Source organism: Ostrinia furnacalis, unplaced genomic scaffold, assembly GCF_004193835.3.
Source record: "Ostrinia furnacalis isolate ACB-3 unplaced genomic scaffold, ASM419383v2 OfSCF6976, whole genome shotgun sequence".
NCBI classification, from domain to species: domain Eukaryota; kingdom Metazoa; phylum Arthropoda; class Insecta; order Lepidoptera; family Crambidae; genus Ostrinia; species Ostrinia furnacalis.
This window is the reverse complement of record NW_021137215.1, coordinates 43,023-115,111: the sequence shown is the minus strand read 5'-3', so window position 1 is coordinate 115,111 and position 72,089 is coordinate 43,023. Positions and strand designations below refer to the sequence as shown.

The 72,089-nt window shown below is 36.3% G+C and overlaps 1 protein-coding gene across 1 annotated transcript; it reads right to left on the bottom strand.

The window, feature by feature from the left end:
* Nucleotides 1-31,492: 31,492 nt before the first annotated feature.
* LOC114363070 (KAT8 regulatory NSL complex subunit 2-like) lies at nucleotides 31,493-51,471 on the bottom strand (the record flags this gene model as incomplete). The annotated part of the gene is made up of 9 exons (XM_028318676.1): nucleotides 31,493-32,649; nucleotides 34,759-34,887; nucleotides 35,737-35,874; nucleotides 38,533-38,678; nucleotides 39,963-40,126; nucleotides 41,145-41,214; nucleotides 41,357-41,497; nucleotides 42,780-43,074; nucleotides 51,300-51,471. Coding segments are annotated over 9 exons (1,411 nt in total), but the record flags the coding sequence as incomplete, so codon positions are not given.
* Between the last annotated feature and the right edge of the window lie 20,618 nt (nucleotides 51,472-72,089).

Here is a 72,089-nt window from a genome sequence, read left to right as displayed (position 1 = left end):
TTTTAAATGTTTGTTGAAGTCCAAGGATGGTTTTTACAGCGAGAAAAGTTTGAATAAATTCCGGGTAAACCCTAAAAAACTCGAAACTTCACCCCTAAGGGTAAAACGGGGTCCACGCGTACGAAGTCGCGGGCGGCCGCTAGTTTGTTATATTTATATGTATACCTACATTAATATCTCCCTTCAAGTTCAACCCCCGTTTTATAATAGAAGCTATCATCCAAATTATAAGATATGATATCATTTAATTTTGAAGATTACTTAAAACACCATTGATTGATTGTTTTCAAACATTGTCATGGTACACAAAACAAAATGTAATGTATCTTACGTATCTACCGGCTGATAAGTTTATCAGCTGCTATCTAAGAGTTACTTCACATTCTCAGTATCAATGTGTAACTCGTGAACCCGATGACATCTGATGATCAGATAGTGGCACACATGGTTCTCTTAGTTTAGTTTTTATTAGATCATCGTTGAAATTTACAGCATGTCAAGAGTTGGACAGATTCGTTGATAATTCTTTTGTTCGTCAAATACGTCAACCAACAGCTGGACATAGCATTTATTTTAACATTTTGTCCCTTTTTGTGACATTCTTTGGGGTAAGCCTATGTCCAGTCTTCTAAAGAATAATGATAACGACATTAAAAAACGATTAGTTGAATGAGCCAATCAACGCACCAAGAAAGGTCATGCAACTTTTATATTGTAAACATATTTTCTCGTCTGCGCCAAGAGGAAAACTGTGAGGTACCTATTCACTAATAGTTTGTATATGACAATTTAACTTTGTAAAAGGTGTGCCTTTGGTAAAAAGTTGTATTTTGAGTTATAAATAAAAAGAACATTAACTTATCACATTTTATTATAAACTAGCTGACCCGGCGAACTTTGTTCCGCCTTAATGGCAATAAATAACGGGATAAAAAGTATCCTATGTCCTTCTCCTGGCTCTAAACTACCTCCCTGACAATTTTCAGCTAAATCAGTTCAGCCGTTCTTGAGTTATAACTGGAGTAACTAACACGACTTTCTTTTATATAATAGACTAGCTGACCCGGCGAACTTTGTTCCGCCTTAATGGCAATAAATAACGGGATAAAAAGTATCCTATGTCCTTCTCCTGGCTCTAAACTACCTCCCTGACAATTTTCAGCTAAATCGGTTCAGCCGTTCTTGAGTTATAAGCGAAGTAACTAACACGACTTTCTTTTATATATATAGATAGATATGACACAATGAGTTGACACGACAAAATATCAGTTAGTTAGTTACTAATTTCTTCTCTTTGGCTTTTCTGACACGTAACCCATTGTTTAGGCTTAAAACTTGTAAATACCTTCTAATTTTAACTTAGCCTGTAATTAGTAATTAGTTCACCCGGATCTGTGTCAATACATTTTTACTGATAACAGCTGATAAGGTAATGTCAGTGCAACAGAGTTAACTAAACTGCTTTGTCTGATGGGTCACGATAAGGCACGCACCGTTGGAGATTTCGATACTTTGTTTAAATGTGACAAGTATTGCGCATGCTGGAAAATTTTCCATGTAAAATTATGTATTACGTACATGTAGAGTATTGTGTTTTTTGTAAATAATGTTCGTTAATACAGGCTGTCTCAAAATTTTCACGTCCTACTGCTACCGGAGCTCCGCGGAGGTATTTAGCTGGAACTAAGATGTATCACGCCCTTTATGATACACTACATCATCATTTCAGCCACAGGACGTCCACTGCTGAATATAGGCCTCCCCCAGTGACTTCCACATCGCACGGTTGGTAGCGGCCTGCATCTAGGGCCTTCCTGCTACCTTTATCAGGTCGTCGGTCCACCTTGTGGGTGGACGTCCCACGCTGCGTTTTCCGGTACGTGGCCTCCATTCCAGAACCTTGCTGCCCCATCGGCCGTCAGTTCTGCGTACTATGTGCCCTGCCCACTGCCACTTCAGCTTGCTAATCCGTCGGGCTATGTCAGCGACTTTAGTTCGTTTACGGATCTCCTCATTTCTGATTCGATCTCGTAAAGAAACACCGAGCATAGCCCTCTCCATAGCACGCTGTGCAACTTTGAGCTTCTGTATAAGGCCTATAGTGAGGGGCCACGTTTCCGAGCCATAAGTCATAGATACACTACATAGAAACTGATATTTACAAGAATCATAACTGTACCATTTAGGCAGTTTACTTATTATTATGACATGTAACTACAAATTTTTTGTTTGTATCTTTAAATGGGACTAATTTGTAACGAATATTTGTATGCCACTCATGGGCCAAACATAGATCTCTACCCATTATATTATCATCATCATCATCAACAGCCCTTTACAGTCCACTGCTGGACTATGAGCCTCCTCCACTATAGTGGAGGGTTTTGCCATAATCTCCACGCTTGGCAGGCGGGTTGGAGATCGCAGTTTAAAAGATTGATGTTTTTCAGAGAGCGCTGCTGCCCATTCTCTGTTTGATGTGTAGTCCCTAAGTCGCCTCTTACGACACCCGCGGGAAGAGTAGGGGTGGTGAAAAATGTATTCTACTCTGCCGTCACCACACGGCTTGCTCGTAGAAGAAAATAAAGAAAATACTATATTAATAATTAGCAGTAATACTTCTAGAGTTATTGTTGCATTATCACTTCAGGGCAGTGAATGAAAAGCCTATCTTATCAGTTATAGTGTCCATGACCTGCTTTGCATTTAAATTGCAACAATACAATACGACGTGTGCTAAAAAATGTTCAAAAGCAAAGAAAATAATTTTAACCCTTTCTGTTCTGACCCTGATTATTCATATTCACTTTAAGTAACATAATTTAAGGAAACTAAGAACATACAGAATTAAAATTTGGTACATTTCAAGTTGTAAGAGAAGACTAATAAAGGAGAAATAACTATGCGAACATCAGGTCTTCCCAACCCGTCTAGCCAGCACGGGGAGTGTAGAACAAATCCTTCGTTTCATCATCATCATCATCATTTCAGCCATGGGACGTCCACTGCTGAACATAGGCCGCCCCTAATGCTAATATCATATTCGGTTCCGTTTTTTGCCATTTGGCTACGGAACCCTAAAAAGGACGTATTATTTGTAATTTCATAAGATAAAATTACTTTTATGACTTGTCTTATAGTTATTATCTCTCAGAATAATAAATATAATATCTTTAGAACAGTGGTATTAAGATCCGGGATCCGACTGAATCACGTGTATTTTTCCACAATCCACAGATTAAACACTGATACGTTTAATTAAATACATATTACTGTTTGCGTCAGCCAGAACGATTTGGCTCTCATCTGTCGATAAGTACTGATAACAGATCGTTCTTAATGGACCGTCTGCCTCTGATAAGATAAGGGAATCTTCAAAACATATTTGAGAACAATGTGTTTGACTGAGACGTGTATATCTGTACATTTTATCAAATAACGCGTGGTAAGAACGTGGATATGTTATGTATAAGTATTTAATGTAAGACAGGGTAAATGTACACATGTCTTAATCGAGGGATCGCTAGGTTGCTTTGCTTAAGTAAAAGCCAGCTTCGCAAACAATCTTCTTCTTGCCATGTCGATAGAAAACCTACACAGTGTCAGCTCAAAACTCCGCTACAAGAGTATTCGTATATTGTTCCAAAGATAGTCAACTTCATACAAAACGATTTCTCTTATAAGAAGCACTGTGAATACTTCACTTGCGCGAGTTAACTCAGCACAGCGCCATCTATTGGTAGGTTCAGGAACTTTACTTAAAAATACTTGTACACTAAAATAGCCCCGTTTTCGGGGACATTTTTATCTATCAGTGGACGGTTGTAGACTAATAATGATGATATCTGTGGAGCAGTATGTACCACCCTAGATTTGCATCCATCAGGTGTAATTGCGGTCAAATGCTTGCTTTTTCCTGCCTAAAAATATTTTTGTATCATACAATCAAGATCACGTTATAAGCAAAGTTGATAGAGAGACACAACTAGAGCCCTAGTCTTAGAGCAACGAACAAGCTTAATTGAAAAAAAAAAGCCATTGATTAGTGAACGCTTCTTGTAATTACCGAACTACCCACTATAAAGGCTACAATAAAACAATCTTGCCCAACTTTCTGATTGTATCTAACCAACGATTAAACAATGGCGGAGTAATCGAAAAAATAATTTGCCTAATTTGTCGACGGGCGACGCGGGCTATCCGTCAGCCAGATTAGAGATGCCTCGATTGTTAACTGTGGCCTCCGTAATTAGGACTATTTGTTTTGGTCGGGTTATCGCGCGCATCGAACTTTTGGCGGGAACAATGAAAAGGAAACTTTGTAATAATTTGATTTGGCAGCGATTCTCAAGTTTTGGTTACTACTTGGTACCCTGTGTTACATAATAAATGACTGTAAGAAAAAACAGTTCTACTTTTCAGTGACTCATTTGTTTCTCATTTTCGTTGATTTCAAGATTTTTAATTACAACGACGTGCACAATGACATAAATCCATAAAAACTGTTTGTGTTAAATGTCATGTTTACATCATATGATTTGAATCTATTGTTTTAGGTCTACATTTCAGACATGAAAAAAAAGATTTACGGAAAACTGTTATCTTTAACTATTGGCAACAACAAAAGTAATGACCATATAAAACACCTTCCTTTTTTAATCCGTCAATGCGCGCTTAACTTTTCCTGGCAAGGCCCCTTAATATAATTTTTATTTATTTAATGAATCTTGGTCCAAAAGTTTGGGAACCAGTGTCTTACCTCAGTGATTTGTGGGTTTAATCAATTCAGTGTGCCTCGGTGTAACCCGTCTGCCTCCTTGGGAGCCGTGAAAAAATAACTTTCGGTAATTAATAACAATGACGCTATCAAGATTCTTAATTAACACTCGGGAACTGAATAAACAAGAATTAGAGAGGGAAACAGAATTTGTATAAATTAATTTATTTATTGGTATGTGATTTTTATTAAACTTTAAAGATGACTTGGATAAAGGCTTTCCCTAAATCGGAAGTGAAAATATTTTGCAAGATTTCACCACTAGATATCAGACACAAAAGCAGATTCTTAACGCAATAAGGAGGTAAAAATCAAAAGATGATACCTAATTTAATTTTACACTTTTTCTGTTTTTCCAAGAATAAAAAGTCAATAAGTACCTACTCAATATTCAACCTGGTAGGATAAGGGGTTAGTCCCAAATTATTATTAAATTATTAAAACTAGTAGTGTACCTGTTGTGTACCATCCACCATACGCATCACTTCACTACGAGTACCTACCTATGTTCAGTTCTTCTCAGGCAGTGCCTTCTATTAAATTATTTTATGTGTTTATTTTCAGGTGAAGTTTATTCCATTATTTCAAAAGTAATTTCAAGATTTATTTATTTTAATAATTTGAAGTGAGTGAATGAATCAAATTGAATTTGTCACAATGTGAAATGGCAGTTAAAATTCATTTGTATTCTACATCACAAGCTATAGGTGCGAGGTCCACCCAGATTGCAGGTATTGTCTCCTCTGGGAACGTAACCCGACACCAACCCACCTGAGCACGGTGGCTCACGGCGTGGCAGTTCCTTGTCCGATTTTATTAAAGAATTTTCTGTATTCATTTTCACGTAATTTTGAATGCGGATAAAGAATTACAACACATCAGTCTATAGGTACATTTTTATTGCAAAATAACGACTTTTTATAACGACGTTGGTGTTTAGTTGGTATATTCCACTTTGATAACCCAGGTGATCAATGTGGACTCCAGGCGACACTTAGGTGTCCTTTGATCACCTATGGATAAGATCACCTAGGTGATCAAAGTTGACTTCTTATCTAGGGGTGATCAAAGGACACCAAAGTTAGCGCAGACCACCAACTTTTAGTCGGTTGATAGTTGGGCCCGATTTTAATTTGTATGAAAATCAAATAGGTGTAATGGCGCACTTCCATACATGTCCATACTGATTAACAGCCCGACTCAACTATCGGCCGACGAAAAATCGGTGGTCTAGGCTGCCACTAGGCTTAGAGTCCAATATAGACTGTTTATTTTGATGTTCTGTACTACCTACATTAATTTGAAGGAACAGAATGATTATTATAATTATTGATGAAAATTATCACAAACTGAAATGGCAGTTCAAATTCCCTTGCTATAGGTGCGAGGTCCACCCAGATAGCAGGCATTGCCTCCTCCGGGAACGTAACCCAACACCAGCCCACCTGAGCACAGTAGCGCACGGGTGGTCGTGCTGCGCCAGCGGTATTGAGACATCGTGCTGTGTGTTATTGGTTTACATTGGGTTTTTACAGCTTGAGTTATGCAAATAGATTTGAGGATTAAAAATTTGAGGTCAATGTAAAGGTGATATTTTGTTATTCGTATCTAAAGACTAGTGCGTTGATTCTCTGATTAAGTTATAAAAATAGGGAACTGATTTACGTTTTATCTCTGGACATTTAAAGAGCGCCACGTCCTGACCTGAGCCTATACTACGAGTACTATATAGGGTGTCCCAAAATTTGCATGTCACACTGGCACCAGAGGTAAATGAGCTTAAGACCCACATTACAAGTATATTAAGTCCATTTTTAAAAATAACGAAAATGAGTCATATTTCAAAACTCATTAAACTTTTCTATGGTAATGAATAAATAAAATTGGTCATTTCTTAAAACTTATGAAACTTTTCTATGGACATATTAAGCTTGTTCGATGCGTCTTAGACTCAGCTACCTCCAGTGTCAGTGTGACGTGCTAATTTTGAGATACCCTGTGTGTATAGAGCGTATATTAATATAGTTACTTCATTACTTATGGGTGTGAATAAATTTATTATTTTTAAAGCACTCAGTCCGATACAAACAATATTTTTCAAGTACTTACTTATATGTTTATATTGTTTTGATATTAAACCGACGACTTTAGCGAAGTTAATCGGGTATACATATAAACTACCAGGCCAGGCGTTAATCGATATATCGTGATAAATCGGAAGATTAAGGTAAAACGGATTTTAATTCTAGTTTGATGACTGTTGACATTAAACTAATCTTAAGACACTGCAGTTAAAGTGCTAATCACGTGCCTTAATCTTTTATCTTTAATTAAAATATAATAGATGACGGTAGAAACAATGAAATATATTTGTAATTATACCGTTTTTTGGTTTCCGAAACTTAATGCGATATTAATTTCTCTTAGGATTAAACGATTTATTGAGACGTATAAAAATTTTACGATTTCACAATATACAGGGTGTTAGGTAAATGGGTATATGAGCCGACACTAGCCCATGTTAACATGGGCATACATATAAATGGTATATTTTTTATGAAATCCGATTTGTATGAAAATTAAAATAATTAAAATGAAGATATCAATGTTTTGACTTCACCATATCATTTATATGACCATGTTAACATGGGCTAGTGTCGGCTCATATACCCATTTAACTAACACCCTGTATTGTTAAATTTTTCATCGATGATTTGTATGTTTTGCCGTCTGACATTCCGTCAACTTACTAACTAGGCCTAAACGACGATTCCAGTTGAGTTATTAACCTTTTTCTATCACACATTCCACGTAGACGCGGGCATCAGTAGTTTGTGTTAACATCGTTCCGCCCGATACTCGAGAGCCCTTGTCCGACGATGTTCGCTGCCTAATCATCTATCCCATCTACACCACGCCATTGTTCTTTCTCGTCTCAATCCCCATCAACCAAAAATAAACTCTAACAACCCCCCCAAAAGGCTGCTTCTCCAAAAAGCGCAAAACCCTCGACCTACGGCCTCGCGATACATTTCATCTCGTCCCAGCATAAACTACAGCACAGGCGTCAATTGTTAACAACCTTTCGATTCTCGTGAATCGATACAATCGATTTTGCCTTTTATTTTCTCGCACTAGAGTCGATTGTTTTATTCGATACGCTGCCTCCGGCCGTTTAGATCAACTCTCAAACTCGATATGACAGCGAACGAATTTATTCCCTATAGGTAAGTTTGTTAGAAACCATTTTGAGGTTATGATTTTGACACTTGCAGTTGTGTTGGTAAATCAGATTGGAGCAAGGCAGGCCTCTGGAGAAAATAGAGCCAAGTTGTTACGAATCCTAGATTTAAATTTGTCTGCCGCTAAAGGTTTTATTATGGAAATTAATTGAGAATAAAGGACTGTTTTAAAATCTAAAAGTATGACCGTAACCACAATGAGCCAACATGGATACCTAAGGCATAAATTATGTTACTTATTACGGAAAAAATAATTTATCTACGGAATAGGACGATTTTACTACTTTTTATGCTATGGAAATTCATTTATAATTATTGTAAAAGCTTGCTGTCATCTATTTAAAATATCGCATATGTCGAAACTTGGCAAAATCACTGTCGTACTCCCACCTTAATATGACGGATATCGTCTATTATATTCATTTTAGACCTTATTATCGTTTCAATAAATGTCAGAGTGTTTGTAAAGCGTTTTTTACGAGCAAAAGGACGGTGTCCGCTTGTTTTGACAGTGGGTGTACGGCTACGATATGCGATTGTGGAGCGTTTTAGATCGGCTGATAACGGCTGACACACGGGGGTCAAGATCGGGCGATAATTTGCCCAAAATGTAAGACAATGTAGCGTTTGTGAAAAATAATTGATAAGACACTGGATTTTCCAATATGCATCAAAGGGAATCGTAGAAACTTTGGTAGATGATGACACACAGCAATCAAGTAACGTACATTTTAATGAGCTGCCAACACGTGATTGTATTTAGTAAAGCAACAGGGCCAGGGACCCATGGCATGATTTGTTAGTCCATTGATTATAAGAATGTCAAAAAATGTCACTGATGTGTGATGAACTTCTAACTCTGGTCTCAACAGCTTATTGGCATCGTTACTTCATAGATATGTGTTGAAAATTTTTGCTATACTGAGTCTACTTCAATTTCAAATACGAATAAACGAATGTAAAGTATGTTATCATCATCATCATTATCCGGTCATTTAGTCTCCAGGAAGACGAGTCTCTCTAATTTACCAGAAGAAAATGGTTTATACTTCCCACGCTGGCTAACCGGGTTGGAGGGCCCAATGTTCAAAGGAGTGGGGGTGACCATATTTTACTCAGCCAAAATTACACGGCTATATGATACCTTTTTGTTTTTGGAAAAAGTTTGCGAAAATACAAAAAAATATATCCATTCATTTAGGCTCTAAGAGCATCTTCGATCCAAAATCTTGCTCGTCACTCTTCTCGGCCGTGTGTCTCATAGGTTCCACACCGCTTTGTTACTTGTTCCTATGTGTCTGTGTTTTTTGTGGGCCCCGTTAATGGCCCGATGCGAGATTAGATAACTACACAATGTTTTAGTTTAATTATATGTTTGCATACGAACTATTAATGATTATATTATTTACTGCTGATAGACTTTTACGATGGCTACTGCGTGTATTATGGATTTGTGCAAACATGTTTAGAATTACGTTGGAAAGGAATCTGAAATGACTTTGTGTGGTCGTCTTTGATATGACTCAATAAACGGCTTGCTTAACGTAGTCTCTTACTAAGCACGGAGTCATATTTCTGTTTTTTACCTGACTACGGCGAATCCAAAAGCGTTGCTTCACAGTTTTCAACCAGAAATGTCTTAACTAAACTGAAAACAAGTATGAAAACTAATAGAACACCTTGTGGCACATCAATCCATAGGGGTATCGAACTCAGACTCTGTCGACTCCAGCTATTTGGCCACTGGACAACAGCATTTTTTGTAATGAGACACACACGATGCCTAATAGCGTAGTTTTGTAAATTAATAGTATTGATTAAGTTATTATAAGACTTAATTCTATAGACGAAGAAACATCAAGGCAAATACTGTTGCATCTAAACTAGTCATAAAGGTGCTATTTAGCATCAAGCATGTCCGTGTGTTGTCGACTCTACGGTGAAAACGAATTCATGCCAATTTGACTTTATCTCTCTATAAGACAAGTATTTCCGTCTATCTAGAACATAGCAAGATTAACCTATTTAAGAATACTGTTCCCATAAATTGGGAGACTTTCCCCAGCTGTGGGCCATCATAGCCTTGAAACAACAGGGTTATTTATTCGATAAAATAATACTGATTTCGGCATTAACGTTGCCGCAAGATCGCAGCGTAGTTAGCGCAGTGCTGCGCCTACGCACTATTGTTTGTTCTAAGATATCGCCGTTTACGGCTCCGACCGATTTCGCTCAATGCCTTAACTGGCGACTATCTGGGCTAGATTTTGTGCAAATGACTATCTGACAAGTTGGTTTATATTATTACAAATAATGGGATAGGTAGTCTGTAGAAATGGCGTAAATGTAGAGTCGATTGACAAAGGATATGCACAGCTTTTGTTAGGTGTGTAAGTAATTTTATTTTGGTAGAATTACTAGGACGTTTTTTTTCAAGTTAGATTTTACAAATACTATAACAACTTATGCTCAAAACACATGATTATTTCATAGACTAAGACCTGATTTTTGAATTGGATTTGTTAGATCTACTACTTAAACTATTCAACGGATTAATAAATCAGTGCAAATCATTGAAAGCAAAATACCTACCTTGTTTTTGACCTAATAATAACCAATTCTTGGAAAAACAAAGTATGACTGGCTCGGGCATTGACCTCAGCTTTATCGGCAGGTCTTAATGAGTGTCTTTAGTCATCTAATACTTCATTTGAATATACAAGTTTCAATAGTTAACTTACCAATAAACACAATTTAGCAATTCTGTAAAATAATAAAAGTTACAGAAACAAATGACATGTTACAAGCATTTGGCATTTACAGAGTAGTAAAGTAACTCATCTCCTTTGCCTCCGTTCTGATACGTCATCATGACACACGTCAAATAAATACATAAATCCGGCTAGAGAGTAAAATATTTTTACCTTAAAAGTCTACTCCATGGATTTTGACTGGTGCTGTGACCCTGGGCTGTCTTGCTAGATAGGTACCCTGGTATGTATCAAATCCTTCTTCACACAAAATACTGTTATAGCCTTGGCGCAGACTACCAACTTTTAGTTAGGGGCTTATAGGCTTTAATCAGTGCGGACTGTCTAAAGCGGGAATTGAACCCACGACCTTCAGCTTGCCTGGCGACGGCTCTTCCTACTGAGCTGGATGAACCCGTCGAAATTTTCAGTACGGAGATGTATGAAAGTGCACACATTACACCGATTTGGTATCGGACTATTCTTCATGCAAATTAAAATCGGGCCCAACTATCGGTCAAAGTCAAAGTCAAAGTCAAAATTTCTTTATTTGCATAGACTATTTTAAAGTGCTTACAAATCGTCAAATATTTTGCTCTTAACCCACTTGTTACGGAATTCACTTTTTCTATCACTTAGGGTAGACCGGGGACAATAGTACCATTTTTTGGAAATTGTTCAATATTGAGAAATCTAATGAAATATAACTTATTCTGTTAGGATGCTGTAAAAACTAGACTCTTAAGCTACAAATTTAAGCATGCAGAGTTGAACTATTCTTTCGAATACTTAATGAAAAACCAATTTGAACTGAACGATGTCTCATGTTACAATTGACCCCTACAGCGGGTCAATTGTACCAATAATATATGAGGCAATAAAAGTAGTTATGTTTATCTAATCATCACCTTTATTGGTATTCTGTACTCTTAATCTCCTACAATCATCAGTATTTATTAATTGAGATCGAAAATATTTAGGAACAAGTATGAAAAATCAACACTTAAGTTTAAAAACAAAACAATAACATTTCTTCCATAAAAATGAAAAAACTAACTGTTTCTACATAATATGCCATCTATTTGGCTCGGATATTGCTTCTGAAACATTAATAAGCATAATAACAATGATAGAAATATCAAAACTGAAAAATCTATTTTTGTGTGAGGGTACAATTGACCCCTGGTACAATTGACCCTGATTATTTATATCTACTACTGCNTACTAGAGGGTTACAGCTACAATATATATAAATTCCAGACTGGGGTCAAGTGGGGGCATACAACTTCTAGTCTTCCAAACATAAAATTTTGAGAAAAATATAAAGGTCAACATTTCACCATACTTTTTAAAACTATGTGCATTATTATGCACCTTATTGTACAGAAAATAAAAAGTACTTACCCTTATCTTCAAAATCCATCACACAAATATTTGGTCACCATAGTAAAAAATAATGTCAGGTGTTGTCGAAAGTCGAGCAAAATTAGGAATTAAAAATTACACTATCCTCATATCCTCACTTACCATGTTAATTACTCACGACTAGGTAATTAACAAAGTAAAAAATTGTGGAATCCTTAATGTCTGGGATGTTGTTTATCGTTTTTTATTAACGATAATCAGAAATTCAACAATGACTTTTGTCCAGCTAGCTTGTTCTACACGAATCACAGTGCGATGGTACTATTGACCCGTGGTAGATACTATTGTACCCGGTCTACCCTACCTTAAAACAGTCATGATAAATTTATCTCAAAACAATCGCTCCAAAACTTAATAGTTATTTACGTCAGTGTACTTATAAGACTTGGACAGTACTGCGACACACCTCATCTTTCAAATGTTGCACATAAAAATTGTTTACACTACCCACATTAGTAAAAATATTTATGTAAAAACTAGCGTTCTTTTAAAAGAACGCTAGTAACAAGTGGGAAGGAGCCTCTACATGTCTCATAATCTTTTTACCCTACCAGCGCTCAATTACTCAACTAAAAATCGGTGGTCTGCGCCTAGGCTTAATGTACTGAATCTATCCGCATACGCACATCTTTACTCCTGCTCTACTGTGAATTATTTTATCATCGAGTCCATCATAGCATAACAAATAACCTTTTATATTTTCATATAATGACACATATTAAACACATTCCACGTACGAAATAAGTAGTGTTGTCAAAAAGCGATGATTATCTTTGGAAATTATCGAATAATCGACGCTGCTTGCGCGTGCGTCGCTTGTCAAACCAAAACTTTACATTCAAACTAGTTTGCCTGGTACGTTCCACGTGTGTTTTAACTCATAGTCCTAAGGTTTACTTTACTTTGGCTATGTTGGATTAAAATGTGGTTTTCCACTGTGTGTTATAATAACAGTAACCTGTCATAGTGTCACAGTTTTATAGATTAAAATCACGTCATTAAGCAACGTGCGATGGCTCGTCGATACAGAGATATGTTATTTAAATTGTGTGTACATTATGATGGTATGTTTTCGAAGCAACGGTCAATCTAAATTTAGTTTTTATGTCGGTTAAACTAAGTAGCTATAGTGAGGAGTTAGTAACTTTATGGTAGGTATTTGTACACTTTCAGTAGTTAGGTAACTTAGTAAAATGTGGATTAAAAATTACATTCACCGGTAGGTAGGATTGTAATTAATTTGTTATTGTTGTTAGACCACTGCTGGACACTATACCTCCTCAAAACACGTGCGGTGGTGACAAAATAGGCAATGAAGAATGTTCACTAATTTTGTTTTTTAGCTTTCTGTATTCTCTGTTAAAAATAAAAAATACACGTGAAAGATTTATTTCGATACGTCAATTAGTTTCCAAGATATTGAATTTTAAAAGTGCGGGCGGCGGCCGGCCCGCCATTTTATGCGCGTGACGTCATATTACAGTGACTGGCTCATATTTGTATGGGTGGAATCTTGCAAGCTGAATTAAGACCCACTTCCAGGCAACCGATTAAGCTGAAATTTCGCAAACACTTGTGATTTGGATGACCATGCAATATTATGATGACATGAAGCTGATCTGATGATGGAGCTGGAAGGTGGCCATAGGAACTCTATAATAAAACGACTTAAACCCATCGAGTTTGGGTTCGTTCGTTTTGTATTGATGAGTACTTTAATTCTATATAGTAATCAGGGTCTAATGATGGAGCTGGAAGGTAATTCGCAATAAAACGACACAATCGCATCAAGTTTGGGTTTGGTTCAATTTTAATTTCTGTGATGGGTCTGGGTGTTAATATGTATAATAAGTTTGTATTTACAAAAAAAATGTATTTAAGTATGTTTATATCCGTTTTCTAGTGAGCGGATACTGTGAATGTACGTCACGCGGGGTCACGTGACCGTCGGCGGCACTTAATATTTAAGCGAACTTTGAATGCCTATAAAATCATAACTACTGGGTATTTTTGAATGAAATAAAAACTAATGTATTTGTAAATGTAAAAGCCTAACTGTAACATAGGTTTCAAGTGATTTTGCATACCTAGTAACATTCTCAATTTGGCAGTGCCTACTTGGTAAATGATGTTCTGTAGATAAAAATGAGTAACAAGGACAAAATACCTAGTTTGATATTATTTTACTGATATGCCTCAAAAGTCTACGCGTGTGATTGGAGGAGGTACCTAGATCACGGTTAGCTATGGAACATTCATCTTTGAATAGCAAATTTATTGGTAGCATATCTTTCAACCAATAATTTCTATCCTTCGCAGCATTGCATTAAAAACTATATTATATTAGTTCTACAAAATGGATTCATAGACCCGCTCTACAATGCGTAAACTTTTAACCCTTGCGCCGCTCTAACGGCTGACTTATGTGAGTGCTCGCTCGCTCGCTCGCTCGATCGATCAATTTGCGCGTGATTTAAAGCTTGGCGAAAGGTCGTGTCGATCTGTGGATAGGACACCTCGCTCTGTTGTTCATAATTAATTCTTGTTTTTGTTGTAAGGAGTGTTTGTTCGGGCAGAGTTATGAGAGTTATCGGCCGTTTCTAAAGCTAGAGTTGAAGGTTTAAACTAGATGTTATCGATTGAATTTAAAAGCTACATTGTGTTAGAAGAGTGCAATAGTGACATGTGGAAGTTAAATTTTAATTTAAGGTTAAATTTTTCCTTTGGGCAACAGTGTTACAAACAATGTTAATTATGGTGAATCAGAATATGATACCGGTGCATGATTACGTAATAATATGATGAATGCTTTGAATTTACTATTATAAGTATTGTATGTGAACGATGTTTTCCATGAAATTGCTCACACTTATTTATGTACTCTTGAAAAAAAAAAACTCATGAGAGCAACTGATGTTCTTGTAATTTATTAAATTATTAAGTAAAGTGTAATTTAAATTCAACGTTCCAGAAGAATAAGATATGTTTTATAGTCAATTACATTTAGAACAAGATCGATTCGTATCGTTCCATTTTGTAACGCAGTGTAAATAAATTCATCGCATTGAGCCATCTTCCCACAGGACGAAATAAAAATCTGTTGAAACATTATTGGAACGCAACAGAAAAAGCTGAAGAGGATTACCTTTGGCAAATACGATACCACAATCGAGCACTCCGCAATCAGACCATCGGTAATTTGGTAATAAAATGAAAATGCGCTCGCGCTTATCGCCAATCCGTCCTATATAAACATTCCTGGATCCTTCGTAACGACGCAAATGCCATTACTGATATCAAAGAAAAACTGCTCTTATTGCCCGCGCAGAGAACCAGTTGGGACGTCATACGTTGCGGCTAAGCCGTGCGCGTTAAGGGTTAAATTGGTTCGGCGACTTTCGTCGTACTTATCGTGGAGGTGCTTCAACGCGTCTGCAAATTTAATTTTCTTTAATAAGTGGGTGTTTTTATTGAGTTTGAGACTTATCTGGGTGCGTTACGTCGTGTTTTTGATTGGCGGCCGCCGGTCGTGCTCGTAGGCGAGTATCGGGACGCGCACGTTTCATCGCGCGCGATGCGCGTCCCGATAGTGGCCACGCCCCGCTTTTTTCGTGGCCCGCGAGTACAATGGGGTGATCTGCTAACTAAATAACGAGATGAATCAGGATGACGTATTTTTGAAGCATTCCAATACCTAAAAGTTATTTTTGAAAAATCCGGGAATTTCTGCCAAAGTGCATGTTCAAAACGATGAAAAATCATGATACAGTCGCCTGAAAGCAAAATAAAACCTACGACAGATAAACTTTGATAATACTCTTATTTAGTCAAAAACTTATTGATTACATAATTAAAATAGTAAGACACGTGTCTTAACGCGACATTTATGACTGTGTTACATCTTACTCACGGCTTGCCGTTTCGGCTGCTATGCTGCAGCCGTGGTCACAGGCAGACTGGCGGCTCTTGGCTATTATTGATTAATTTTATGGATTTCTTATTTTGTACGGTTATTGATAGGTGATTTCCCCGTAATTCAGACTTTTTATATCCGGTTACGCCAATGCCTATAATAGGTATAGGATAGTCAGCGTCAAATAGCTCGTGACACCCAAAGTGGCCAAAAAGTGGCCAAAAAGTTGACAACACAACCCTATTAGTTGTAACAAAAACATATTGCGAACTTTTTGACTACTTTGGGTGTCACGAACTACATATTTGACACTGACTATACCTACAGTTACCTATCGTAAAGGTAGCAGGGAAGCGCTGGACGCAGGCCGCTACCAATCGATCAACGTGGAAAGCATTGGGGGAGGAATGTGTTCAGCAGTGGACGTCCTACCTATGGCTGAAATGATGATGATGATGATGATGATACCTACAGTTAAACTAAACATGCCTAATGGATGAATGAATACATTTTAATTTGGCAAAACAGTCTTAGGAATTTAATCTGGAATCCGCTTGTTACTTCTCGGTAAAAAATCAAAATAACATCAGCGGACTAACAGTTAGGAGTTCATTAATTAATGTGAGAAAATATTAATTAATCGTTTCATAGAGCTAATGAACCATTTTACAGGTTTAACGATAACCGCCACAAAAACACGGCATTCGGAACTGTATTAATTAACGTTATTTATAACTACTACGTTTTTAATAACTCCACATTGATAGTTTGCTTTGATACAAACCTTAGGTAGGTACCAAATTGGAATTTGTAGATTATTTATTACACTAAAGTATAAATAAAATATGAAATTAATTTCTTTGTAAAGTCTAAAAAGACTCCTCAATTTTAATTTTGAGTAAAGAAAGGATAAAGATTGAATTTTGTCTCTTTCTAAAAAAAAACAGCTTGTCTGGCTATAGGGGATGAAATTTCGTACCTAGAACCTAAAAATATTTCATTTTATAAGCTTAATTATTTTTAGTACTTACAATACAAACAACTTACCATACCATGCTTGGTGTTTTTATTATTTGCTATAGTTTCTTGGTCATATTCACATACGAGTACCTACATACCTAAGAGACTTAAATAAATGTGATTTATATTGATGACTCAATTTAATGCACCTATTTATACCAATATCAAAAACCTATACCGATAATGCAACTGGACAAAGTTCTCTACAAATATTATAAGGTACAAGCCACACTTAATCAAGCTTCGCTTCTTGACTATCGCAGTGGGATGTAGACTTTTCAGTTCAATGTTTTGAAATTTTCTTCCTTTTGCTAACCAAATTTATGGTGATGCAAATATCTGTCTATCTATCTAAATGGTATTTAGGCGGTTTTGTTGTTTTACCTACGTAAATTGGATTGTGAGGTATTGTTGACATTCAGAAAATTACTGTTTGACTAATTTTTAAATTAACTTTTAGTTACTGCTCAAAACTTGCTACAAAGTGTTATGAGACAACAAGAAAAGTGTTTTTTCAGAAAAAAAAACTAGTTTTGGTCAGCTATCCAATTTTAGTGATGTTACAAATCGCCTACGGGAGGCAGAGGACTCAATGTATTCTAAGGGCAGATTTTTCGATCGTCACATATCTTTTGACTTTATAATAAACTTGTCATTTTCAGATAATTGCCGTACAGAAATTGTTAATGAGCCAAACTTATTTTAGTCAAAAGTTATCCAACGATTGAAAAATCAGGCTTAGGTCATCTTGCAGCGCCTGCACTAACGTATTCTCCTCAGTGTGGCTCGCACCTAACAGTACAAGGAAGTCGGTCCCTATCGATGTTTTAGTTGTTTTACAAACGATTTTCCGGTCGTGTCCATTGGTTAATTATAAACGTTATAATTATATCTGTGTAGTTATACAGTTATATGTTGTTTCCTCGACTAATCGCCATGATGGTTGTTTGTCGCTACCAAAACGATAAAACGCTCCTGATTCGAGTTCTGAAAACGTTTTTCCTTGTAGGAAAATATTATCGTATGTTTGTGTTTTATGTGTCCCGTGTTATTTGACACTAGCTGTGCCCGCGACTTCGCGTGAAAATAATATAAGTTTGAATAATAGTTCCCGTGTTTGCAACATTTTTCTTTACTGCTCCGCCCTACTGGCTGTAGGGTGATATTTGCCTAAAGCTTTCCTCGATTAATGGGATATCCACCACAAAAATATTTTTTCAAATCGGACCAGTAGTTCCTGAGATTAGCGCGTTGAAACAAACAAACTCTTTAACTTTATAATATTAGTAAGTTTGTATAGATGGCTTCTGAGAGAAACGGTTATAGTGAACTGAGAAGCTTTGATTGAATAAATTATCAGAATATTATATTGTTTCATAATATTTAATTAATTTGTTTTAGCAGGCCAAAAGTGTGAAAAAGCTTCAGTAATAGAGTATAGATAATCAATGCTACTAGATTAATGAAAAACTCATCTATGGATGTGTTTTATATACGTACTAACTGTTTTAGGATAGAGCCATATTTCAACGCGCAAACTTAGTCAAATATGTATAAATAGTGGCGTCAGGTCGCCCATGCGCTGGACTGATCGGGACAAAACCGCACTCAATGTTCCACTCCACGAGTTCGCAAGAAAGGCTGTAATGCGGGAAGAATCGCGACAGTTTGTGAAGCTTGCCACCAAACCAGGTGTGACGACCACCACCTCTGGAAAGAATGTAGCGACGAAGAAGAAGAGAGAGAATTAGTCAGCAGGTTGAAATAAAGCCAAGTGCTACGAAGCGATGAAAATCGTTAAGACTTGGAGCGAGATCAATCGCGAAGCTCAAGACCGAACGCGATGAGGACTGTTGTGGACGCCCTCTGCCCCATCTAGGGGACATCGGCCCTTAAGTCAAGTCAGGTTAAAATACCTTGGTTGTAACCTAAAATAATACGATTCTCAGCTTCCTTTTTTTTTTTTTTTTGTTTTCGTCAGGAAATGCATGACGATTCTCAGCTTCCTTAGCCATTGTTTTCAACCTTTTAAACAATTGCCACTCCTTTAAATCTTTTTACAATCACAAAAACAATCTTAAAAGCTTGTACCTGATAATAATATCTTATAATCATACTTTGTGCTATTTACAGAACTTAAGTCAGTATCACACGTCTCCATCGTTGCTTCTTATCTGTAACTGAAATTATTCATACTTTAAATTACCAATAAGTAGATAGGTACTGCACTAGCCCCGATATGATCGGGCAGCAAAAAATAACGAATACGATATTCTTTTAGTAGTAGAGTTCCGTGAGTAACTCGTGTGGATAGTTGAACCTTTAATTTTGCTCGACTAATTTTATTAAGTAACTAAATTAACTCAAAATTACAATCAATTTAAACTATGCAGCGTTGTATTAGCGACAAGGGCGTAACACGAAACTCTCACCGTAGGTGTCCTCCCGTAAATTAAACATACAGTATTTACTAATTACACCTTAAATAAAAACAAAATGTTTCCTGATTACGGTAGTGTGTTTAAAACTTATGACGATAAAAGAAAAAAGCATTTATTTTCAATTTTCTATCAAAAAGCTTCAATTGAATTCATTGGTTAGGTTTTTTTTTCCTTTTCATTTAAAATGGCAATAGAAAAACGACCACATTACATTAGGTAAGAAATTAACCTACGTCGCTTTGCTCTTCAATGACATCTACCTTTAATAGCATGCAAGTCAAAGGAAGCAGAAAGGCGCTGGACGCAGGCCGCTACCAACCGGGCAACATGAAAAGCATTGGCGGTGGCCTATGTTCGCAATGGACGTCCTATGGCTGATATGATGATGATGAAGTCAAATGATTTGTGCGGAACCCAGCCTTTACACCCCAGTCTGCCCATAATATCTGCAAAAGTATTCCGATCTAGAATATCTCCATGTGTGTAATATCGGCTTATCTATGGCATGTGGTAGGGGAGGCCCCTCCCACTTGGAGGTCGACAACTGGTCGAACAGGTTCCTTAGTAACCTTCAATTGACTGGAGACTTGTAATGAGCTGTTTTTAAAACTTGTAATTTTAACGGCTTGCTGGTATGTAGGTACAGGTACAGTCAAATATGAAAAAGTAAGCAGTGAAACATCCTATAAGGGGCCATCCATAAAGTACGTCACACGAATTTCATGTATTTTTGACCCCCCCCTCCGTCCTTGTCACAGGTGGTCACATTTCTGAGACCCCCCCCTCCCTAGTGTGACGTCACATGTTTTGCAATTTCACATCGAAAAATTATTAAATTAACAGCAGTTCCGAAATTAGTTTTATTTCCATTTAAATTAAGTACTTTTTTTTTTATGAAATCAACATTATATCAAANCCTCCCTAGTGTGACGTCACATGTTTTGCAATTTCACATCGAAAAATTATTAAATTAACAGCAGTTCCGAAATTAGTTTTATTTCCATTTAAATTAAGTACTTTTTTTTTTATGAAATCAACATTATATCAAATATTTGAAACAATTGAAATGTGACGTCACGAAACTTAGGACCCCTCCCACCCCTTGTCACACCATGTCACACTTTGTCAACCCCCTCCCCCCCTCTTTACGTGTGACGTACTTTATGGATGACCCCTAATATGGCAATAGTCATAATTTTGCAATAATGTACAGTGAGATAAACTAGCGATTGCACATTATATAAAAAAACTGCCTAAAAACAAACAGCTGAATTAAACTAATTTGAACTCTTCATCTTAGTCAATTAACATTGAAAAACATAATCTACTGAAAGCCACTCAAATGCTCTTATAAGATTTGGTAACTAAACTTAGCTAGGGAACACTACTAACATTTATGGAAGCTGCCAGGTAGTCCTTCACTTTCTACTCTGGCCAGTTGGGTTGGGGACCTATTTGATTATTCGCATTATGTGACCTATGTCACCGTATACTGCCTCCACTGCTAGAACCAAATAGTAAACACATACCAAGTAAAGTACACAACGATCAAAACAACTGCACGCAAGATTTAATGAATGCTACTGACAACGCCACTCTTGTAGCGGAGTTGGGCTGACACTGTATAGGTTTGGCGATACGACAAGAACAAGAACTATCGAAATACATAAGAAAACATCCAAAGAGCTTGCCAGAACATGCCACGCGAAATATTACATTTAAAATTATAAAAGCATATCAAAGTCAATGAAATTATAAAAAGCATAATTTACCATTGCATAATAACCGAGTTTCCCAATATCACTGGTGTTTACACTCGTTTAGTCGTGTAAGATTATTAATACTTAATGCAAGTTCTAGAAGCCTTCCAGAACTTTTGCAAACATTGTTTACCATTGAAAAATAACCGAGTTTCCCATTCGTGTCAAGCTTTTAGCACTTGACCCGCGTGAAATTTGAATTCAAAAAAGACAGAAATTATAACCAGCATAATTTAGCATTGCAAAATAATCGAGTTTCCCAATATCACTGATGTTTACACTCGTTTAGTCGTGTAAGCATCCGTCAATGGCCCGCAAACAAATTAGCGCCGCGCCGGCCGCTGTATTAAGAAATAAATTGGGAGACGGTGCCAGGGTTGACTCTGGTGTGATTGTTAAAAAATGTCCTTTGGAGACCCCGTTTTGAGATAAAAATAAGGTAGTAAATATTTTGAGGTCTTGTAGAAACGGATATCTAATTTCAATGTAGACAGTTAATAGATTATAATTTTATTTGATGTTAAGCTTGTAAAGGTTTTTAGCACTCACTCAATGTAGATCTAAGAGCTGACAGAGCACTCAAGGTAATAAATAACGAGACATTTAGAGGCTTAAGAGGAATATTACTTAATCATTTTGTCCGTACTAACTTTGTTGGAAATTACTTGACCAGTTTATCTATCAAGGCTGTTTAAGCTGTTTAAGAGCCTATTTTTTTATTTTATCAAATGCAGTTCTAATCTAATCAGCATTTTCGAGAAACTGCTTTTCTTTTTTGCGAATTTAAAAGCAGTTCTAAAAAGTATCACTTATGTCAATTCAACCGCCTAACGTTTGGCAGCCCTACTTCAAGTAGGGAGAACTGCCCGCGGCTTCGCATATAAATTGCAGATTTACGCATAATCTTTCATTTTTCAAGTCGGCTAATGTCGTGTCGACTGACGTCGCCTCCTCTGATCATCACTCAGGACATCATAACACAATATTATTAATAACTATTAACATATTTTTAAAATATATTAGCATTTACACGCGGTTCAACTTGTAAGACGGCTTGTTAACAACTTGAAATTTACTTTTCACGTCCGTTTTTGTGATCGTTTTGTAATTTTACTAATAACTAAATTCGTACGCGTGGAAATTGTTTTGCAGAAGGATTATTCACTGATCCTTATTATTAATAATACTATGTAATAATTAATGAGAGTAGTAGTTTTATGACAGCAATGTTAATTAAGTACTCTAAATTATTTGGATCATTTCGAATTAGGTAGTATAGTTGTGTTCGATTCGAAAAGTAATAAAAAACTATTAGTCGTTAATATTAATTACCCACATGCTGATTTGTAAGTTTATTACTTTTTTTTTACCATTTTTTAAGAATAGAATGGATTCACCGTTTAATGATTTTGTTTTGATTGAATATCTAAAATACTATAAATTTTTATTTAAGTCTAAAAAAATATTTAATCTTACCAATTTTGATGTTTTTGTGATCAAAATTAATGTCAGCTAATTTCTTAATCTTATCGTTTTTAAAAAAGTTTAAGGAAAACAACTTGTTCAAGGTAGAAAACCTAAAACTAGTCAACGATAACAACCACCTTTCTCCAACACAATTTCCATAAACAAAGGAAATTACCCCAAAAAAGAGTCACTAATGATCCAGACTTGTTTGGAGTGATCCCTTCCCAAAGATGGCCGAATTTCCGCCGAAGCCTTGCCGGAAGCGACGCCATGTTTACAGAGCGCGCGGAGCCTTCATCGCGAATTTTAAACAGGCGGCGATTGTTTCGATACTTCTCGTAATGTTCGCGGCGAGTAGAGTCAATCGGTTGCTGATAGAGCAGCGGTTTTTTAAACGTAGAGACGTTTTGTGGAGGAAATGATTGATTTTATGAAGTGATGGATGGATATTTTTTCAATTTTTTTCCACCAACGCGGTCTTCGATGCGTATCGAAACTTGTCATTCATAAAGTTAGGGCACGGACCTATTACATAAAATATATTAGTTGATGTGCAGTCCTCCGTAAACTAATATTACTATTTATAAGTTATTTATAAGGAAATACTTTTGATGTCCACCTACAAGGTAGACCTACGACGTCGTAAAGGTAGCGGGGAAGCGCTGGACGCAGGCCGCTACCAATCGATTAACATGGAAAGCAGCCTATGATCAGCAGTGGACGTGGTGACTTAGGGTGACGAAATTTTACATGATGACTTTTGACGTAAAATTTCGTCACCCTAAGAAAAAAGCCAAAACAGCAAATAAAATATGAAAGAAAAATACTTCTGTTATATTTTCAAATGAAATTAAAAACCAGAGATAAGCCGTTCATATTCCGCCCGGATTTCGTAACTAGAAAAAATATAATTAAACCAAATTGGAAAGGACGTCCCCAGCAACATAATAACTCAGGTGTTAACGTCCTCGCAATTTTGCTAATGTCCCAGCAAAAATAAGAAAAAAGCCCCGAGACATTAAAAATAGATTGCGTTAATGACTTTACGCGTTCATTTGAATTTTTTTATGTTTAGGAAATAATAAACATGTTTTATTGCTTCAAATATTTGTGAAAATATTTTTCAGTCTAGCTTAAAAGTTATAAAAATTACTTGATTAATATTTCTATTTCTTTCTTTTCAGGTAAGCTGATTTTTTGCTAATAACACAATTAACAATCACCGACCGGTCCTTCAGTAAAAGTAAGTGATCATAACAACATGTACCTACCTACTGTAAATTTACATTTAAACAGTGTAGATACTTAAATTGCCTTTATTTTACTTAAAGTAAAAAAGTAATTTATTATTTAAAACCATTGTAGGTACAGCTGCTAATGTCGTTTTACTATTTTTCAGCAAGAACAAAATATTTTCCATATCATTACTAAAATGATGTAACTTTCAAGGTTGTCACACCTATTGGTAGACAACGTTAACGCTTCAAAGAGTTATATCATTTTTTATTCTCAACTTAAGTACTTAGATTTGTCTCCCATGTTCCATCATATCACCCAACACACGCTAAAATTAAAAGCAGCTCACTACAAAGAGCCAACATGGAAGCGAAAACTTTTTAATCTGGCCAGACAATTCGAGCCGTGCATTATGCGCGCGCGCGAGTTGCACAATGGGTAAGCCGCGCTTAAGCAAGTGATGTATCTCCATTGTGCGCTAAACACATACGGCGTTAATGCCAACTTTGAGGAAATGCGGCTTTTTTCAATCGGCACTTGTTGTTTGTTCCGATTTTATTTTAGGTCTGAATTAGCTGTGTTAATTGAGAAGCTAGTGGGTTTATGCGCGAAATAAGTTGAAGAAATGTTGGCTTCTAAGGAATTCTTGTTTTTATATTTGGCACGTAGTGAATTCTAACACTTAGTGAGTCTTAAGTTTCAAGTAATATGTATTTATCTAATGACTATTTGTAGAAGCTGTGCTTGGCTCGGGTGTAGCATTTTTTCAATTTAAAACTTATTAGCACATTGAGGATATAAAAGGTGAAAATAATGTGATTGTAAATAAAACCTATAGAGATTTTTAAGCCATAGGCCAAGCGTCGATTGTATCAAAATAAGCGTTGCACACTACATTCGTCATCAAATAATCTCACAATACAAAAACATGATTACACCGTCGCAAGTCATGACAGGCAGGTCATACATCTGTTGGGCGGCCGAGCGTTCCGCCCTCGGAAATGAAGGGCGGCACGCGGGCTGCATACCTGAGTAACGCAGCGTTGAAGCAAACGCAACGTAGAAATATTTGTAATGTTACTTAAAATGTACCATGCTTTAGTTTTGTAACAATATTAAATTGATAAATAATAGTTTTACAAAACAAGATAAGAACATACAAGAGTAAGTCGTGACAGGCAGGTCGTATTTCTGCTGGGCGGCCGAGCGTTCCGCCCTCGGAAATGAAGGGCGGCACGTGGGCTGCATACTGACTCAGACGCACGATTAAGTCAACAAAGACTTGTGATATCATTTCGATATAATCATCACTTTACAATGTATGTACCTATAAATAAAAATAAAAGGTAAATACATAAATGTAAATATGACTGATCTTGGCGGGATTTTTAGAAACCAAGAAACAAGTAGGTAGGTACACTTCAAATAACTTTTGAAGCAGTAAATCATGTCAGTGTGTGTGTTTTAAACAAGAACATGACATTTTCAACATGTAAACGGTTTCTTATCTACTAAATTGAGGGAAGAATGCTTNTGTCCTTTTCGATCCAATGTTAAGGCCAGCACGGGTGTCCCCGATTTACATGCGAACGAAATGGACTTAATAATAAATCGATGTTTTGCAGAAACAACTAAATATTGCAATCTGTTTCTAAATGGGGTTCATCCCAAACAAGATGACATAATACGAGTATAAGAGTATGATCAAATGTTGCACGAACGAGCTCGTACAATAAATAAAACCCTTCGCATCCTACGTGCAAAAAACGCGTATGAGCTCAGCCAAAAAGTTTGACATCATATATCAAAATAAAGTACCATTAACTTAGCGATAGTCGAGCACTAAATTTCACACTTGCTATTCCTTAAGAACACTCTCCCCTATATCATCCTGGGGATCTGGAGAATTGAAATAATGTGTATAAGCGACAAACCGTCGACGTGTAAGGCTCAGAGAATATTAATTGAATTTTAGATGAAAGCCAACGCGCAGAGGTTCTTACATGATTATGAGGGTAATTCTGACGAGATTTCAGGTGTTAGTAGCGAAATAATTGCACACATTTGGTAAAATTGTGGCCCACAATTTGGCGATTCGCTCATAAAAACGTTGCGGGCCCTTTAACATAATGCGGGAACTCGTAGTAATGTTACTATAAATTTGCGGAATATTCCAGATAACTCCGTTGGAAGTGTGGGTAATGCTGCGCCAGCTAGGTTTTTTGTTTTGACAATAAACAGTGGGGAGGAGTTGTTTGTCGCGAACGGCGGCGGCAGACGAAAGTGAGATAATCTTGTAAGCTGCTCTTAATTGACTTGAACAAGTATTTTATTTGACGAAGAACTTTGCCGATTATAAATTTCTATGTTAATTTGAGTTAATAAAACATCAAAAGTCTATTTGAAACGTGAAACGAACGAAACGAAAATTCAGGTATAGTAAATACAAAACCAACAAATATTGCAATAGGTATGTGAGATTGAGGAATCTATTATATTCAGAAAATAATAGCATAGAAATATCGCCCCCAATTTAGTTCAGATATAAAATACATGAGCTGTCCCAAACATACATGTAATCATTTTGCGGGAAGAAAACTAGCTTAGCATAAGTTTATTGGATCTGGTAAAATAGGCTTCTTGTGACAATATTGAAGTATATTTATGTATTAACAGTAAAGCAATATACATAATTTTGCTATACCCTTACAGGGTGCATGTGATGTACCAACTGTCAAACCACACATGTAATGCAATAAATGATTTGATTTGATTTAATATGTATAGCTAAAACATTGAGGCGATCGGAAGAAGATAATAAGCAAGCTATTTAAACTAATATAATTTTACCACTTCGTCATCCCACGTTGCTTAATGACCACATTTTGTCCTAAGATCAGGAGGTCTCAGTAAGAAATGGATAACGTTTCTTTTGATTGCAAAAATCAGTCAATGCAAACTCCCTTGCCTTCATCGGAAACTCCGAGCTCATTATCGTTTAAGGAATAAATCAGGGAAATCCCCGGAATGACCGGTATAATATCTCCCAAAGGCAAGAGGGTGTCAAAATTTATTAGCGCTTTTTATGACTTTCATACTTTTTATACCTGCACAACTAAGATTAATGTTCCCCAGTTTAATCTCACATTCGAATGGTTTAATTGGCTAACCCAATACGCGAACAAAAACAAATTATCTCCGTTAGATTACTCCGGAGGGAATAGTAGGGCTAACCAAGTCAATTGTAGAGATTTATTAATGTGTTTGTGTGACAAAGGGAGGACGAGAGCATGTTGTTGTATAAAAACATAAATAACTGACGAAAAACAATGTTTTGTAAGGGTACAACGTAAAGCCGCGCCGCTTTGCGGTAAACCTCTCGGGATTTCATGCACAAAGGATTATTTATTTCACCACCGTGACTATTTTATGAAGAATTCGGTCGGATAGGGTTTGAACGAAATGTTTTTTATACGATTGATAGACACTATAAATATGATCAATGTAAGAAAGTATATCGTAATGCACGAGTAGAACAGAGTAAAAAATAATCTTCATCATGAGTATTTATTATAATCACTTTTATATGCAATTGTTTTCTCCTTAAGATAACTTAGCATCGGTTTTATAAATAATGTCTGTATTATATTCTGAAATAGTTGAAGAAGCAATCAAACTGAGCCTGAGTGAAGGATTGTCCAAATTAGGAATCATCAAAGTTAAGAGATTAATTACTTTGTAGAAACTTTTACCATTTCCATCGTAGGTAGCGCTGTATCAGCTCTTTATTCGTAAAGTATTGGAATTTAATCCCTAAGTTATCTTATTTTCAAATATTTAATTAAAATTAAGATCAACATGGTGAAAACGTCTATAATATCACAATGTTGCCCAAAGTCCTTTACATCTAATATGTATATTTATTATTATGCTCAGATAAAGCATAACAGGTATGTTTGTATCATTTCAGAACCCTGCTAACAATTACTTTGGTATGCGAATGTCTTGTTATCTTTTCGACAAAAAGTTGAAGACTCATCCCTACAGCCGCAACTGAAGCGTCTCTTGTAGACTTTCAGAAGTAATTTCCGTCTAAGCAAGTAATAACAATTTTCTTATGTGATGTCATGAAACGCCAACAAAGTTCAAGGTGTTCAACAAAAGCAATAAACCTCTTTTAATTATTAAACTTTCATATAAATTCCAGAAAATATCGGCTTCCTTGAGAATATTTGAAAGTGCAGTAACTTTAATGGCGGGCGAGAGCCAAGTGATATCGTAAAACATTTGATATGCCCGACGCTAGGAAAGACAGTTTCGAAGACTATGCTAAGCCAAATTCTAACACATTAAAAAACGATAAATGTGTAGAGAAAATCAAAATTCCTTCAACTGTGCCAAAAAGTTTTCCTAAAGAAATAAAATCTTGATTTGGAGGAAATATGTATAATAAAGATCAAACATTTTATCGTCGATCATAAACATCGTGTCCCAAATGTGCCCAAAATTGAGATCAAAAGATAAAATTTTAGATCAAATAATATTTGGGGCGGCAAAATCCTCAAATTGTATAACCCTTTTAACGTAACGGACACAGATCTATGTGTTTATCTCTAGTCGATAACGACTTAATCTAAAACTTGGGCAATAACAGACGTCAAAACTGAGAGCATAACTCATGCAAATTCTGAGCACAGTAGGCGAAACCATCAGAACTTTCTAGATAGTTCCATTACTTTTCCCAACCTCGTTTTCTTTTCGCAGTCCTCTAACATTGTACTAAATGTGAAAATTTTGGAAGCATCTGTTACAATTTTCACAAAAAAGCTGTCACAGGGAAATTTAATTACGTTTGGTAGAGGCATCATTAATAATAAGCCCGTGACATCTGACGCGTTTTAATATTTGTCGTCACTCGGAAATAACCTACATCTAAATTCAAGAAAATATAGCAAAATTAACTAGAGTTCAAACTAAAGAAAACCGAATTTTCCACAGCGTCGCAGATTCTTTTACGACACAACCAAAAAGAGGAAGGAAAAAAACAAACCATAAACGCATTTAGGAGCATAAACGGATCTACATGCTGAAATGATGGATCAGCTGATTATGCTGAAGCGAGAGAAAAGTGGGCTCCTACACGTTTTACGCCTTCATAATATCCCGCAGCATATGCGTCGCTTTGGAGATAATCCCTGTAATAATTTCCAGGCTCTATCAACATACGTTGTTTATTTCTGGCATATACTGTGTGTACACACCGCTAAAATAACTAAGTAACGTTAAGTAGTTGAGCTACTCAACTAAAGTAACCAAAACATGTTTCCTTGAGCCGGTAGTGGTGGGCGCGGAGCATTTGTCTTGGCTGCCATGGTCGGAGGTCTAAACACAATGGCTGTACTTGAGAAGCTACTGTGCCGAAAGCGGAGCGACTTTTAGTGATGTAGTAGACCGGCTAGTTTAAAAGCTGTTCTAAAACGTGTTTCAGAATCTTTGTAGATACAATATGGAACAAAGATGTTAGCCGGAAGCGTAGGATAATTTCTTTATTAAATAAGGCGCTGTATGGCACATATTAGTGAGCATGTGGTATAATTAACAAGATATTTTAGAGTGTCTGTACCTAATGATTGAATTGAGATATTTTATACATTCTGAAATCAAAACCACTGATTTTTATAATGATGTCTTTTAATGACTCTTGAATTTTTTCGGAATATAAGAAAGAAGGAGTAGTAGCTCTCAGTAATTGGAAACAATAAATTTACCCTATCTTCCATCGTAAAAATGGGTGTCAGTTTTACGATAACCGTAAAAGTCGATACAAACGTACTTTTCACATCACTAACAAGCAAGATTGCTGGCCCGCATATGGGGCACTTAAAATGTGAAACTGTTGAAGAGCCCACGTTGTAGGCAAACTTATGACTTGGTGTCAAAATTCGGATGATTAACGTCGTGTGTTTTATTACTTTACTTTCGTCTTTATAAACTGTTTCTTGGTACGGGTCATTAGGAAAACATAACTTTAGCATTTGTCTAAATTAAGGCTCTGATTTGACACGGGTAAACCAAAATAATTCTTGATTGACATTAACAAGGTATCGGTAATCGAATTTCTATATTAAGTTCAAGCTCTAAGATCTAATTAGTCCAATTCGAATACCACGATACTATGAAACATCAGTAATGTACTTACTCGTGTTTTTAAAAAGTCCAAGCTCCAGACCAAAATTTAATAATGTCTAAAAAGCCCATATTACCCTCATTAGCTTATACAAAAGACAAAAGATTAATAAAAATTACAACGTTAATAAGACGGTAATATTAAAACAGGCAACAATAATGTTATTATGAGGGCGGTTCTGACGGTAGACAAGGGCACAGGTAGAGGTCACCTCGGAAGGAAGTAAATGTAAATTACGAAGTACGAGTAAGTCTAAAGATAAAGATNGCAAAATGAAATCCACTCGTAGAAATTAATAAAGTCAGTGTATTCACGAAAATAATTACACACAGCACTAGAGTCGTATCGGAACTGAGTGAACCAAAGGTCTTGCGATAGGAACGTCCGACCCGAGTGATAGTTGAACACAGACTGCCTAGTACTGTACTGTACTGTAAAGTTTCATCAAAATCTGTTCAGTAGTTTTTGCGTGAAAGTGTAACAAACATCCAGACATCCACACAAACTTTCGTATTTATAATATTAGTAACGAATGACCATTATATATTAGTAACGAATGTCATTTTTACGACTAGTAAAAAGTAAGATAGTAAGATGAATTATTTTAGTTATTTGTTTACTTATAATAATATTTATTTATTTATTTCTTAGCTCTGTCTGATAATGGATCTGGAGGAGATGCAATGGCCACCTCCGTAACAAAACAATAGAACCCTATGGAGTTTGGGCTTGTGTGATTCGCCTTGACGAATATAACGTATCAAGGGTCCGATGATGGAGTTGTAAGGGGGCAGATTTATTTTTCACTATGTGACTGTCTTTATTTTGTACTTAATATATTTTACATATATACCTATTCGTGTTTCATTATGAATCGAAATATAAAAGACTTAATAAACTCTATTAAAAATTTAAATTAATTAATCAAGTTTGAATACCTCATTATACCTTAAAATTAATAACTTAAATCAAGTCTTAATACGGTCACGGCTCAAGATTTTTTTGTCCATTTCAGCGTTCTTTTTACTCTTTTGACGTTGCGTTGACAGCTTTTACCTAAATTCGCGCGGAATATTTTTGTGAAATGGCTCTTAACGGTAACTATAACGATAACCGGTGCTTTTTGTATGGAGTTCGACAGATTTTTGACGTTTGTTAAAGCTAAAGTAAGATGGTGCAACCCAGCTTTAGGAACGGAACCACAAAAATATGGTTTCAATTTTTTAAAATTAGGTCCTTAGATCTTTAGGTCTCTCGTAAATTAAACACAGGAATTAGGGATATAAAATCGTCTTTTATTTCTTTATTTCACTGTCAGATCAAAACATCAGTAAACATCAATATTTATATGATAGAAAATAGAAACTACACAGATTCATTGATCAATTCTTAGAATTATCAATACAATCATACATTACATATCTATGAAAGGCATTTCAGCAGTAATACTTAGTGCATTTGGACATAAGCGCTTTTTATTTCGTCCAGATTGGACATCATACAATATTGTTCTCTGATAATGATACATAATAGAGTTATCACATGAGTATAGAGACAGTATACAGCTGTAGGTCTTTGGTTTATTTATATTTATTTTTAATTCAGTATTAAAATCTAGTTTAAAGTTAATTATATCACTAAAGATTCTTAAGTCCATGTCGTTTCTACGACAAGTGTTTTTTTTACGAATAAAAGAGTAAGCTCTAAACATAACAATCGAAGCTAAATTATTCTCGAGTTTAAAGATTACACTGACCCGAGTGAAACCGAGGGCAAAAACTAGTGGTATATAAAGTTACCTGTAACCAGCAACTATTGTCATAATATGACATGCTATACCTATTAGAACATTATTCAAGAACCAATAAAACTGGCCTCTACTTTCAGTTACTGTTCCATACATTCTACACTCACTATACAACATATTCCTTTTGATTTCCTGAAATTTTAGGGGTATATTCTATGAATAAAAACTAGTCAAAATGTCCTAAGAATATGGATTTCTAAACGCATATTTTTGAAGATACTTATCAGAGTTTTGTATGTATGAAAAAATAAGGCTGAAAAATATGCTATTCGATTCCTTGAACTTTGAAGTGGTCTTAATACCCTAGAGTTCCAGGAATCAAAAAGAAGACGTTGTATTCCAACATACCTATTACCTACCACTTAACCAACACCACTTGTCACACTTTTTATCACTGAGCACTTTAATGTCCGTTCACAAATTCACTTGTTGCAGTTTATGCTTTAAGATGACGTCCAATTTCCATTATTATTGGAACATGATGTCTTGTAACGCAGCGGAAGTGATCGCAGAACGCGCAGGGATTTCGGACAGTATCGGTTCGGACAGTACTGGTTCGGACGGCCCCGGCTCGGACGCGTCCGAAGTCACCTCGGACTCTGAGCCGTCTTTAGATTCGTCTTTCTGTAAAGAAAAGAACATGTTTATGTTAATTTGAGTTTTCATAAAATTTTGTTTTAAAAAGGGGCCGTTCAAGTATTGTGATTTTTTGAATTATTCCAAAAACATATTATTATTATGTTTGTATGAATATGCAGTGGTTGAAACCAAATTTTGAAGTACCAGAATGTCGGTAGATAGGTGAACACTTTGTTGTACACCACACAAAACAAGAATGGAAAATACAAAAGGCACGCATAATTGAGGCGGTCTTTATCGCTTTAAAGCGGTCTCTTCCAGACTACCGACAAAGAGAACGTTCATTTTTGATCCTCATTTAATACAAACATTGAAATTTCCTCTAATAACTACAGTCAGTGCCTTCGAGACACAATTTTTTTTTTCAGCAACAATATTACGAATCGAATAATAGATTTATCTGCTAAATTGTATCTAAACTATCCCTCGCTTCCGAAAATAAGAAAAATATATCTTCCGTCACTATCGCCTATTAGTACCTCAATTATCTTTTAGGTCATAATATTAACTTACCATAGACGTCTCTATAAAAATAGGATTCCTCCAGGGCAAGCGGTAAGGACAGACAAAACGACTTTTTAAATATGTTTCTCATTCTCATCAGATTTTTCAAGTGTGCCTGGTTTATAGACCACGAACGAAACTTAAAAGTATCGATTTTGTACATAATTCTCGAAAACTGTAAGTATTTGTCTTAGTTTTCTGATTTGGTCAAGCAGGCACACTTGAGAACTAAAATTTGTTTAATATGAAGCTATGAAAGGTTGATCAATGACTTAATAATACTTTAAAATCATCAAAAAGAATCGAATTATAAAAAATCGACCATAGCAATAAAAAATATCAATAAATCGACCAAATCATGGCAAAGAAAAATTCGAAAATTATGGAAAAATCACCAAGCCTAATAAGAAAGCCGATTCAAAAAAATCATGGCAAAAAATAACAAACATTTAATTTTATGGGAGTCACCTTACAACTTAGTCATCAGTTGATTCGTCCTGTTTAGGAGAATCGGTTTCCCTCGAATCTGAACTCGAATCATCGTCTTTCTTCTTTTGCTGCGAGAAATATAACGTAATGTTGTTAACTATTTACTTATTTATATGCTTTCGATTTGAAAAGAAAACTAAATAAGGAAATTTTCCCAACCTTTTTTGAGACATTTTACTTAATTTCATCCCAAGGGGCTTGAATTTATCTTCGTGAGTCAATTAAAAGGTTTAATTTTGACTAGTCTACTTGTGATCCTAGTGGGGTTTAAAAATATTTTTATAGATCACAAAATACTTTCGGAAGACATTGATCAATTTATATTTTGTTTTAAAAGGGATGAAGCGGGGGTTGAAATATTTTTCCTATCAATTAGCTTAATAATACGTGCCTGCATATTGAACACGATATTACGTTCACCCCAAAGGGGATGAAATAGAGGTTGAAATCGTTTGTTTTTATCGCGTGTCATCCAAAGGCATGAAATGAGAGTTAAGTGTTTTAATAAGCTTTATTGTGAAATTTTGCCTGAATGGATATGGGTTAGAACGTATATTCAACAAATATTTTTACCAGGCGTATGAATGAAACGGGGAATGAATTTTTACTTAATATTGGGGGGATGAAATGGGGGTCGAAAATATTTTTTGCCCAATCGTTGGGGATGAAATGGGGGGTCGAAAATAATTTTACCGAATCGTGGGATATGAAACGGGGGTTGAAAATATTTTTTTCCGAATCGTGTAGGATGCAATAGGGTTCAAAAATATTTTACCATATCATGGGGGATGAAATGAGTCGAAAAAATTTTTTTAACCAAATCTTGAGGAATGAAAAAGGGTTGAATATTTAAATGTTAACGTACCCGCATATGAAACACCTGGTGCGCCGGCACGGGCGCGTGGTAGCGGCACAATGGCGCATTGCGGAGAAGAGCGGAGATGAGCGGTGTTTCATATACTAGCAATAGATTGACTGCTGACAGTTGCGCACAGCTCACACATTTCCTCTCGTCTTCGCACCGCTCCTTGGTGGAAACTGGGCCTCAATCGTAAGGGATGAAACGGGGTCGAATCACTGAATGTTTAAATGTTAACATACCCGCATGTGAAACACCTGGTGTGCCGGCACGGGCGCGTGGTATCTACACAATGGCGCGGCGGGCAGCAGCGGCACCGCCTCGCGACACGCGCCCACGCCGCGGGCCGACGAGCAAGGCACGAATAGCACCTGCAATAATTAACACCAAGAGTTGAAATAAATTGTATCTGTTTTTAAAAGACAACACTTAAGCCCGGTCTGTGAGCACGTAGAATTTCGTCCAATGACCCCGAGCTACCCATCCTTATCGCTCGCGCGTAATTATATTGCTCTCGCGCTCGCACACTCACTGCGGCCGCCCGTCGCACAGTCGCGAGTGCCGCACTAAGTGGCAAACATTGCATGTCTGCCACTTAGTACGGTGCAGGTATCTATAATATTATAAAAAAATCTATAATTAATTTTAGAAATTTTATTCTCAAATAAATATGAACTTAGGAATTAAGTTTTATAAATCTATGGATTTTTTTATAATATTATAGATACCTAGGTGACATGCAATGTTTGCCACTTAGTGCGGTGGGACCATGGTTAAAATAAATTACCCGTAGACCCACTGGCAAACACTGTTCAGAACGGTGGAACAACGGGTAAAAAAAATTACCCGTGGACCCACCAGGGGGACATGTTGGGGGGACCACGGGTAAAAGCCGCACGGCTATATCATGTTGATATCTAACATTTCACTACTTCCCCCGCATAAATTTACGAACGTCAAAAACAGTAGTTTGTCCAGCGCTGTAGATTTTAACCAATGACGATAGATGGCGCTTTTTAGACACGTCTTATTTATTTATTGAAATTTATTTGTCACATATCGTCATAAATTATATCCTATATGTTAATCATATATGTTATATTATAAACAATATATTTTATTGTTTATAACCCAGAATAATAATATTTATGACGATTTGTGACAAACCAAATTTCACGCGGGTGAAGCCGCGGGCAAAAGCTAGTAATAGATATTCTCACCTGGTTGGAATCATGCAGGATGTGCTTGAGGCAGTGCTTAGAAGCCGGTAGTACAGGGTTCCCGCATCGCACACTCTCTTCTGTGTAAGTACATCGACTTTGGGACGGTATCGGCCGGTTGGACGGCTCTGTGCCTTGCTGTAAGATAAATGATAATAAATTAAATACTGTACTTTTTCTTTGTTTTTGAAAATTAATATTATTAATTTGTATGGTATGGTAAAAATAATCCGGTTATCCGGATAAATTGTCAGCCGGATATAATGACCCGAGACATCCAGTTAATTTGGTTTCTGGACTTTTTCTTTTTGAAAATGAATATTAGTCATTTCTATGGTAAAAATAAAATTCTATGGTAAAGATACTGGGCAAAGTGTCAGCCAGATATAATGCCCATACATATCCGATATCCCACTCGACGTTCTAGTATCTATCCTAGATTGTATACAAATATAAACTAATCTAGATATTCCCTTAATGCTCTTGTGGTGTCTATTTAGTAACCAGCCAGATATCCGGACCAAATGTAACCCGGCACGGGTTATATGGATTCGAAATCATTCTGATATAGTGAAAAAAATTCACCCGGTTATTCGGGTATAATCTCATCCGGATAACTGGGTACAAACTCATCCAGCTTTTTTTAATGCAGAACAAGGCAGATATTTGATCGCAATCGCACCTAATTTTAAGTGCTTTGCAATGGAGGGAAGTCGAACCTTGACTACAAACTCCTATGATCTTCTGATTAATTTCGTTGCGGGTCCAATGACAGTTTAACTTTCCCCCGGGACAAACTTGACCTTCACTGGTTTTTATTGGCGGTCAAGCTGTAGATCCTGGCTACACAGGAGTTGCAGCGGTGGGAACGAGAGGTGGGAATAGTCCCGTATACATAACTTAGCGCGCTTGTGTGTTAGTTTTCTGGCCAGTACTGCATCCACCCCGTGACGTCGATGATGCGCCGCATAGGCTTTCAGTTTGCGCAGTTGTCGTCTCTCTCGCACAGTTAGAGGACATACATACTGATATTCGCTACTAGGTTCCTCAGTTAACCTCGAGCGTTTTATTGTCCATACGCTGGTATCAATTCAGATAAAGTAACCCGGATATCCCGATATAATGGCAGCCATATATCCATATCTAAACTCATCCGGATAACCGGTTATACTTTGTAATCCGGATAAAAGCTCCCCCGGATATCGGGCCGTTATCTTGCCCGGACAGTCGGTTATATCGTCCGGATATCCGGATAATATTACACCCGGTTATTGCCTCTTACCTTAGCGCGTTTGTGCGTCAGTTTCCTCGCTAGCACGGCGTCAACCCCGTGACGACGATGATGCGCCGCGTAGGCTTTCAGTTTGCGGAGTTGTCGTCTCTCTCGCACAGTTAAAGGGCCGCTGCGAGCTTGCAAGTTAATGCATACTGATATTCACTACTAAGTTTCCCGATTTACTTCGGCAGTTTATTCATCCGGACTCGGTTATAAACATATACGGATTTTCGGACACAGGACAGTATCCGGACGCTGGTATCCATCCAGGTAAAGTTACCCGGATATCCCGATATAATGGTAGCCATATAGCCATATCTAAACTCATCCGGATAACCGGTTATACTTTGTAATCCGGATAAAAGCTCCCCCGGATATCGGGCCGTTCTTGCCCGGACTATCGGTTATATCGTCATCCGGATATCCGGATAATATTACACCCGGTTATTGCCTCTTACCTTAGCGCGCTTGTGCGTCAGTTTCCTCGCTAGCACGGCGTCAACCCCGTGACGTCGATGATGCGCCGCGTAGGCTTTCAGTTTGCGCAGTTGTCGTCTCTCTCGCACAGTTTGAGGACCGCTACGCACTTGCAAGTTAATTCTACCTGATACTCACTACTGTTTCCCGGTTTACTTCGGCAGTTTATTCATCCGGACTCGGTTATAAACATATACGGATTTTCGGACACAGGACAGTATCCGGACGCTGGTATCAATCCAAATATAGTTACCCGGATATCCCGATATAATAGCAGCCATATGTCCATATCTAAACTCATCCGGATAACCGGTTATACAAGATTTTAAACTTTCGAGTTCCATTTCAACTAAAATAGTAAGACACGGGTCTAAACGCGACGTTTATTAATGGTTACATTCTATACTCACGGCTTGATGTTTCGGCTGCTATGCTGCAGCCGTGGTCACAAGCAGACTATAGCTATATTTTAACCGGTTATACTTTGTAATTTGGATAAAAGCTCCCCCGGATATCGGGCCGTTATCTTGCCCGGACTATCGGTTATATCATCCGGATTTCCGGATAATATTAAACCCGGTTATTGCCTCTTACCTTAGCGCGCTTGTGAGTCAGTTTCCTCGCTAGCACAGCATCCATTCCGTGACGTCGATGATGTGCCGCGTAGGCTTTCAGTTTGCGGAGTTGTCGTCTCTCTCTCACAGTTAGAGGACCGCTACGCGCTTGCAAGTTAATGCATACTGATATTCACTACTAAGTTTCCCGGTTTACTTCGGCGGTTTATTCATCCGGACTCGGTTATAAACATATACGGATTTTCGGACACAGGACAGTATCCGGACGCTGGTATCCATCCAGGTAAAGTTACCCGGATATCCCGATATAATGGTAGCCATATAGCCATATCTAAACTCATCCGGATAACCGGTTATACTTTGTAATCCGGATAAAAGCTCCCTCGGATATCGGGCCGTTCTTGCCCGGACTATCGGTTATATCGTCCGGATATCCGGATAATATTACACCCGGTTATTGCCTCTTACCTTAGCGCGCTTGTGAGTCAGTTTCCTCGCTAGTACAGCATCCATTCCGTGACGTCGATGATGTGCCGCGTAGGCCTTCAGTTTGCGGAGTTGTCGTCTCTCTCGCACAGTTAGAGGACCGCTGCGGGCTTGAGCGTTGATGCTACCTGTAATTAAGAAATTAATCATCATTATTTGAAGTATTTAAGTATGTTTATATCCGTTGTCTAGTACCCATAGTACAAGCTTTGCTTAGTTTGGGACTAGAAGCGCAGTGTAAAATGTCTAAGTATATTTATTATTATTTATTATTATTATTTATTATGAGGTCATCAGTCCATCTATACAGCAGTTTCAAAAATGATAGGGGGCATGGGGATGATAGAGGGGGCAAGGGAATGTTAAGTGGAACATTGCCTCTTATCAAAGGGAAGCAGGGGAAAGACAAGAGGTCCAGGGGGATGATAAGGGGGAGTAGGGGGATGTTGGAGGAGGCAGGGAGACGATAGGGAGGCAGGTTTCTGAAAGCTCAGAAGCTAGGAAACAGATATCTCAAGGCAGGGGGATGTTAGGGTGGGCATAGGTTGATAGGAAGGGCAGGGGGATGATAAAGGGGGCAGGGGGTTAATAGGGGGCAGGGTAATATTAGGGGGACATTTCCCCCTGTCGCAGAAACTGGGTAACTTAACAAGTAACCTAACTCGTGGTTAACTCAAAGGAGATGAACTGGGACAAAGGGAAGCAAGGGAAAGACAGGGGGCCAGAGGAATAGAGGGGAGTAGGGGAATGATAGGGGGGATAAAGGGGGAGGTTTCTGAAAACTTAGAAGCTAGGGGGCAGCTATCTTATACTAATAGCAATACTAGTAACTTACAGTAGGTCTCCTTCTCTGCCTTCAAAGCCCGCAGGTAGTTTCCGCGGTGCGTTTGTAGAAGTACCCTCAGTCTTGACAGCTGTCGCGTGTAGGCTTGTTGCAGCGACACTAGCACCGACCGCGTTTTTGTACATTTGGGCAGGGGTTGATAAGAAGGGCAGGGGGTTAATAGGGAGCAGGATGGTTAAAAGGGGGCAGGGTAATGTTAACTGACACTGCTTCTTACCAAGGGGAAGCAAGGGAAAGACGGGGCCAGAGGAATAGGGGGGAGTAGGGGAATGATAGAGGGGATAAAGGGGGAGGTTTCTGAAAACTTAGAAGCTAGGGGGGCAGCTATCTTATACTAATAGCAATAGTAGTAACTTACAGTAGGTCTCCTTCTCTGCCTTCAAGGCTCGCAGGTAGTTTCCGCGATGCGTTTGTTTATGAGCATTACATCTCAAGGCAGGGGGATCATAGGGTGGGCAGGGGTTGATAAGAAGGACAGGGGGTTAATAGGGAGCAGGAGAATGTTTAAAAGGGGCAGGGTAATGTTAAGGGGGACATTTCGCCCTATGTCAAAAACTGGGTAACTTACAGTAAGTCTCCTTTTCTGCCTTCAAAGCCCGTAGGTAGTTTCCGCGGTGCGTTTGTAAAAGTACCCTCAATCTTGACAGCTGTCGCGTGTAGGCTTGTTGCAGTGACACTAGCGCCGACCTCGCTTCTGACACTGCTTCTTCCGCTGTGTATACACCCGCTCGCCTGTGGAATATTATAAGATCGTTTAGTCACTACAGCAGGATCACAACTAATTTAATACTTTCAATTAAATACTTATTTATTTAAAAATTAAAATCTTTATTGCATGCACACAAAAATTGCAGTACAAAAGGAGAATTTAATGCCGTGTAGCACTCTACCAGTTAACCTTCAGGCCAATTAAAAAAAAAAAAACAAATAATTATAACAAAAATATAGAGAAATTAAAACTCCAATAGATGCAGGTTACGCTACCTTAGATAAATAAAATTTATGCTAAAGTTACATAGATTTCTACGCTAGATTAGGCATGTCTTGTAGACAACTTTTAGTACAATTTGCCGTTTTACGATTACTGATGACAAATGCATGGGCTGCGGAAGGCCTGTGGGCTGAGTGTAAGTACATCAAAAGTATTAAAAAGTATTTAAAAAATGTATGAAAATTTTAGTTTTTGAACGTTTTCCCTGTACAATCTGTCATACATAATGTCATTTTTGGACGTGCTCACTAGTGAGCGCGTTTGATGTAAACTCACACTAGGCCCTTGTGATGTTTGCTTATTTGTCCCTTGTCACTTGGACGTCTATTTGACATCCTTGATCACACATTGTCACGTAATCTACATCTGACGCTGTCATTCTAGTTTGGTGCCGTCGGGTCCCAACGTCACGCTGTCACAGTCACTTTCACAGCTCCTTAGTCCGTGTTGACAGTCACTGTCACTATACTTACCACAGAGGCTGCGTCTCGCACGGCGCTTCATCGCTGTCACTATCGCACTCTCGTATGGTGCCGTCGGGACCCAACGTCACGCTGTCACAGTCACTGTCACAGCTCCTTAGTCTGTGTGTTGACAGTCGCTGTCACTACACTCACCACAGAGGCTGCGTCTCGCAAGGCGCCTCATCGCTGTCACTGTCGCACTCTCGTATGGTGCCGTCGGGACCCAACGTCACGCTGTCACAGTCACTGTCACAGCTCCTTAGTCTGTGTTGACAGTCGCTGTCACTATACTCACCACAGAGGCTGCGTCTCGCACGGCGCTTCGTCGCTGTCACTGTCGCACTCTCGTATGGTGCCGTCGGGACCCAACGTCACGCTGTCACAGTCACTGTCACAGCTCCTTAGTGTGTGTTGACAATCGCTGTCACTATACTCACCACAGAGGCTGCGTCTCGCAAGGCGCCTCATCGCTGTCACTGTCGCACTCTCGTATGGTGCCGTCGGGACCCAACGTCACGCTGTCACAGTCACTGTCACTCGCACTGGCACACTCCATGATCGAAGCCGAGTATTGCGCGTTGACAGCTGTGGCGTCGATTTGTTCTGGAGAAAAATAATAAATAAATTGTTTATTCATGAGAGAAGAGCCTTATAATAACTTTTTATGCTAGTGTTTAAATACATAGGTCATAGTGTTTTTTAGCCTAAACTAGGTTAGTAATAGTCACAGTCAAATAATTGTTTGGAAGGAAGTGGACAAGCAAAGTAAAATGGTGTAGGTAATTATTGCAGTTAATACTTAGAATCAGTCAAAACATTTTTTGACTGCAAAAAATCTGTCAAAAGTGTGAAATCAAAATNGGTCACCATAACTCCTCCCTCCTTAAGACCAAAATTACCTAAATGAATAATTGAAATTTGGTGTAATTTTGTCCAGATTACATTATACCCGTAGAGAACTTTATCGATGCTTATGCATAATTTTAACATAATACAATTATATATTAAATACATGTTTCGTTATACAATGTTAATAAATGTGTTAATAAAAAATTATGAACAATAAAATGGTTTTACTCAGCATAATGGGGTGCTCAATTATAAGCTAACCCTACACCATATAAAAATATTAAAAGTATTGAAGAATACAATTCAAGTCCTACACCATAAATTGATTACATCTATATAAAAATACATTTGAATACATTTTAGCTTAGGAGCTAATATAATGTGATATATGCTTCTGAACTTATAAAGTTCTTCTTATCGTTTGACACAACGATAGGGACGACTAGTCACTCATAAAACTTTTACAGTAATTCATATTAATTCAATTCAATAATAATTCATTTTGACAATAATTCATAATAATTCATTTCGAACCTTAGTTCTGACGTCATTCATTAGACGATTAGTCAATTATACACACTTTTACATTTTCATATTAAAATTCACATTTTGTGATATTCGTTACACGTTTCATAGCAACATTCAAATATATGTGTTAATTTACACATTTCATAAAAATTCATTACGCATTTCATATAAAATACACATTTCGTGTTATACATACAATTTTCATTTCATTACGCGTTTCATATAAAATACACATTTCGTGTTATACATATAATTTTCATTTCATTACTCGTTTCATATAAAATACACATTTCGTGTTATACATATAATTTTCATTTCATTACGCGTTTCATACAAAATACACATTTAGTGTTATTTGTTATACATAATACAATTCATATTTCCTTTTATCAGCGAATTCAATAATTATTATTCATTTTTCACATACTAGCGAATTTATTAATATTACCCGTAACAGTGAATTGGATAATTCATTTATTACTTTGATTAGCGAATTCAATTATTCATTTTAAAATCATTTAGTAAGGCCACCCACGATATCCAAGAAATTTACCAATTTCACCTACAGTGTTGGTTATTTTCCTCAACGGCTCATTGTTGCTCGTTGACGGCTGCCTAGGCTCTAATGATACAGGTTCATTGTTACTAGTTGAAGGTCTAGGCTCTAATTGTTCATTGCTCGTCGAAGGTCTAGGCTCTTGATCAGGCTTTTCTAAGGGTTTGATCGTCTTTAACTCGCGAGATTCTTCAGAAGTCTTTTCAGGTCTTTTAACATTTTTAATAGGGACTGTTGTTTCCCTCTGCCCGATTTTGATCGGAACTACATTTCTTTCAACCTCACCTATTACCTGAGCTTTTTCATAACGGGGTTTATCCTTCCCTTTACGTTTATTAACGAGTTTTGTATAGATTTCATCGCCTATTTCTAAATTAATTTTATCACCTGGTTTAGTGCGATTAAGTTTTTCATTACGGAGCTTTTCCGAAATATATTTATATAAATATGAAGTTCTTTTGGCATGATCCTTCATCATTTGTTGAACATAAGTTTTTTGAAAATCATTATTAAATACCGAATTTAAGTCAGTATGAGCAAATACAACTTCAAAAGGACTTAAGCCTGTGGCTGAATGAATAGTGTTGTTATAAGCCATTATAGCATAATTCATTACAGTTGCTGCGTCACTTACCTTTTGTTCATACTTAGCTAATCTATAAATTTCAATAATTGTCGAATGAAAACGTTCTACTATTCCCATTGAGTTTGGGTTATTTGGCGTTCCTATATGAAGGTTAATTTTATAAAATGCCAATGTTTCTTTCATTAATGCATTATTAAATTCTGAACCTGGATCACAACTTATTTTATTTGGTGTTCCATAAAATGAGAAGTACTTTATTAATGCTCTAATTGTTTCCGGCGTTGATTTATTTTGAACTTCAATTGCTTGTCCTAATTTAGAAAATGCATCTACAATTGTTAAATAAGTTTTTCCTTCAATAGAGAATAAATCTATAAAAATCTCTTGAAATGGTTTAGATTGTGTTTGCGTTATCAAAGTTTCAGGATTAATGGGGTGTCTATCGTATTTCATACGTTTACATAAATCGCAAGAGTTAATTACTGTTGCTACTGTTTGTGCCATATTCGGCCAATAATAATTTCTTTTAATTCTAATAAGCGTTTCTTTAATTCCCCTGTGACATGTTTTTCCTTCGTGATAATTTTGTACTAACTGTTTTTGTGCATCTTCATCGTCTAAATAAATTACACGTTCCGTGCATTCAAAAATTTGTACGGGATTATTTTTATACAATTCAAGGTAAATTTTAGAGAATGATTTCCTAAATTCTTTATGATCGTAAAATATAAAAATTCTTTTATCATTTGGAATATTATCCTTTAAAAATTGTCTAATTAAATCTTCGTTATCAATTGGTAATCTAACTTCAATAATTTTCTGTTTATCGCGTGACTTTTCGTTAATTTTTATTTCATTTTTATACCAACGAATAATAATAATTTGATAAGGTTTACTATCAATTGCCTCGTTTAAAATAGGAATACCGTCAACTCTAAATGTTTGTGACTCATTGTCGGATTCTGATGCTGTCAGTGTTTCTGCGGAATCTACTGAACTAATAGATCGAGAGTCATCACCGTCTGTGGCGGCTGTCGAGTCATTTACCTGAGTATAATTTAATCTAATCCGAGAAAGTGCGTCAGCATTTGAATTTTGCTTTCCACTTCTGTATATTATCTCAAAATCATATTCCTGTAAACGTAATCTCCATCTCGTTAATTTACTATTAGGTTCTTGAAGAGAATATAACCATACTAAAGGCCTATGATCAGTGTAAATTAAAAATTTTCTTCCATATAAATATGGTCTAAAATGTTTAGTTGCCCATAATACAGCTAAAAGCTCTTTTTCGATTGCACTGTATTTAGTTTCCGCGTCGCTAAGTGTTCGACTCGCGTAAGCAATTGGCTTATCTTGACCTATACTTCCTTGCGATAAAACCGCACCTAACGCAATGTTCGAAGCGTCAGTTGTTAAAACGAACGGTTTTGTAAAATCCGGGAACTGTAACAATGGGGCATTAACTAACAGTTCCTTACAGGTTTCGAATGCTTTCACGTAGTCAGCGTCCTTTGACCTTACTGCGTGGTTTTTCTTTAGGCAATGGGTTAACGGTTTAGTGATTTTTGCAAAATCTTTAACAAATCTTCTATAGTATCCTATCAATCCTAAGAATGATTTTATTTCCTTAGTAGTTTTGGGAATTGGGTAATTTAGAATTGCTTTAATTTTGTCCTCGTTAGGTTTAAGACCTTCTTTCGTAATTGTATGACCTAAGTATAATACTTCTTTCTTTAGAAATTCTGACTTATCCAATTGGACTTTTAAATTAGCATTTTTTAGCGTTTCAAAAATTATTTTAAGCTTTTTAATGTGGTCAATAAAGCTATTTGAAAATATAATTATGTCATCTAAATAAACTAGACAATGCTCCCCTTGGAGACCTTTTAATACATTGTCCATCGTCCTTTGGAATGTAGCTGGTGCCGTCTTTAAACCAAATGGCATCCTTTTAAATTCGTAATGACCAAATTGTGTTGAGAAAGCAGTTTTCGGTATGTCTTCCTCTTTTATCTCGATTTGATGATAGCCACTAGCTAAGTCTAGGGTCGTAAAATATGTACTGTTGCCTAATTTATCAAATAAATCATTTATATTGGGAAGTGGATATTTATCATCTACCGTTATTTCATTTAATTTGCGGTAGTCCACGACCATTCTATATTTTTGTTCTCCTGAAGCGTCCAATTTCTTCGATACTAAATGAACTGGTGCACTCCAAGGTGAAAAACTAGGTTGAATTACATTATCTGCAAGTAATTTATCAATTTGAGACTTAATTTCAGCTGTTTGAGCTGGTGGTTGTCGATAGGCTTTGACAAAAATTGGATTATCATGTTTAGTACGAATACAGTGTTTAATTTCATGCGTAAACGATAATGGTAATCCTTCGCAATAAAATATGTCCCGAAATTCATAGCATAAATTATTTAATTCATCCCTTTCATTTAAATTTGTAATATGATCTAATCGCAATTTAATTAAATTTTGTGTTAAAAGTTGATCTTCATTGTTAAAATAATTATCATTAATATAAAAAGATTTTATGATTGTTTCATCCGTAATTTCGAATGGATAAAATATGCTCAAAATTAATTCTCTATCCAATTCATTATTAATAAATGTTTCCGCGAAACCTTCTTCACATGTTACTAAGGCACGGGGCATCGTAACCTTTTCTCTGAATTCTACGGAAGGTAGAAATCCTTTTCCGTTATATAAATCGGTGGGAACTTTGACAAGTTGCGAACAATGCGGTTGTAAAACTAAACGCATGGGTTTAAACTGAGGATTAAATCTTATGGATAAGACTAAGTTTCCAATTTTGAATTTATAAGTTTTCAAATCTAATTCAACTCCAAGTCGTGACATAAAATCAATTCCTATTAATCCATCATATTCCGGTGAAAAATCAAATATATAAAATTTATGTATTTCGTCTATATCAAATATATTTTTAAATGATATTGGTACACACCCGTTATGCTTACTATGAGCATGTGTACTAACGATTTCAAAAGTTTCATTTTTAATTTCATTTGGGAAATATTTTTCTACTAATTTTGAACTAATAAAAGATCTAGCGCTCCCTGTGTCTATCATAAAATTCGCATTAAATTGCTCGATCCTAATATAAGGTAATTTAGATTTTATGACTCCTATCTCTGTGCTGAAGTTGAGGCTTTTACGTGAAAATTCACTTTAGGCTTTGTATAAGAAGTGGACGGCATGTCCATATTATTATCAACTTCGTCTACACCTTGCATATTTAAGCAATTCAAAGGTTGCTGGGTCAGTGAGTTGTTACCGTTGGTTTCCGGTATGGGCGTCATCATTGACCTTGCATTTTGTAAGCGGTTCGATTGGTCAAAATTTCTCGAAGTTTGAGACTGCTGATACCGATAATTATTCAATGATTGCGGTCTGTTAAATTGACCTCTATTATATTGATTTTGCGGAGCCCTATTAAATTGATTTTGTGGAGCCCTGTTAAAATGATTTAGTGGAGCCCTATTAAATTGATTTAGTGGAGCCCTATTAAATTGATTTTGTGGAGCCCTGTTCTGTCCGTAATTTGGATGACGGGGGTGCCATGAGCTCTGAGGTAGTTGGGNAATTAATATTAAGTTACTGTTTATAACTTTATACTAAGCAAGGGGTAAAGTCTCTGACCAGCGTCCCGTAGTTATATAATAATATCATAAGTGCCACTTGTGGTCTAAACTGTATAAATATTTTTGATTTTGATTTTGATTACCTATATTTATTCACGCGTTAAACACTAATTTCTTAAGTGACGTTTACTATTAGAAATATCTTTTGAAATAAAATGTTCAACATGAATATTACGACCTGATAAAAGTAGCAAGAAGGCGCTGGATGCGGGCCGCTACCAACCGTGCGATGTGGAAGTCATTGGGGGAGGCCTATGTTCAGCAGTGGACGTCCTGTGGCTGTGATGATGATGATGCATAATATTGAGTTACTGTAAATACTAAGCAAGGAGTTAAGAATCTGACCAACGGTCCGTAGTTACAGTAGTTACCTATATTTATTCACGCGTTAAGCATTAACTTCTGAAGAGACGTATACTATTACAAATATCTTTTGAAATTAATATTCAACACGCATATTAAGGCGATTATCACACTGCACCGCGCTCCGCCGCGGTACGCGGGACGACAGATTTAATCATTATATGCAAGTACCTCACTTTGTATAGAAAACAAGCGCGGCACAACATACTAACAACGCGTTTGTGCGCGGGATTCGTTATAATTATGTCGACACGCGGACCACGGCGGAGCGCGGTGCAGTGTGATAATCGACTAACTGTTAATACTGAGCAAGAGGTTAAGTCTGTGACCAGCGTTCCGTTTAGAACGGCGGCATTTTAATTGCCGCTCGCCCCACGCCGCCCGCCCTCGCGTATTGAAAACCATCGCAAGCAGAGTTGTTTGACTTAGGCAGTGCCACCGTAATGACTTGGCCAGGGAGGGGAAAAAATAACGGTATTTTTAAAATGGACATTAGGTTACGACTTTATTTAAAACATTAAGTCTGAGTTGCACCACCTGATTTAAATCGTAACTATAAGCCTAGGCGTAAACCATCGATTTTTAGTCGGCCGATAGTTTAGTCGGGCAGTTGATCAGTATGGGCATGTATGGAAGTGCGCACATTAAGTACACCGATTTGATTTGGCCGATTCTTCATACAAATTAAAATCGGGCCCAACTATCGGCCAACTAAAAATCGGCGGTCTGCGCCTAGTCTAAAGATAACCGGTGTGTTTAATTGTATGCGGTACTTAACTTAGTTATCTTTCAAAAATAGCTGGACCAATTTTGACAGGTATTTGACTATTGCTTTTAAATAAAAAACATTAGAAGCTTTTATTTCATAACCAACTTACTCAATAAAAAATAATATATTAAATGATATCTATGTTCATCAGGGAATTTATTTATTAGTACATAACACTTGTAATGTAAGCTTACAGAGCGTAAGGATTCTAAGCCAGCTCAATACAAACAAATAATCAAATCTTTTCTTCTAATGTTAGCGTAGAAGAAAAGGAGCACTGGTCTTTAGTTTCCACTTCAGGAGCAGCACTCAAGTAGAAACATATGAAAGAATCTAATATTGATTGTTATAAATTAATATATTTGCTGATCTAAATATAATAAATACTGAAATATTGTAAACGTTACCAAATAACGGTATTATTTCCCATCACTATTGCGGCAGGTCAAGTGGTCGGAAACGTTACGGCGATATTTGAATTTTTAAAGCGGCGTTTACGCGCGGCTCACAGCTCCACTGGGGCGACTAAAATAACGGTATTTTTTAGGATTTTTGCGCATGAAGCCAAAAAATGTGCGTCGTTTTTTACGAAACGCTTTTAAGCTGCACGTATTCAAAAACATTATTTCAGCGCTCATATGACAAAAGAAAAATGTTTCACGCCTGAATTCCTATACGATCAATTTATTTTATCAACTTATCTGACAATTGACATCTGGCAATCTGACATTGGGACGTGTAAAAGTGCTTTTTAAAAGCCTATTTGCAAAAATAAATTAATTTTATGATTTTATTATTATTAGAGACTACACTTACTACTTAGAGTTAGCCTGTATTCTTCTCTCTACATTAATCTTTTTTTTTTCTCTTTATTTGGGGCAACAAACAATAACATTGAGGGCTTATGTACTAAATCTTTGCTTTATTAACTTAGGTCTAAAAAGAAACTGTTCTACACTCGCGAGCAAAAGTATGGCTCTACTTGTTCCGAGCGACCGTAAGAAGATAAATAAAAATGGTACTATTTTAAAGGTAATATTTAATACTTTAAATTGATACTATAGATACATACATAGTCATTCAGTTCTTATGATGGCTTGGAACCAAACACAACGGGGTGATTCCATATTATACTTTTGCTCGTAAGTATAGATGAGCTGCTACTTTTTTTTTTGGAAATGATCGTGTTAAAAACGAAACAAAATAATAAGTATTTTGTCAGTCTCTAATACCACAAAAGTTGTGGTCCCCATACAGATGTATTCAAACGTTGGCGGAACGAATCGCCGCCGTAACGTAACGAGTCCGTCTACCCTCCAATTAGGCGCCTCAAGGACTGGTTCTGAGGCTAGGTCTTATCTGCGTTCTAATGAAAGAGTTAAAATTCATAAACTCTTCCTAGGTTGACTTCAAAGGTTTTTCCGACTAGTTATTGGAGAGGCCATAGATTATATTATGGTAAAGAAGCTACAACGTCACTATTTTGCCATTTTATCGATATCAAAGCTACTCGTACTAAAATTACTATACAGGGTGTTAGGTAAATGGGTATATGAGCCGACACTAGCCCATGTTAACATGGGCATATAAATGGTATGGTGAAGTCAGTTTGATATCATGATGTTATTTTTTTTAATTTTCATACAAAATAAATTTTATAAAATCCTTTGCATACAGCATTAGGTCCGCTTTTTTATTTTAATTTAATTTTAATTTTGTTTTGAGCTTTGATAATGTAAAAAAACACCATAATAAATTAATTTATAATTGTATTCGTTGCATGCTGCTGTCTTTCCCGAATACTATGACCCGGGCCTTTTTAAGGCGAGGTTGAATAGGCACTTACAGGACAGATACCTANTAGTTGGGTTGTATAGTTTGATTTATTAAAATTTGGTTTTCCAACTTTCTTATCTTTTTGCCTTAAACTATACTGTTGATAGAAGTTTTCTTCTTCTAATACAATTTCTAATGCTTCCTCTAAAGTGGATGGAGCTTTTAATCTAACGATTCGCACCAAATCTTCCGATAAATTATACAGAAAAACATTGAATGCCGTATTGTCATATATTCGCGTTTTACTCTCCCTTAGAGCCTTATCAGTGATCAAGTTGACCTTGGCGATTAAATTACTTCGTACACTTTGAATACGATGACAAAAATCTAAATATCTTTCCTTAGGTCTAATCTGCATTGATTCTAATTTAATTGCAATGCATCCTTCAGATCTAGGATCACCGAAATGTTGAGTCAATAACGCTTTTAATTCTTCGTAAGTGGTAATATTTTGTCTTTCACTTATTAAAGTGGCTGCTCTTCCTGCCAAACGACTAGTTAGAACATGAAGATTAAAAAGGTCTTGCTCACCTCCTTCGTTAAAGTGAGAAAGAATAAATTCGCATTTTTGCAAATATAAATTCAATTGCTTATAATCGCCATCAAAAATTGGAATAAGTTTGACCATTTCCTGGGGTATAGCCGTAATAGTAACCATTTTTAAAGTTGAATTCGCTTTACAATATTAATTCGCTTTACAAAATTAATTCACTTTCAAAATTAATTCACTTTCAAATAATTCGCTTTACAATAAATTTAATTAACTTTCAAATAATTCGCTTAACAATCAATTTAATTCACTTTTCAATTAATTCACTTTCAAAATAATTCACTTTTCAATAGAAATTCGCTTTACAATGAAATTCGCTTTATAATTTTAATTCTGCTAAGAAATTCAAAACCTATATTTTCCGATCTTGATTCGAAGCTTTTACAAAATTATTCAAAACCTATATTTTCCGATCTTAAATAAAATTATGCTTGGCGGTGGTGTTCCGCTTGCATCAACACTTGCATATAATAATTATAAAGATCTGATAACTTTTTGAGTAAAGTATATATCAGTGATAAAATTGCGCGTAACCACACCCTTTCGTCTCCTCTGTTACAATGGAGGTGGTGTCTGTGCATTAAAACAAAAATAAAATACAAACGAAAAAATAAAATGTTAAGGATGGATAATTGTAAGATTAATTACCCAACCGATTCTACCATCGGGAATAGGGAAGTCAAAATTAAAATTGTACCGTTGCTGTCGTCGCTGTAGCTCTGCTTCCTTAGCTCACCCGGTCGTCAAAAGACTTGTTCTCGGCGTTGTCCTTGGGCTGCGGCTGCTCTGTGCTGACCCGCTGCGGCTGCTCTGCTGGCTGGCTCGCGGTGCGCTCGGCTGGCTGGCTCGCTGAGTTGCCTTGACGTTGCGTCGTCGAACTTGGGTTGAGTTTCTTCGATTCGCCGTTTCTTCAGGTTAAATTATTTATTTGATGGAGGTCGCGATCGTATTTGATTCGTTGAAACGAATGCTCACTATCCGAAGTAAGCCACGACGCGATCCTACCGACTGCGCCANAGAAATGTTAGATTATAAGCCTAACCTTGTAATTAAATTAAAATAAAAATAAAAAATGATGATTTTAATAATATTGTCGATGGTAAATAGTCAATACGATATTCTCGATTGTTTGCGACACATTGTAATACATACTGTTAATAGCTGATGGAGTGGACTGTACTTATATTACTGAGATAGGCCTGCTGGAATGGATGCAAGAAGCTATGTAAGGAAAATCTCCAAAAGGGCCAAAAGAGTTTATTTGCTCAAGACATTAAAATAGACAAGAGACAGTGAAAAAGCAACTTCAAAATCCATAAAAAAAAATTTAAAAAAATAAAAATCCATAAAATATCAAAAGAAGATTGCTGGCCAAACTGCCAGCAACACAGACTATGTACTAAGATTTCGATTATAATGAGTTTATATTAGAATTTTGTAGTATCCATAGTTCCTGGATACACAAAATACGGTAAAAAATGCCAGCTTATTAGAAGTTCAGCTATTGCACATAAAATAAGTACAAAAATGGTACAACTGGATAAAGATAATTTAAGAACTTTCTCGAACAATGACCATCGATATCGACTTTTCTACATCACTATCACGGTCTTCCTTCCACTTTCTTTGACGTTATAAAACTTTTATGAATGAGGTTAAAACTATAAGGATGACACTAATCCATTACCCAGTTTGAGGAAATGCGTCAGAAATTAAATGTGACATCAAAGGACGAAGCACACTTATCAACCCGCAAACGGATCGTAACGGTATCAACTCGAGGCGGTCAGTATTCTTTGTATGTACGTACTGCAATGCACACTTATCCGCACCGTAACGTAAACGCCTCGCCTCGTTTGACAGCACGTTGATCCCTTTCCGGGTTGATAAGTGTGCTATGCCCTTAATGTTTAGTTCTCTCACTATTTTTTTTATGTGACAGGAGGCAAACGAACAAACGGATCACCTGATAGTAAGTTATTACCGTCGCCCATAGACACCCGCTTGGCCGCAGTCTCGCGTTACAGGTGCGTTGCCGGCCTTTAAGGTACTATTACACTAAGGAAGATACTATTGCACTAGAAGCTCACATTGCCCTTAATTATAAAATGTAAACTCCTCACGTAAACCTGATAAGCCATCTAAACTTTTTCTGTTTGAGGACTAAGTACAGATACGGATGCAGAATAATTTTGAGCTTTTTTTTCTTAAGCTAAGGGTTCAAAATTCTTATCAGTCTATGTTACTTTAATGCCAAATGACTATACTTCTATGATTTGTGATACTCTACATTGTACATACAACCCAAAAAATAATTTGGGGTCCTTGGGATAGGTGAGCAAGATTTTTTCTATTTTTGATTTTTACCTCATCACGAACTAAAAATTCCTATGAATGGTATACACGATTTAAACAGAAAAACAAAGCAAGTGATCTACAAAACCTTGGGTACCTTTGGTCTGGACCTGCATCTGGATGCAGGATAGTTTAATACGCAATATTGAATAACCTAGCAAACTTGAGAGCCAGTAACTCTACCACACTAAACTTAAATACCGATAGAGTTAGTTTAGTAGAGGGTCCGTGATGTAATTAATATATCTCAATGGAAACTACATCAAGAAATACTATAAGTTTACTAGCATCTGCTCACGACTTCATCCACGTGAAATTTAGTTTGTCAAATTAATTTCATTACGAAATATAGGCTACTAACTTTTGCCCGCGGCTTCACCCGCGTGAAATTTATTTTGTCACAGATCGTCATAAATTATAGCCTATTATGTTATTCTGGGTTATAAGACTAGGCGCAGACCACCGATTTTTTGTTGGCCGATAGTTGTGCCCGATTTTAAATTGTATGAAAAATCGGCCAATTCAAATCGGTGTACTGTGCGCACTTCAATACATGACCATACTGATCAACTGCCCGAGTAAACTATCGGCCGACGAAAAATCGATGGTCTGGGCCTAGACTAAACAATAATACTGTAAAGTTTCATCACAATCCGTTTAGTGGTTTTTACGTGAAAGAGTAACAAACATCTGGATGTTTGTCTGTCTGCACATCCAGACATCAAAACTTTCGCATTTATAATATTAGTAGATTATGTTATACAGATGTTCTTTCGTTCATCTCAGCCGAATGACGTCCACTGCTGTATAAAGACAGATGTATAAACAATAAATCATCTTTTACGTTTATATTTCTTTCTTAATTAAAAAAATTTTTTTTTACAATTACATTTATTATTATTAGTAATATTTATGTGGACTCACAAAACAAAAATAAATATCTACCTAGTTAACCGTCGAGTCCGATCGTTCGGTTTATCGAAGAGATGGAGCAGGCTTTATACGAATCGAAACAGCGTAATACGGTGAAAAGTTAATTTTAATACTTTTAAAATACAAAAATGACAACTTAGGGCTAGAGTACTTTACTAGTCCGAGACCGCTGGTAGAATGAATCTCTTGGTCTTGACCAGTGCTTATATACCAAATCGATAAGGTTGCTCTACGTGATTTTCTACGAGTTTTCAGATTTTCTACGGTCGTAAAATCTTGGTGCCTTATCTAGGACTCGTAAATCATAGAAACGAGATAAGGCACGGTATTCGCGTATCGCAACTAAGTAATAAAAAGTTTACGACCGTGTCACCATACATATTTAGAAAGTTAAACTGATATTAAATATATTAAATTAAAATATATTAAAATATTAATTATGATTTATGGAGGCCGCTTATGGGTCACCANATTCTGATCAGTGTTTAATACTAAATCGATAAGTTGGCTCTACGTGATTTTCTAAGAGTTTCCAGATTTTCTACGGTCGTAAAATCTTGGTACCTTATCAAGGACTTATAAATCATAGAAACGAGATAAGGCACGGCATTCGCATATCGCGACTAGGTAATAAAAAGTTTACGACCGGTGACATTTGAAAGTTAAACTGGTATTAAAATAATATTAATTATGATTTATGGAGGCCACATTATGGTGTCACCACAACTCCTCCCTCCTTAAGACCAAAATTACCTAAATGAATAATTGAAATTTGGTGTAATTTTGTCCAGATTACATTATACCGGTAGAGAACTTTATCGATGCTTATGCATAAATGTGTTAATTACAATAAAAATGTATGAACAATAAAGTGGTTTTTACTCAGCATAATGGGGTGCTGAATTATAAGCTTACCCTAATTAAAATATTAAAAGTATTGAACAATACAATTCATATACTGTAAAATAATAATAGTGTTACAATTCATATGTTGTTTTACACCATATTTTAAGTATTGAAGAATACAATTCAAATCCCTACACCATAATTAATCGATTACATTTCATATAACATCTATAAAATTATACATTTTAATACATTTTAGCTTAAGAGCTAGTATAATGTAATATAATATAATATCCTTCTGAACTTTAAAGTTCTTCTTATCGTTTGACACAACGATAGGGACGACTAGTTACTCTTAATAAAACTTTTACAATAATTGATAATAATTCACAATATTTCATTTTGAATCTTAGTTCTTCCGTCATTTAGACGATTAGTCAAATACAGACACTTACATTTTCATAAAATTCACACTGTGATAATTCGTTACACATTTCATAGTAACATTCATATTATTATGTGTTAATTGTTACACATTTCATAAAAATTCGTTACGCGTTTCATATAAAATACGCATTTTGTGTTATTTGTTACACATTTTGTGTTACACATTTCATAATACAATTTATTCATTATGCGTTTCATATAAAATACACATTTAGTGTTATTTTATACATTTCATTTTTCCATTTATCAGCGAATTCATTAATCATTTGTTATATTATTCATTTGTCACTTACTAGCGAATTTATTAATATAATTTATTATTACTCATTATTCATTGTTGCAAACTTTATAAAGTTATTTGGTAAGGCCACCCACGATATCCAAGCAATTTCACCTACAGTATTGGTTATTTTCCTCAACGGCTCATTGTTGCTCGTTGACGACTGCCTAGGCTCTAATGAAACGGGTTCATTGTTACTAGTTGAAGGTTTAGGCTCTACTGGTTCATTACTCATCGAAGGTCTAGGTTCTTGATCAGGCTTTTCTAAGGGTTTGAATGATTTTAGATCGCGAGGTTCTTCAAAAGTTTTCTCAGGTCTTTTGACATTTTTAATGAGGACTGTTGTTTCCCTCTGCCCGATTTTGATCGGAACTACATTTCGTTCAACCTCACCTATTACCTGAGCTTTTTCATAAAGGGGTTCATCCTTCCCTTTAAGTTTATTAACGAGTTTAGTATAGATTTCATCACCTATTTCTAAATTAATTTTATCACCTGGTTTACTGCGATAAAGTTTCTCATTACGGAGTTTTTCCGAAATATATTTATATAACTATGAAGTTCTCTTAGCATGATCCTTCATCATTTATTCAACATTTGTTTTTTGAAAATCACTATTAAATACCATATTTACGTCAGAATGAGCCAATACAACTTCAAAAGGACTTAAGCATGTGGCTGAATGAAAAGTATTGTTGTAAGCCATTATAGCATAAGCCATTACAGTTGCTGCGTCACTTACTTTTTGTTCATATTTAGCTAATCTGCAAGTTTCAATTATTGTAGAATGAAAACTTTCTACTATTCCCATTGAGTTAGGATTGTTTGGCGTTCCTATATGAAGGTTAATTTTATAAAATGCCAATGTTTATTCATTAATACATTGTTAAATTCTGAACCTGGATCACAACTTATTTTAGTTGGTGTTCCATAAAATGAAAATTATTTTATTAATTCCCTAATTGTTTCCGGTGTTGATTTATTTCGAACTTCAATTGCCTGTCCTAATTTAGAAAACGCATCTACAATTGTTAGATAAGTTTTTCCTTCAATAGAGAATAAATCTATAAAAATTTCTTGAAACGGTTTAAATTGCGTTTGCGTTATCAAGGTTTCAGGATTAATGGGGTGTCTATCGTACTTCATTCGTTTACACAGATCGCAAGAATTAATTACTGTCGCTACTGTTTGTGCCATATTCGGCCAATAATAATTTCTTTTAATTCTAATAAGCGTCTCCTTAATTCCCCGGTGGAATGTTTTTCCCTCGTGAAAATTTTGTACTAATTGTTTTTGTAAATCTTCGTCATCTAAATAAATTACACGTTCCGTGCATTAAAAAATTTGTACGGAATTATTTTTGTACAATTCGAGATAAATTTTAGAGAATGATATCCTACATTCTTTATGATCGTAATATATAAAAATCTTTTTATCATTTGGAATATTATCCTTTAGAAACTGTCTAATTAAATCTTCATTATCAATCGGTAATCTAACTTCAATATTTTTTTGTTTCTCGCGTGACTTTTCGTTAATTTTTATTTCATCCTTATACCAACGAATAATAATAATTTGGTAAGGTTTACTGTCAATTGCTTCGTTTAAAATGGGAATACCGTCAATTCTAAATGTTTGAGACTCAATATCTGATTCTGATGCTGCCAGTGTTTCTGCGGAATCTACTGAACTAATAGATCGAGAATCGTCAACGTCTGTAGCGGCTGTCGAGTCATTTACTAGAGTATAATTTGATCTTATTCGAGAAAGTGCAANCCATACATATTTAGAAAGTTAAACTGATATTAAATATATTAAATTAAAATATATTAAAATATTAATTATGATTTATGGAGGCCGCTTATGGGTCACCATAACTACCTTCTGGGGCTTATATTTCTAAAATATAATGTTACGTTTTACTAGTGAACAACTGAACAGTTCAAATTATGTATGACATGTGTACAGTTAGTTAAGTAAAATATTCGTGTACCTACTTACCGAGTACGGGTAATTTAATAATAATCGCGTTCCATTTGAATTAACATAGTAAGACGGTTTGCGGCGTCATCCAGTCCAGTCTGCTTGTGACCACGGCTGCAGCATAGCAGCCGAAACGTCAAGCCGTGAGTACATAATGTAACTCATTAATAAACGTCGCGTTAAGACCCGTGTCTTACTATTTTAATTGTACCCAGAATCTCAGTCAAGTTAATATAACCCTCCCAGAGAAGCCGAAAAATGTCTGTAATGACAAAATCTTCGACGAACCGAATTCAGTCAGATTTCATCCTCCTTTCGTCGGTTAAAACGAAAAACGTCATTAATAAAAATCAGTCCAATAAAATTCGACGACGTCACATTTAGTGATGTTGAAGAGTCGATAAAATTTCTAAGGAACGTCACGTCAAACTAAGGAAAATGAAATCATTATTTCACTAGATTTGAATAAGAAAAAAAAAATTATTCGAAGATATCTAGAAGATTTCATAAAAGGTTAAAATATTTTTACGAATGTGTATATTATCTGGAAAAGACAAGATTTTCGATTTAGACTAGAGGAGTCTGTTTTAACATAGACATTGAATGTATAAAGTTATTTTAAAATTTGATTGTGCTAAAAAGACAGTAGTGGAGACTAAATTACCTTAAAATGATGAAATCATTGCTTCTTTACTCAAACGCTAAAAATTCTGAATCTTCTGTCTCCAAATTCTGCCACGTGATCATAAATTCGACGGCTGCTGTCACTTCATACGACATCACGCCACATCTATCTTATTGTCGTAGGCATAATCTATCGATACATCCATGCACATCACTAGCATAAATTACGCCAGTCGGCGTTCAGTTGACGGTCCTCAGTTCCGTGTTATTATCCTTTTAAGGCAGAAATCTCGTTAAGCATCCGTCATATTCTGGGACGCGTTAAGACTGTACACTTGAAGAGAGAAGTCGTAAATCATTTTGTGTGGAAGCTTTAAAAAATAAGGTATTTTTTAATATAAAAATCTCTTTACAAGTGTTTGTTACCTTTTTTTCACCGCAATCGCATCTCATGTTAAGTGAGATGTAGTCTAGGATGATACACGTAATCTGTCCTGTAAGTGCCTGTTCACTCTCGCCTTGAAAAGGCTGGATCAAACTACTTGGAAATGGCTTGACCGATTTTTATGTGTATTTTGGTAGGTCTGATAATAAGTAAGTCGTTGGCTACTTTTATACCTAGACAAAATAACACGTTTGCTCACCTCAGTCAGCTAGAAAATAAAATGTAATCAATTTAATCGAGTCGATGGTTGAGGCATCTTAATTTAAAAGCATGCAGATTTCTTGAATCTTAGAACTATTAGGCTGGGTTGCACCGTCTAATTTTAACTTTGACAAACGTCAAAAATCTGTCAAACTCCATAAAAAAGCACCGGTTATCGCCATAGTTACCGTTAAAGTTAGGTGGTGCAAGTAGGCCTTACTGTTTCGTACTTATCTACGTATAAAACTTTTAAAAATCTAGATATAAAAGCAATCTACAGGGTAACAGGTAAAGCGATACATTCCTTGAAAGGGGTTAAAGTAGAGCTTATTTGCAGTCATTTAAGTCATATGACACCATGTCCGAAACTTGTTCATTTCCAAGTTATTCAAGATTTAAGTATTTTTTTTAAAATCTCGAGTTTTTATGTTAAAATGTACCCTTGTAATGAAGAATACGGAATAATGTTAACTTTTTTGTTGTATTCGTATAACTAAATAATAAGATTGACATTTTAAAATAAAATTTGCAAGAAAGAATCGACATTACTCAAGTAAAAGCTAAAAAACCATGTATCATTTTGCAAAAAAAAAATTGTTTTAGGTAATTAAATGAAGAATTTCCAAGAAAAAATGTATGGAATGTTGTGTACAAATTACAGAATTTAGTTCCTTGATTCATTAGCTATTCAAAAAGGTACAGGTGTTTAACAAACACTACATAATTATTTTTTTATTTGAATTTAAACGTCTAGTAAGATACTTTCATAAAAAATAAATAAATAAAAAAGTCACACTAACAACTATTCTTGGGTCTCAATAAATGAAAATCTTAGTATTTTAATAATAATTGTATCACCTAATTTTATCTAGGTACATTATTTTAAGTCCTGCTCAAACTGTGAGCCCCGTCTTCTAATCTAATACAAGCTCGTAGTCTGTTTCTCACTTCTGTTTTTGTGACTCTTGTTGTCAAACTTTGCTGAATATCTTGATAATTATTTAGCTATACGAATACAACAAAAAAGTTATCATTATTCCGTATTCTTCATTACAAGGGTACATTTTAACATAAAAACTGGATATTTTTTAAAAAAATACTTAAATCTTGAATAACTTGGAAATGAACAAGTTTCGGACATGGTGTCATATGACTTAAATGGCTGCAAATAAGCTCTACTTTAACCCCTATCAAGGAATGTATCGCTTTACCTGTCACCCTGTATAAATTCAGGAGACATTCCAAGAACATCGTATGAAATCTTACTCAAACGTGATGGAAACTAAACTCACAGATTGCTTATTTTACAAATCCTCGTATAATCTAAGTTTCTTACTTAAATACGTACATAAATGAATAAATTTGCCGCTCACTCAACTTGAGAAGTTTTTGCGAAAGAAAATCCTGAAGATTAGCATCGATTATCATGTCAGAGCCATTGTTTCGTCTATTTTTCAAGATAATAATGGCTGAGCCGTTTTGGGGACATTATTTTGGGGGTTGATAATGGCTCATTTGAATCGAGCTTATTTTGCCTCGTTAGCAAAACAGGTAACTTTATGTTTCTTTGCAACACAAGGTTGTTGCCCTGACAACCGAGGTATTTTTCAATTTGTTGTTACATTACATTTCTAGTAGTTTTAAAATAAAGAAATCTCAACTGAAGTTTGATGAAAATAGGCCCCGTTTGCCATAAAAATCTATGGGATAGTCCCGTTTTGACAGATTCAAAATCTAATAACATCCTAAAAGCCTGGATACGGGCAGCGCAGGACCGTTCATTGTGAAAAACCTTGGGGGAGGCCTTTGTCCAGCATTTGGCTGAAACGAACGAACGATCGAACGAAACTCATTTTTATTCTAGCCAGTGACTAGTAGAAAATATGAAAAAACTATGTCAAAGTAAAAAAACCTAATACTTTCGTACACGACTGTCCGTTTCGCGAAAAATGACAAAGCGCTTTCTGTCGCAAAGTACTAACTGGAGGGTTTGATGAATCCGCGCCTAATTGCAACACGTGGGTCTGTTGAACGTTGATTAATTAATTACTACAAGAGCTGAGACTCAAGCAAAATACTTACAAAGACATACGAAATGAATGTCTTTGTCCCTGTATACGAGCAATCGGCAATCTTTTGGTAGGCAGGAACACAAGATTGCAAAGTCAAAGTCAACAAATCTTAAGCCATAGGTACCAAGTAATAGTTACTCTAACAAAAAAAAAGTTGTACCTACTCTTGAGGAGCCTTTACATGTCTCATATTTTTTTTGCCCTACCAGCGATGCTTGCTTAAGTGAAGCAGCATTGAATAGAGCTCTGTGATTGGTTCGTGTGTCACTCCGCCACTCAAGAATTGTCTATGAATAGGTTTTTGGGGCGCAATGCTTCCACGCGCACTGTGAGACTTCGTAGTAATGTTTGTGTAGGTAAGTCTTGGTTCTATGACCTCCAAAAATAATGCGTTGTTTCAATCAAAACAATGTCGACGTTGATTAGGCATTACTAATTTGATTCGTAAATTAACTTATTATTTTTCCTTTGTTTTGTACTCGTCCTTATTACATGTAATTTGCGAGTTGTTTGATTTATTGTAAAGTGGTCAATGAACTCGTTTCTATTAATAATTATTACAATTTGACATATTATTTTGTAGTTGAAAATTGCCCCTCTAACTGTTCTAGAGGTTAATAGACTTTTCCTATTCAATTAAGAGTTCGATTCCTAAATGAGGCAGAAAATAATCATTCTGTGTAATTATTTTCAATCTAAATATATATAACTCAAAGGTGACTGACTCACTGACTGACATAGAGAGATGCACAGCCCAAACCAGAAAGAAAGGCATGCAGGTAGATGTTATGACGTAGGCATACACTAAGAAATAATTTTACGAAACTCCACCCCTAAGGGGGTAAAACGCGCGTACGAAGTCGCGGACGACCGCTAGTGTAATAATGACCTTTATTATCCACGTCATAATATTAGGAGGGTACCTAACGTAATAATATTGTAATTGACATAAAATTGTGATGTAAATTCTTACAATAGGGATGTTTCCTGGATCAAAAAGCAAGAGTTTTAATTAGTCTGTCAGTAACTTATCAAAAATTATTCTACACATATTTTTCACTTTTTCAAACTAATGAAAATTTAAAGAGATAAAGCGCGCCAAAGTTCATAAGAAGTGGCCCATGACGTCAATGCTTGCACAAAAGTGCCGCACGTTGTGACGTCGTGCGGAACTTCAACGCACCATAACTGTGTAATTATTTGTTAGATTGACAAATAAAAATATATATGTCCAATATTCTTTGATATTGAACATGACGGACTAAAAAAATGTTTGAGGAAACTAGCCTATTATAATAGGTCTAGCTAGGAGTGACGTTGATATCAGACGCCTTATGGGAGAGGCTGCAGCTGTAGCGTGGGGGCACGCACCCGAACAATTTGTTTGACTCGCAGTGTGCCCCACTAAGCGCGACCAGAGGGACCCGACTGTTTTTTAGTGGGTAGGCCCTGCTCTTCTAACAGGGAGAGCCCCACATAANCCATACATATTTAGAAAGTTAAACTGATATTAAATATATTAAATTAAAATATATTAAAATATTAATTATGATTTATGGAGGCCGCTTATGGGTCACCATAACTACCTATGTAAGTGAATAAAAAAGCTGATTACTTTCCATCAAACTTAAAAATAATAATAATAAATTTTAGCTATCCAAAAAATGGTCAGTAGCTAAAACAGGATATTAAAGCAAGTAACAATAACAAATACAGTCCACCGTCACAAACCAAGTAAACTCAAACAGCGGGTAGAAGACAAACAACTAGCGAGCGACCGCAAAACTAACCAAGTTTCCCCACTCACAAACTACGAAACCACCGGTTGACTGGACTAAATACAATACCTCAAATATGAGGATAATAATGCCCGTTTTCACCACCAATCCCTAATTTTTAAGTGACCCCTATGAAAACAAAATCCTGTTATAGGGATCACTTAAAAATTAGGGATTGTTTTTTTTTTTATGTGACAGGAGGCAAACGAGCAGACGGATCACCTGATGGTAAGTGATGACCGTCGCCCATAGACACCCGCAGACCATTGATGGTGAAAACGGGCATTAAATATTTAACTTTTTGGCAACTTTGGGTGTAACGAACTATTTTAACGCTGACTTATTTATTTATTTACTAGCTTTCCGCCCGCGGCTTCGCCCGCGTGGAATTTTGTCTGTCACAGAAAAACTTTATCGCGCGCGTCCCTGTTTCAAAAACCGGGATAAAAACTATCCTATGTTCTTTCCCGGGACTCAAACTATCTCTATGCCAAATTTCATCAAAATCGGTTGCGAGGTTTAAGCGGGAAAGCGTAACAGACAGACAGACAGACAGACAGACAGACAGACAGACAGACAGACAGACAGACANTTTATGGTATACTAGCGGCCGCCCGCGACTTCGTACGCGTGGATCCCGTTTTACCCCCTTAGGGGTGGAGTTTCGTAAAATCCTTTCTTAGCGGATGCCTACGCCATAACATCTACTTGCATGCCAAATTTCAGCCCGATCCGTACAGTGTGCTGTGCGTTGATAGATTACTGTCATTCAGTCAGTCAGACACCTTTGAGTTTATTATATTTACTAGCATTCCGGCCGCGGCTTCACCCGCGTTTAGTTTTGTCTGTCACAGAAAAACGATATGGCGCGCGTCCCTGTTTCAAAAACCGGAATAAAAACTATCCTATGTCCTTTTCCGGGACTCAAACTATCTCTATGCCAAATTTCATCAAAATCGGTTTAGGGGTTTAGGCGTGAAAGCGACACAGACAGACATACAGAGTTACTTTCACATTTATGATTTCGTTCGTTCGTTTCACCCGAAAGACGTCCACTGCTGGACAAAGGCCTCCCCCAAGGACTTCCACAAAGACCGGTCCTGCGCCGCTCGCATCCAGGCGCCTCCCGCGACCTTCACCAGTGATCGTTGGTCCACCTAGTGGGAGGCCTGCCCACGCTACTACGTCTTCCGGCTTGTTTTTATACTCAAGAACTTTCCTGCCCCAGTGGTCGTCAGCTCTACGAGCTATGTGCCCTGCCCACTGCCATTAGGGATTAAAATATACTAGAAAAATCAAATTGCAATACTGTACCATCTACATTTTATAATGGATATTACAGACTCCACCCAGCAAAGGTTAAAAAATAGAAAGAAAATCCCCAAGTATGGGCTCAAGCACAAAATTTAACTCGACTAAGTGCAATAACTTTGCTCAAGTTATATTTATAAAAGTTTTAAGCCTTGTCGGAGTTAGGCCAGAGATTAAGCAGCAGACTGAGGATTTTTGCGATTAGGATGGAATTATGCTATCTTGTAAGAAATGTTATACGTTTCACAAACATTATTCACAAACATTACTATGAGGTTTCACAGTGAGCGTGGACGCACAAGGTGACACACGAACCAATTACAAAGCTCTATTCAACGCTGTGCGTTCGATTTGCTGCTTCACTTAAGCAAGCATCGTTTGTGAATACGGGCGTTTCAATAATTAAGTTCTAGGTAAGTTCTTAGAGGGGTCAGTTTTGGCAATATTTTCTGTATTGGCTCGTATTTGGGTGTTTCAAATAGGTAAAATTTTCTATTAGGGCAAAAATATTATTAGACACTAGCGGCCGCCCGCGACTTCGTACGCGTGGATCCCGTTTTACCCCCTTCATCTATATTACGCGGTTTAGATTTTTTCATACAAATGTTTTTTCCCGCTTACTCCCGTTCCCGTGGGAATTTTGCAATATCCTGTTGTAACTAAGCTTTAAGTTTACTAAGATACCTGCATGCCAAATTTCAAGCGTCTAACTTAAGCGGTTTAGATTTTTCATACTAAAGGTTTTTCCGCTAACTCCCGTTCCCGTGGGGATTCCTAAGTATCCTATAACCTGCCCAGGAGTATGAAGAATAATTGTACCAAGTTTCGTTAAAATCCGTCGAGTAGTTTTTGTTTCTATAAGGAACATACAGACAGACAGACAGACAGACAGACAGACAGATAGACAGACAGACAAAAATTTTACTGATTGCATTTTTGGCATCAGTATCGATCACTAATCACCCCCTGATAGTTATTTTGAAAATATATTTCATGTACAGAATTGACCTCTCTACAGATTTATTATAAGTATAGATTTTAAAGCTTCATAAGAGCAATCTTTAATTTTTTAAAGTATTTTTTATTTTAACAGCAATATTTTTTTAGTCTATTTTTATTTTAACAATTTTGACGATTTGTAAGCACTTGACTTTGTACATAAAGTGCGTTCTATCTACCTATTGCCATCTCCATTTCAAGTGTTTGCTCTAAGATTAGTTAATTAAACATGATTCCTAACCTCATCGCTTATCGCGGCAGTATCGCGACTGATGTAGTAATTATGTCGTTACGGTACGTCATAATGTAAGGCTTTGGCTGCATGCAAGCTTGAGACTTTAATAATTGGTGTCTTAAGAAAGAAGTTTTGGAGTTATTTAAGACTAGCGGCCGCCAGCGACTTCATACGCGTGGATCCTTAGGGGTTGAATCAAAATCAACAATATTTTATTCAATTTTGACCACTAGTGGCACTTATTATTTATTATGAATTTGATTATGAATTTTGCTAAATCCGGTCTTATTGAGCACCTACGTTCTAAAAGGAACCCCCATGCAAAATTTGAAACTCCTAGCACTTGTAGTTTCTAAAATTTCGTGACGAATGAGTTAGTCAGTGACCTTTCGATTTTATAGATATAGATTTCTGTTATATAAATTGCACCTATCTATACTAATATTATAAAGCTGAAGAGTTTATTTGCTGGAATGCGTTAATCTCAGGAACGACTGGTCCGATTTAAAGAATTCTTTTTGTTTTCGATAGCCTTTAGGCTTAGAAGATTTTAGGCTATATAAAATCACCCTACATCCAATAACATCCATCCGACGCAGTAAAGAAAAATATTGCAAAAACGGGAAACCGCTTTTCAACGAATGTAATTCTTAAACGGAATGGTAAACTGCAATGACTTTTTTACCAGTTTCTAGTGAAGAGTTAAGCTACCTACCCAATTTTTCTTAGATGTTTGTGATGGCTAGAAATACCCCATTCTCATTACTTTTTGTACGCCCCTCGTAATCTCCTTGAACAGTCCACAGAGTGCGGTTTTACGTGAAGAGGATTGTAAGTGCATATTAATGCATATCAAATAAATCCCAATTAACAAACCTCTATGTATTTCACAAAAGTACATTCTTCACAGTGAGATGAATCGTAGCTACTATGAACTACAAAATATTACGAACACTCCACACGCTACGGACTACGAACAAACTACGGATTATCTACGGTTACTACGACTGAATTGTTTTCGTAGTATGGTATCAGGGCACAATATTGCACAATTTATTAGTTCCATTTTTTTCATTATAGAGTTACAACAGTGTTTGTTGTGCTTACTGTGTTCAATAAAGTATATTTCTTTCTTTTCTTCTGTTGTCGCAAGTATCATCATCATCATCCAAGCCATAGGACGTCCACTGCTGAACATAAGCCTCCCCCAATGCTTTCCATGTTGCCCGGTTGGTAGCGGCCTGCGTCCAGCGCTTTCCTGCTACCTTTATGATGTCGTCGGTCCACCTTGTGGGTGGACGTCCCACGCTGCGTTCTCCGGTACGCAGCCTCAACTCCATAACCTTGCTGTCTAGCTGTCGCAAGTGTGTCCATGACCTAAGTATGGCCTCGTATTTACTAGTGCCTGAATGCGTAGAAACTCGACGCGTCGGGGGTAGTCTTGTGGCAAATCAGTGGGGTGGGGTGACAGTCATTATCTAATCAGATCTACTGTGCACTACAAATCTTTTCACAATATACAGGGTGGAATTTTGTAATGCCACCTGGGAGGAAAGTACTCTTAATATTGTAGATAGAAAAATTTACTAAAAGAAAACATTTCTTTATTTTTGAAAACAAAGAGAACTCCATTCAAAGATTTTTGAAAATTTTTCGAAAATTCACTACCATACATTTTTTTGTAATGCAATAAAAATACAGGATGTAATTTTTAACAAATTTTAGTTGGTTCGATTCCCGGGTGTGGCATGAAAAATTTTGGAAATCATTGAATGCAATTCTATTTCTTTTCAAAAATAAAGGAATGCTTTCTTTTAGTTAAAATTTTCTATCTACATTATTAAGAGTACTTTCCCTCCAGATGGCATTACAAAATTTCACCCTGTATATCTGCCTTTTAACCCCTTAACTGGCGTAGAGAAAAATATTCTTTGATTTAGAACTATAGTTAATAACATGGTAGCATCAAAATTCAAAATTGAAGGTTTAAGGTGGTAAATAATATTAGAATGCTTGTAAAAAGGTGACTGAATTCTCGAGTGGCGACCACGGGCTGGAAAACGTAGCGTGGGCAGGCCTCCTACTAGGTGGACCGACGATCTGGTAAAGGTCGCGGGAAGAGCCTGGATGCGGGCAGCGCAGGACCGTTCATTGTGGAAAACCTTGGGGGAGGCCTTTGTCCAGCAGTGGACGTCATTTGGCTGAAACGAACGAACGAACCAGAAAGGTGACTGAGTTTCTTCCGCCACTTCTTCTCAGCACTAGCCCATAATGTTGTCCCGAAGTGGTGGTAGGGCAAGCTATTTGGGACGTGTATAAGCGCCCTGGAAAGGGCCTTAGGACTGTATAAAAGATTTGTATTTGTTGCACAGTAATTTTATACGTACGACACATACTTAAGTAAGAAAAACTTTTTTTTAATGTTTACTAGCAACAGTCTTAGCAAATTAAACTTAAAATTACCTAAAATTTAAATATCACTAATGATAAAAACTTATGTTTAGATATTTTAAAACTTCTGCAGTCTTATTTATAAAGGCTGGGTTTCACCGCCAAGCTTTGACCTTGACTATGACGATGACCGTGTTTTCGTATGGAGTTTGAGAGATTTTTGGCGTCTGTCAGGGTTTGGAATGAGGTTGTGCAACCCGGCCCAAGTTATCATACAGAGGAGCAGTCTCATTCTAGCACAAGTTTTACAAACTTAAAAGGATGAGACTCACAACATCATTGTTAAGACTTTTATCGATAAATAAATAATTTTTAATTTTTTGAATCTTCTTAATGATTGTTACTTCGATAGTGAGTGTAGTAGAAGTTATAAATGAAAAGAGTGGACTGTATTAAAATAATTGTCTATTCGGTATAAATTTACAAGATTATCGAGATCGTTTAGTGCAAAGTCGTTGAAGAGAGTGCGTCAGGATCGTCTTTTTTGATGTTCGCTCGCGAACCGAACATTGCTCGTTCGTGCGCCGAACGCTCGCCGCTCCCTCCGGTCACGCCGCCCGCGGGCAATGTCCGTGAGTAGACAATGATGAATACCTTCCTGTTTGTATACAAAGCTTTGAAGTTCATTTCGCAGAAATGAACACGAGTGAAACAAAATTGGCAATGTGTATAAGTAAGTACTTATCTTCAGACATTAGTTTATTTAACAGCCTCTTAAAACCAATATTTATCTTCAAAGCCTTACGAAATCAAACGTCAATAAACTTCAATTTAAGAAAAACATCTTTAAGTATTTTGTGAATGCAAGAACAATAATAATAAAACGGTCAGACATTTGAAGCATTATTATTAAGACGCCAAAGCATTTTAGAAAACCTTTAAGTTGACAGCTGAAAAAGGTAATCATTTTAATCTTCAAGAAATGAATTGAAACAGCTCGCGAAAAAACACGTTCAAAAGAAATGTTACTTGCATTGTTGAAAGAAAAACAATTGCTATCTTAAATACTGATGAAATAAAAGAAAATATGTTTACTGAATAGATTTATTCAGACAAAAGAAACCAAAAGCGAGCTATTCATTAACAAGAACAATACAGGTTATTTAGGGCTCGGCGAAGGAGAAAGATCAAAATCTAATGGATTGTAGTGGAATGGAATTTATTAGAATGGAATGGAATGGATTCCACGCTCACCTAACTACTTACTGATTGTGCTGCACTAAGTAGCTATCAAGATGGGTTGCTGTGGTATCTAATGACAAAAAGCCCCACAGTGCAGTGTGTGGAAACAAGATTCGAGATTAGTGGCTATTCTATCTCAAAAAAGTCAGTTGTTTGGTGTTTGTGGTGTATTTATTCATTTCACAATTTGTGTAACGTGTCATCATCATCATCATCATCATCATTTCAGCCATAGGACGTCCACTGCTGAACATAGGCCTCCCCCAATGCTTTCCATGTTGATCGATTGGTAGCGGCCTGCGTCCAGCGCTTCCCTGCTACCTTTACGTTGTCATCGGTCCACCTTGTAGGTGGACGTCCCACGCTGTGTAACGTGTAAAAATGCTTTCTTAAAGCTGATTTTAAATAAATGAGTTTTTTTTACGAGTTTTTTTTATGAGTTTTTATGTAAACCACTATTTCGTCAATAAATGGTAAAAGTTGTGATTTAGGATTACGGCTGAAGCAAGCTTACATTCATGGTCAGGTAAGGTGTAGGATAAGAGCTTCTCCATTGTAATTAAAAATGGATATGATATGACTAACTGCTTGAAATACATAAATTTTGTTATGTTGGGTTCTAAACTGACTAAATAATAATCTATCTATATAAATAAAAATGAATTGATGTTCGTTAGTCTGATTAAAACTCGAGAACGGCTGGGCCGATTGAGCTGATTTTGGTTTTAAAATGTTTGTCGTAGTCCAGGGTAGGTTTAAACGGTGAGCAAATACGCGCGCGATATTATTTTTCTGTGACAGACAAAATTCCACGCGGGCGAAGCCGCGGGCGGTAAGCTAGTAAAGTATAATATCAACCTATTGGTAATTAATTTCCTTAAATAAAATTATTTAAACTTGCAGACACTTTTTTGATAAAATAAAATGTTATAAAAGTCACTATTTGTGGGAGAATGAATCATCCGTAACTGTTAAATTAATTTCCATTTTAAATGTAAATACAAAAACATTTCTCGCTATATTTCATACAACTTCAAGCTTGATCGGCCCCATTCCCATTTAGTGTCTGAATAGCTGAAATATTGCAATATTCGGTTCAGCATGGGTGTCACGTAGGTAAATAGGAATGCACTACTGCCAAATACAGAAACTCCTGGGTGGACATATGGGTACTATGAGATCTCGATTACTATATTTTGTGATTTATTTTGTTTATATGTGACAATTCTCGAGTGATTGGAGAGTTAAAAGATTGGAATGGAATGGAGTGAAATGGAATGGATCAGAATGGAAAGGAATGGTATAAAATTAAATAGTTTATTTCTTTAATATAACAGAAATTTCTGGGATCTAACTGAATTAAATTTCAACCTGTATATTTTTTAACCACAATTTGGGGATTTTTTAAATGAATTTTCGGCTTTCCGTTACCTATGACAAATCCTATTTATTTATTTTTTCATCCTTTTTATAATACAGTGACTTTTCTTTGCTTTCAGATTGACCGTGCTGCTTTCTTGGTAAGTTTTTCGTTTTAAAGTTACATTAATTAGAAATTATGAAACTCTAATTCTTAAACCTATCTTCAAAATCAAATCATTTCTTTTTTTGCATAATTCCAGGTACATAACTGGTCTAACGTAGATTTTATAGGTTTCACTGATTATGCTCGAACTAAACGCAAAAAAAATCAAATCAAATCTTGATTTTGGATCGAGTTTTGAGTGTCTTTTCTTACGATCCTTAGTAGCGGTCTCCGAAATCCGCTCGCTTGATATTTATCATGGGCGACTGGTTACGACGTCTAAGCGATTCTAGCGGGGAAAATTTATAATAGAAACTATCCGATGGTTTATTTAGGTACGTAAATCAACAATACATAATCTAGACGCAGCGGTGTGGCCATTTCCATTCAATTTTGTCTGCGGACTGTACATAATGTGTGTACCGTGGAAATGTGGCGGTTTTGAGTGATAGAACGCTGTGTTGTGAATGGATTTGTTTTGGGAAAAGTTTTTATACATTTCTGGGTCGTTACACTGTTGGATTTTCCAGCAATGAAAAATAGATGACGGATGTAAAAATGAATTTTTGTAGTTCTTTTTCATTCACAAGTATTTTAAGTCGTCAAAATTCAGATTGAATGTGTTTATCAAGTTTTCACGTTCTTTTTTTCATGGGCATTTTGAATTTTTTCGTAAAACAAGGAGCATTTTGATTTAGACCTCTGTAATATAAACATTGGAAAAAATAGTTACAGAACTTCATGTTAATTACCATTTGTGCATGTTTAAATTGAATTTGAATACGTACCTATACCAAAAATATCAATTTTTGCTGGTAATAGAGTTCATATTTCAAGTCCTCGGATTCAAACTGTTCAAAAATGCATGCAACCTATTTGGCAGCCGCAAAAGGAAATAAATATTGACGTCTGTCATGAAAGCCTTGTCTGCCGAGCGCTTGGAAATCTGTGGTTCAATAATTTTTTTTGCGACACAAATCGCAGCTCGTGTGCCTATGTGAACATTAATACAAAGTCTTTTTTGTCTACTTTTAAGTCTCTCCCTATAATGTAAAAAGTTAATTTCTAGTTGAACTGTAATTTAAATTGTCTTTTTATACCAGTTTTAATCACTCCTTTAGCTTTTTTGTAATGGTCCACTAACTTTATTAAGATCACTCGTTAAAGATTTATTTCAAACTACTTTTCTGACTAATATCTTCCTTGACTAATTTCCATCAAAGGGCCCTAATTTAGTTCATTCTTAACACTCATTAATTTTGAAGTTTTTTGTCACTAGCTTTCTGGCTTGGCTTTGCCCGCGCTCATCTCAATATTATGATCTATCAACGCACAGCCCAACCCACTGGACGGATCGGACTGAAATTAATTTGGCATGCAGAACCAGGTAGATGTTATGACGTAGGCATCCGCTAAGAAAGGATTTTATGAAACTCCACCAGTAAGGGCGTAAAACGAGATCCACACGTACAAAGTCGCGGGTGGCCGCTAGTTTTAAATATCCCAGAGTCACACTATTGGCTATACCTACTTTACAAAGGTAAAACTATTAAACAAAGTTTTCAACAATTTATTCTAGTGTTTGAATGTTCATTCATCTAACTAAATAATGAACGACCAGATGAACATTCAAAGAAAGCCAAAGTATTGTTCACGAGCGACAAAAATACTTTTATTATTTTCTGTCTGTCACCGTTCGATTGAAGGAAAAAATTAATACAAGTTTACGAAGGCAAATAAAAGAACAATTTACAAAGAAAGACTTATTGAGAGCTTAAGACAGGGTATTTTAGGGAAAATTACAAAGACTTCTAAGCAAATCAGACTATATAATTTTGTAGCAAAATCGTCCCTATTAC